Source organism: Amphiura filiformis, chromosome 10 (genome assembly GCF_039555335.1).
Source record: "Amphiura filiformis chromosome 10, Afil_fr2py, whole genome shotgun sequence".
Classification (NCBI taxonomy): Eukaryota; Metazoa; Echinodermata; class Ophiuroidea; order Amphilepidida; family Amphiuridae; genus Amphiura; species Amphiura filiformis.
The window spans coordinates 19,387,990-19,460,078 of record NC_092637.1 but is presented as its reverse complement, the minus strand read 5'-3'; the positions used below and the strand labels follow the sequence as shown (position 1 = coordinate 19,460,078).

The following is a 72,089-nucleotide window of genomic DNA, read 5'->3' as shown; positions in this document are numbered from 1 at the left end:
TTTCCAGCATATTTAACTGAGACAGTTCAGGTGGCTGCTCATGTAAACTAAGATTATTTACTGTTGCTAATCTAGGAACAGAATGTGATAACATATTTCTATGACAGGCTTCACAGATCCATTTATTTTGGTTATCATTATCTGAAGTAAGAGGCAATTCTGCAATTGCAATATTTGCTGGTATACTCTTGAGTAGGATGCGTTCATTATATCTGTCTCTATACAATGCTCTGACCTGTTGCTTGAAAAGGATTCGCTGGCATATTTGGCATATGTATATCAGTTGTTGGTTTTCTTTACACGATTTTTTGAAATTCGCAATAACAGTATCGATATCTGACGATTTCTTTAATCTATTAGACTGGACATGTTGTCGTTTTATGTCGGCCTTTTCAGGGTCTTCATACTGAAGTCGAGACTGGTTTCGTGCTTGTTGTCGTTTTCTGTCAGCCTTTTCAGGGTCTTCATACTGAAGTCGAGACTGAAGTCGTGCTTGTTGTCGTTTTCTGTCAGCCTTTTCAGGGTCTTCATACTGAAGTCGAGACTGAAGTCGTGCTTGTTGTCGTTTTCTGTCAGCCTTTTCAGGGTCTTCATACTGAAGTCGAGACTGAAGTCGTGCTTGTTGTCGTTTTATGTCAGCCTTTTCAGGGTCTTCATACTGAAGTCGAGACTGAAGTCGTGCTTGTTGTCGTTTTATGTCAGCCTTTTCAGGGTCTTCATACTGAAGTCGTGCTTGTTGTCGTTTTATGTCAGCCTTTTCAGGGTCTTCATACTGAAGTCGTGCTTGTTGTCGTTTTATGTCAGCCTTTTCAGGGTCCTCATACTGAAGTCGTGCTTGTTGTCGTTTTATGTCAGCCTTTTCAGGGTCTTCATACTGAAGTCGTGCCTGTTGTCGTTTTACGTCGGCCTTTTCAGGGTCTTTATACTGAAGTCGTGCTTTTTGTCGTTTTATGTCGGCCTTATCAGAGTCTTCATACTGCAGTCTAGACTGAAGTCGTGTTTTTTGTCGTTTTCTTTCTGCGTATTCTGGTGATGAGTACTGCTCCTTTGATCTTTTCCTTTTTTGTGCACGAATTTCATTTTGTTCTTCTATTGGTTTATTTTGGAACCATTTTTGTTGTTTCGTTAGTTTTTTTCTTGGTTTTGGCAAACTGCAACCATCTTGGCTACTTTTCAACGGTGTCATATTTTGTTCAGTCCATGCCAAACATCCTGGTTTATTAACAGTCTTGGTAGACCTAATGTCTGTATCACTCACAGATATATGTGTATCGACTTCAATGGATAGTGGTTGAATGACAAAGGTTTTGTATCTTAGATTCAAATCCTCAGACAAGAGAAGCAGGAAGTCGTGAAGGTTTTCAAAGTTTTCAAAATACAATGCAACTGCAGTTCCTTCTGATGTTGGAAAACCGAATTCATCTCGTGAATGAGAATCAAAAAATACATATTGTCCTGATGTAATGTCCTTATAAATCGCCATCATGTAAGGTTCAAATATCAAAATGTTAAAATTTGATACACGAAATGCATCCGGAATTCAACATCAAGTGGTCCTAATGCACTCTCTGTAGTAGCGTCTAATCTTCCATATCTTTGAATCAAATATCGAATCGGGAAAGATGAACTGCCAAAGGTACAAGTCGTCGGCAATTGTTCACTATTTAGATACTTGCTACGATCGAGTTGGCCATTAGCATTTAGTTCCCGAGATGTTATCTTGTACAATTCGTCGCCATATATCAAAATTTGGTCTAAATCATCGGATGCCAAATTGTGGGAAATAATCGGCATATAGCATAACATTACCAATGCATTACATGAACATTGTAAAGCTCTTGATTCTTCGCTGAATTGGACATCTCCTTGATGAAAATTTGCCAAAATTCTGTTTGCATAGGTTAATCTAATGCCACCTGTAGGCCTATTCATATCCGGCTTTTTGTCAATTAAGCTCACAGATTCGCTACATTCGATTTTACTATCAGGATTATCATGATTATTGTCCTGTGAGTTCTTGAGAAATGCCAATCTGGCACGTGCTTTTGCAGAACGTCTAGGCATTTTCAAAAATAATGTAATTGAATAAACAGTAATAAATGGATTAAGCTAATTGGTATAAGTTTAATAAACGCGAACAATGAAACGTTTAATACAATATAACGGCAAAAATATTAACGATATCTATTAAAATACGTAAAAGTAGAAAATTATAACTACAAGAATTAATTGTAACAATAAATGTAACTTTTAAACAAACAAGTTTATGTATATAATATATAGAACACTATAAAAACTAAACTAGGAATTATTTATAACACTTAACTACGGATTAATATGTTAACTGATGTACAAAAGAAAATTCTTTGAATGAAATATATCGGAGTACTTTATGATGAAACTACTTCGTGTCGTTGATGATTCTGTAAAATTCTTACTTTAACGGGACTGCACGAAGAGTCAAGACTCAAGAAGAGGTCTAACCGTCAATTGTCACTTTATATATACTTCAACAGAACACTAGTTTTAGACAACACTAATTTGAGATATTAAGTGAAGTACGAATGTAGATTTTAGCATTACCCAGGGTCGGTTGTAAGCTTATTAAACGCTATGTTTTATATCATACGGAACCAATCTACAGACCCCATAGCCAATAAAGAGAACTGCACCGTTCACATTATTGTTGTACTTCCATACTTATGTTTTAATTGATTCTAAAAGTCACATTTCAAATTCGGTTTTAACTTCCAATACAGGACTTAAATCCTATGCAATGTTCATTATGCATTTTCTTTTGAAGAATTTAAGGCCATTGTTTTATCAGTTGAAGATATAATTATAATAACCAGTTCTTTAAAAGCTTTTAAACCTGTCTTTGCATTTCTGCAGATTACTTGCAGATGTGAAATATTGTTGCATAGGTTCTGAATTAATGATAGTTCTTATTGTAATAGAATTTGTGGTAATAAGAACTTGATCGCTCAATTGATGAGTTCAAGTTGTAGTTATAAGTTCATCAAGTTGCATTTATAGGTTGAGTTGAAGCTGCAGTTATAGGTTGAGTTGAAGTTATGGTTGAGTTCAAGTTGCAGTTATAGGGCGAGTTCAAGTTGCAGTTATAGGGCGAGTTCAAGTAGCATTTATAGGTTGAGTTCAATTTGCACTGTTTGCAGTTATATAGGTTGATTTCAAGTTGCAGTTATAGGTCGATTTCAAGTTGCAGTTATAGGTTGATTTTAAGTTACAAAATGATATATAAATACTGATAACTGCCATGGGCTGCATTTGTCTATGCTTGACTACACTTGGGTATACTTAGGTGTGTTTGGTTGCGCCAGCCTATATTAGGTATGCTTTGGTGTAGGCTTACGTTATCCTATTTCATCGGTGATATAACAACACCCTTTAATAGTTAATTAAATCTGGTATTACATGTTTAATACTCCATATCCATTGTTTTTTGCTAAGCATGAAAGAATTACGAAATGTAATTAGCATTATAGATAATTATCCATAATAACTGGGGTATAATTGGCTGTGCTTCGATTTAATATCCTTGACTTAACTTGGCTATATCATAATTAAAATTTACTTGCATTGTTATGCAATTAATTTAAAAGCTAATTTACGTTAGATTTTTGGTATCTGTTTAATGTAAGAATCACGAGATGCAAATTATCAATGTTAATAATAAATATTTATAACAAGGCTTTACTTAATTTTGGCTGTGCATTGTCTGCTTTGTTTTTTTATATTTGTCTATCCTTCACTTTGTTTGGCTAATTAAAAGTTACATAATGGAATAAATCAGGTAGTTCAATTTTCCATGTTCATTATTAGGCAAAATGTCTCATGAATAAGAATCACGAGATACTAATAATATGTAAACATTCATAACTATGTTACATTTGTCTATGCTCGACTATACTTGGGTATGCTTAGGTGTATTTGGTTACGCCAAGATGGCTATATTGGGTATGCTTTGGTAAAGGCCTATACTTTCATTTCATCTTTGATCTGTCATGCTTCCTATCAGTCTTATTTCTTGTTTTCTATCAGTCTTATTTCATGTTTTCTATCAGTCATATGCATGGGTAGACTTATGATTGGCTGTACTTTGCTATATATTTGTCCAACCTTGGTGATGCTTTGGTATACCATACATACTTACATTGTGATGGGATAAATCCGGTAGTTCCATGTTACATTCTCCATGTTCATTGAGATGCAATGCAATTCAATCAGTGTTATATCAGTGTATCTTCAATTCAATTCGATCATTTCAATTCAATTCGTCTCAATTTGTTTCAATTTGTCTCAATTTGTTTCAATTCGTCTCAATTAGTCTCAATTCGTGTATATCTATGTTGGGTGCAAGGTCCAGTTCCAGCTCTAGTCCGACGGACCCCAGAACTCCCTTGTCGAAGAGATTACCTACAATTCAAGAACAATAGGTAAACTCTGTGGTTCGTCTGCAATCGTGACATATAACGAGGACAAAAAACAACACAATGGCCTGCAGATAACCATGTCACATATAACAAGAACAAACACAAACATAACATGAATGAAATTGTCGCTGATCTAGCATACCGGCATGACGATTTTTTGACAAAAAAAATGAGCTTAAGTTGCATTTCATAATCTACATTCTCAAATGAAACGCTTTACTCTGCAAAAAATTTGAGACAAAGGTAATTAGTTAATTAGATACAGCACTGATTAGTGTGATATGCCATGTTTTTTACATTGCATGAAAATTTGATTTTGTGCTCTGGCATAGGCCCTACCGCATATCATGATATGCCACCGCGTAAGCTCTCGTGTAACTGCAAGTGCAATTGCTTATTGTATACCGGAATATCAGTGGCATATCAGTGTAGAAAGGATAGAAAATGACTTTTAATTAGTATTACTCCTAATGCTTGCAATATTTATCAATGTTCCTATGTTCTGTAACAATGATAGTGACATTTGATTTTAGTGCTTTCTAGTGAGCCTTCATGAATTGGAAAAATTTTCAAATGCATTTTTCTCAAAACAGCGTTTTTTCATGATAAATGCAGGTATTCTACATAGACCAGCGACGAATTGTTACCGACATTCTATTTAACAATATAAGGATATGACCTTTGAGTGCTAATTTCCATGTAAAATTGCCCAAGACAAAAAAAAGACAATTCTCGTATTTTGTGAAAACAAGTAGGAATGGTGATAGGTTGTATGGTGATGTTGCAAACAGCTTAGGGTACCAGCTTATTTGATGCAGCTTGGTGTTCTGAATAATTTGACATCAATTTTATTGAAATCGGCCAAAAATTGAGACAGTGCCGGCCAAACACAGGAAGGGGGGGCAGATTTGACCTTCATTGTCTAGTTTTAAGAGCATTTGATCACATTAAGGATTATGTAATGCATTTTTAGATCTACTTACATAGTTTTAGGTCTAGGAAGGTCATTTATGCACTTTGTGTCAAATTAAAACTTTTGGTGTTCTTCAAATTTGCAATTTTGGGTAAAATTAGGCCGTGAGGGCGCTTTTCCTTTAGCGACCCTATCGCAACTATTTGTTGTTTAAGTTAATCATAGAGATAATCATCAATCATCGATATTCTGAAATTTTCAGCCTTTTATCACATTTGGTGTGACCGTGGCACTAATTTTTAATATAGGGGTAACCTGCCCATAGCAATATACAGGGGTCAACGAACTTTGTATCGCATGTAATTCCATGGAAGCATCTCTACACATTTTCAAACAAGTGAAAAAGGCTTGCAAGTTCAAATTTGGACAGATGCTGTTATTTATCAGTAACTTTCATTTGATAATAAAAATGACAAAATTTCAGTAGGGGGATACGTAACAGCTATTAGGCTGAACAGAGCCCTCACATCTTAATTTAGCTGTTAAATTTAACTTGCATCAAAACATACGATTTGTGTAAAAATTTTGTAAATATATCCAGGGGACCTAAAATCATGTAAATAAACAATAGAATCTAACAAACAACAAAGAAAATGCCCATAATTGTCAAAATACTAGTGAAAATGCGTAGTTTTTGGCCGGCACTGTCTCATTTTTTCAACCGATTTTTTAAGGTGTCAAAACGCTCAGAAGGATAAGCTGCTTCAATTCAGCTTTTGAAACGATTTGAGTTGATGGGCAGTACAGCCTATCACTAGTAGGAAGCAATGATTTTATCCTTCATTTTGAGGTCTCAATGTTTGCGTACATTTATTTGGCTAACGGATTAGCAGAGGTTCTATACCCTGTAATCATGACCTTATTTATGGTCATAAGCTCTAAACGTGGGATCCTGAGACTACTCGGGTATATGGTGTGACAACATTTTAACATGGGGTTCTGAGTAATCCGACTTTAGAATCGAGACTACAGAATAATCAGTGGGTCTCAACCACTGTCACAGTGGGTCGTTTTGGGGGTCATACGCTCAACACATAGGTTGTGAGACTGAGAGCTGGAAAAAGGTAGGATATGTGGCACAATATTGACATGGGATTGCATTCCAAAACAGGTTGGGAATAATGTAAACCAGTTTAGCTTGCAACAATTTTTTTCCAATGTTCCCCAATGCAGTTCTCATTGAGGCATGACATGGTGTCATTTACAATGCATGGGTGTGTGATTTCACTAATTAAAACAGTACCACTTTGTATATTTACAAGCTAAATGTAATATTAAATGACATACAGGATGGTGCAATGAGGGAAAATGGGAAAAACTGCTGAGTTGATAATTAGGATAATTTCTGCAAATTACTCAGGAATACACTTTTTAGCATACAAATTGTTGGGTGTTATTATTCGAAAAGATACTCTACAACCTACAGGACTACACAATTATATAGCAATATAATAAATGTGTAGCAACAATGAATAACAAAATACAGTTTCTTGTATAAAGTGTATTTTAAGGTGGAAAAATAAGGCATATTCTGTAAGATGTTGTACACAAATATTATCAAGTCCTTGATATAACTTGAATTTACTTTACCATGGCTTAAGAGTCCAGTTTCACAAAGACATACAGGCTTTACTCTGCAATGTACTTCAGCACACGCTAACACCAAATGCTTTGAGACCCATGCAACTCCTCTTTAAAAATTGGGGATTCAATTTTGTGTATACACCAACTGTCACAGGAATATAATTTTATGGGTGCAATATGTATTATATATTTATTTTATATATTTGGACTTAAGTTAGCTATGATATGTGTTACATGGCTTGCAGTACATCTAGGGCCACATTTACCATTGGGCCAGATGGGCCTGGGCCCCCAAAATTGCCCTACGCCCCTTCCCTTTAGCTCCCACCCCCACACCATATTTTGGGCCAAAATAGTGTAAAATTGCACACAGGCCCTTTACAATATATAGACAAATCCAATTTCATAGCTGGGTCCCTGTCAACTGCATCACACCTAAAATGTGAAATGAGCCGTGGTGTGACCCATTAATGACCTTGACCCCAAAATCTCAGAACACCCCATCATGAGACATTGGCTAAAGTCCATGCATGTGCTATGTTATTGCAACAGAAGAGGTATTTTAAGGAATTTTGTTTCGCACAAGTGACCCCTTAATGATCTTTGACTCTCCTCCCCATCATGATGTGAACTAAATTTGAACAAGAACATAAAATTCTGGCAGCAATGTCACGACTCCATGGCTATCAGTGTATCAGTTCAAAACACATGGCCATAGCAGTTTTCAGTAAAACAATATTGGGTTGAATAATAACTTTCTAGGATGTGAATTTTCATATCTTTTCAAACCTTATTATTACTGTGACTGGCATCTCACATCTCTGGGTGTACTTTTATGCATTTTAGAAAAGAAATATTAAATGTGTGCACAACATAAACACTGCAACTTTAAACAAGCATGGTAAAGTACAAAGTTCCACCAAAACAAGAGTTAATGTCAGTTGAATGGACGTAATACTGGTGCCACTGTAGAAAACTCCATATTACACAAAAATGTACTGAAATGACAACTTAGAAGTTGTTCATACAGGTTATTACTGTAAATGACTACGAGAACATGTAGTTACCAGTAGCGGTGCCATAGTGGTGGGGGATGCCTCCCCAGTCAGAACTCTTGCCCCTGTAAACCCAAAATTACGATAATTTCCACTTTTGCGGCAATTTTGCACAAAATTTGTTGATTTTGACCCCCCTGAAATTCACTTTGACCCCCAATGCCCCCCTCGAAAGAAATCATGGCACCCCACTGGCACTTTACGCATATAAAGTAAGCATTAAACACTTTAAATGATGTCAGTTGAATGCAGTACTTGTGCAATATCATGTTAGCAATAAGGGGGGCCCTGAAAAATTTTTACCCTCCTAAGGGAGGCCCTGAAAAAAATTACCACAAATTTTCCTGGAAAAATTGAGTGTATATGCTTTTCTATGGGGTTGACCCATAATTTTCATGTCAAAAAGGGAGGCTCTGAAATTTTCGAGATCTCAAATCTGACATGATTCCAGTACACAAGTAATAAAATGCATTACATGTATTCATACATTTTTTAAAAATCACAAAAAATGCACAAAGAGACACCCCTCACAGGCAGTACAATCACTATAATCACTACAATCACTATGGCACTATAAGCATAAGCATCAGAGAAAGTTCTTGAGAGGGATGTCTCTTTGTGTCTTAGGCATTACAATCATCAGCATCAGAGGAAGCATGAGAGACCCACTGACATGATTCCAGGGAACCAGTCAGTTGGCCTCATATAATATTGCAGTACATGAGTATAACATCATGAAAAAGTCCCAAATGATACAACTCAGCAAGTAAAACATTAAATATATAAACTAGCACAGTTCAATAGGCAATGTATTATCATAATTACAATGTAAACAAGTATTAGTATGTTTTCAAAGATGCTTTAAAACCATTCACTGTACTGACAGTGACATAAAACATTTCATTTGTAAAGGCAGTTCATTCCATAGCGTTGGTGCTGCAGCAGCGAAAGACCGGCTTCCATACACTGTAGATGTCTTCACTCTTCACTGGATTGAGTACCGGATCTGAGCGAACCGGTAGGCTTGTATTCTGCGATCAACTCAAAGACATGCATAGTCAGTGCAAGCCCATTTAGTGATTTGTAAGTTATCTTATACATAATAGGCTTTCGTACTGGTAACCACTGAAGCAGTTGCAGAACCGGTCTTATATGCTCATGCTTTCTCACACAGGATACCATCCTAGCTGCAGTGTTCTGCACTTGCTGTATACAGTTTAACGATTTCATAATCCGGTAGTCCGTAAAGAATGCTTAAGTCACAACTTTTGAGACATGTTCATACAGTTCAAATTAATTACAAAATACATGTATTGTACTGAGCTGAAAGTATGTCATAGAGTAGAGTACTGGCTAATGTTTGTAATATATAATGCAGCGACTTAAGGTAAACCTTTATTGGATCTGTACCAGCGAAAAGTTCAGGAAGACTACTGCATAAACAATTTGTAATGGTGGTGATGTTGAGTACCCCGAAAGAAATCATGGCATCCCCACTAGTACTTTATACATAGAAAGTAAGCATTAAACACTTTAAATGATGTTAGTTGAATGTAATACTTGTGCAATTGTAGATAGAGGAACTCCTTAGCTCCATAACATGTACTGGTATGCACAATGTGCCTTTACCTAATAATAATAATAAGAAATCAGCATTTATTAGGCGCGCGCATTACACGTATGAATAAAAATCCCTGAATGCGCCTCACATTATTAACAACAATACAATCAGAATTATACCTACAACAGCAAAAATATTTGATTGAAACACAAAAATTTAAATAAAAAAATGTACGTTTAAAACCAGCACTGACATAAATATACAATATCATGTTAGCAATAAGCGACCGTTCACAAACACTTGTTAGGGGGGGCTGATGCAAAAAGGGGTGCCCTGAAAATTTTTGAACCTGCTAAGGGAGGCCCTGAAAAAAATGACCACAAATTTTCCTGGAAAAATTAAGAATATATGCTTTTCTATGGGGTTGACCCATAATTTTCATGTAAAAAAGGGGAGGGCTCTGAAATTTTGAGATCTCAAAGGGGGGCGAAAAATTTTCAGCGATGATATTTTTTTGCATCAGGCCCTCCTAACAAGTGTTTGTGAACGACACTAACAAGGAATTTTTTTATAAATCATAGTAAAAATATAAATATGATCACGTATGAGAAGCCCACCGACTAAGCACGATGTGATAGTTGGTGCACCTCACATACAAACTAACATATACATTCCTTAAAAATCAAAACATCGCACAAGGAGACACCCCTCTCAAGCACTACAATCAGCAGCATCAGAGGAAGCATGAGAGATCAAGTGGCGTAACTAGTGGGGGGCACAGAGGGGCAACATGCCCCAGGCGCTACCCTTAGGGGCGCCAAAATTGAACAATTCAGCATCAATTCTGCGCTCCTCCAAGCGATGAAAGTCAAAATTTTAGCACGATATCAATTAAAAGAACATTTTATGACCAATATTCAACATCTAGTAACCAAAATTAATTAGTGAAAGCCAATATTTATCCAAAATTATGAGCACTCCAGCACAATTGTTTAAAAATGGGGAAGGGAAGCATTATGTATCCTTATCCCTGGGCACCACAACCCCTAGGTACACCACTGTCTAAGATAGACCTATTCTCTGGTGGGTATAGGACGCCAATTTTGTTTCTTGCCCCGGGCGCTACCAACCCTAGTTACGCCACTGGAGAGATCCACTGACATGATTCCAGTACACTAGTAATAAAATGCATAACATATATATATTCATACATTCTTTAAAAATCACAAAAATTGCACAAAGAGACACCCCTCACAGGCAGTACAATCACCTTCAGCAGCATCAGGGGAAGCATGAGAGACCCACTGACATGATTCCAGGGAGCCAGTCAGTGGGCCTCACACATAATTGTCCAGTACATGAGAATAAAAAGCTTTAATAACATCATCAAAAACTCTCAATGATACAACTCAGCACAACACATTCCTATAAAAAAAAGCAGAGTAGTTCATACATATTCTTTTATTTCTTTAAAAATCAGAAAATTGCACAAAGAGACACCCTTCTCAGGCACTATAAGCATAAGCATCAGACAAAGTTCCTGAGAGGGTGTCTCTTTTGTGACTGTGTCTCAGGCACTACAATCATCAGCATCAGAGGAAGCATGAGAGACCCACTGACATGATTCCAGGGAGCCAGTCAATTGGCCTCACATAATATTGCAGTACATGAGTATAACATCATGAAAAAGTCCCAAATGATACAACTCAGCAAGTAAAACATTAAATATATAAACTAGCACAGTTCAATAGGCAATGCATTATCATAATTACAATGTAAACAAGTATTAGTATGTTTTCAAAGATGCTTTAAAACCATTCACTGTACTGACAGTGACATAAAACATTTGATTTTAAGGCAATTCATTCCATAGCGTTCAGTACTGCAGCAGCGAAAGACAGGCTTCCATACACTGTAGATGTCTTCACTGCATGGAGTGAGTACGGATCTGAGCGAGCCTGTAGGCTTGTATTCTGCGATCAACTCAAAGACATAGTCAGTGCAAGCCCATTTAGTGATTTTATCCATAATAGGCTTTCGTACTAACCACTGAAGCAGTTGCAGAACCGGTCTTATATGCTCATGCTTTCTCACACAGGATACCATCCTAGCTGCAGTGTTCTGCACTTGCTGTATACAGTTTAACAATTTCATAATCCGGTAGTCCGTAAAGAATGCTTAAGTCACAACTTTTGAGACATGTTCATACAGTTCAAATTAATTACAAAATACATGTAGTATTGTATTGAGCTGAAAGTATATTTGTAATATATAATGCAGCGACTTAAGGCAAACCTTTATGATCTGTACCAGCGAAAAGTTCAGGAAGACTACTGCATAAACAGTTTGTAATGGTGGTGATGTTGAGTACTCCACTACAACGAACACAGTCCACATGCATACCACCTGGGAAATAAACACATTGCACATTACAGTTAAAGGGCATATCTATTGCAAAAACAAGTTTAACTCCATTCGAAGAGAATAATTATTATATTATAAGTTGACACTCGTTGCAACTTTTTTAATACATATTTCTCCTGAAAAAAGAGAAATTGTGTTGGTAAAGTTCGGGCTCGTACGGGTCCTTCCCCTGTTCGAAGCAAAATAAAATTTCAAGGCAGTGGGCTGAATGAGGTAAGTAAATGAAGAGCAAACCATAGGGGAGTGGGGTAATCCTGAACACCTTTTCATTGAAGCCTATAACTACACATTAAAACAACGAAAGATAGAATAAACCATACCAATATCAAGAGTGGGATTACCCACCGTTCCCCTAAGTTCACAATAACACATGATCCTAGAGCTCTTTTCATGTTCATTCATGTACAAATCTTGTGACCTTCAATGGTCGACAAAAGGTTAGCTACGGCCCATTGAAATTGTTTATTTGCATAATAAATACAATATCGATTAAGCTCAAATTCTAAGCTCAAAATATTTTTTTTATTTTTTAGTCCAAATATTTCTCATGATGTTGATATATACATATGATTATGAATTGTAATATGACAATTAACTGATATATAAAAAAAGAAGCGGCAGATTTTATTCATGTTTAAAACCATTAAATTTGTAATACTTGATTCAGAGTTTTTTCTGAGAACAATAACAGTATACATTCTGTGCATTGAGAGTGTTTACAGTTCATTCTTTCAAAGCGGGCACATCTCATTTCATGACGTCAAACTCTTTTCTACGTCAAATCTGTCTCGTTCGATTAAAGAACTCACCGCTTATAGTTGTTTTTTGCGGAATATCAATTTTGAACGTCTTATTTTCTCAAAAAGGAGTCATTTTCATTGTCCTCATAATATTAGCTTGCCAATGATATGATGTTGTCCGAGCAGTATACAATGTATATGCCCTTTAATTTTCCTTTTATACACTGTAGAGAAGGAAGAAGTTTATGTGTTGGATTATTTTTGTATGATGGGTTTGACAAGATCTGCAGATGAAAGGGTTATTCTGACAAAAGATTTGCACCATTTACATGTTTTCATAAAGATAAATTTGGTTTTCTATCAAATCTGTACATTTTATCTTCACATCATGTGTGTAAATTTGGTATATTGCTAAATAATATCTTCTGCACATCGGAATGTCTGACATTTTGAAATGTCAGATCGGTACAAATGTATAATGTACACTACCGGTATTGTTTTTTTTTAAACATACATGTACCTTAATTTTGGTAGTTGAAGTTGAAAGCCTCATCAAAGAATTTGAGCGGCAGTTATCACAGATTCTTGTTTATGTGAACACAGAGGTTTCTTGTGCGAATGCCAATTTGACAGGAATCACTTCCGTTGACAAAACAGATGAAGATTGGAAATTGAAGACTTCCACATGGAAAATTGATGTCCTATTATATCAGCATATTCCCAGGGTGGTATAGATACAAGGGGATAAGTGACATGTCTGCAAGGAAAAATAAACAAGAAACAAACTCTACGTGAGCAATTAAAAATTTCAAAAATTAAATATAAACAGATAAATAAAGTCATACAACTCCTGTGTAATAAATTCTGAAGTGTGTGCACGTCATACAATTCACACATGTACAACTGCAATTCAAGTTTGAAATATAAACCATCTACATAAGCAGTGTTCGAATTTAGGAAAAATAAATGGTTGTCCCACGGACAACCAGATTACAATTTCTGGTTGTCCGTCTAAGTTTTTGGTTGTCCGTAGGCCTACAAATGTGACTTTTGGCTAGATTTATGGTTGTCCTACAACCGAATCAGTATTTTTGGTTGTCCGGCGACTTTGTAAGTTGTCCCGGGCATCCGGACAACCAAAATTTCGAGCGCTGTACATAAGGCCATCTTAATTAAATCCTGTGTCTCAAAGCTGCCGCGCGCGTTAGTAAAATCATGCGCGTAGTCCTCTTTGGAAATTAAGAAATTCATTTTTTTATGTCTTTTTATTTTTTTTTAAGTAAAAAGGCAAAAATAAAACTGAAAATTCATATTCGATCATAAGTTTCAGATTTTTTTTGGGCAAATTTTGGACACAAAAACAATAAAAGAGAAGAATAATAGTTTGTAGCAGTGACTTTATTTGTCTACTATTCCAACATTTGCAACATTGGGTAATTTTGGCCCAAAATTCTTTTCCGAAATTCTAGTCTGACACATAAACTAGAGCGATAACCGCACCATAGCTGAACCATGTGGCTTGCAGTATATTGTGGTAGGCCTATACCACTGTCACCTGGAGTCTGTAATGGCCATAATCTCGAAATGCTACGAAGGTATGACCGCCCGAGTGGTGTTAATGAAAGAGGAAACGTAAAGAATATACAATGAACTAGAGCAACTGTGCCCTTTGCAAGGGCACGAGGTACCATAAGTTAGGCGGATGACTGTGACGATCTGATCAAGCAGCAATACTGTGCAGCTTTGCAAGGGCACGAGGTACCATATTAGTTAGGCGGATGACTGTGACGATCTGATCAAGCAGCAATACTGTGCAGGATAGTATTAATTTTAATAAGACTGTTTCATTAATTGCCGTTTTAATATACCTTGATCGTGAGAAGCTAGCATTTTGAAAACTTGACTTATGACCCCCTTAATGACCTTAAATGAATTTTAAAATATTTAAAACATGTTAAGAATGTCATAAGGATCATTGCATTTAAATTTAAGCTCAATTGAAGCATTTTGAAAACTTGACCTTTGACCCCTTTATTTCCCCTTAATGACCTTAAATGAATTAAAAATATTTTCAACATGTTTAGAATGTCATAAGGATCATTGCGTTTAAATTTCAGCTCAATTGGAGCATTTTGGAAAACTTGACCTTTGACCCCTTTATGACCCCTTAATGACCTTAAATGAATTTTAAAATATTTTTTAAATGTTTAGAATGTCATAAGGATCATTGCATTTAAATTTCAGCTCAATTGGAGCATTTTGAGAACCTTGACCTTTGACCCCTTTATGACCCCTTAATGACCTTAAATAAATTTTTTAATGTTTTTAACATGTTTAGAATGTCACAAGGATCATTGCATTTAAATTTAAGCTCAATCGGAGCATTTTCAGTTAAAATGACCTTTTTTGACCCCTGGATAACCTCTGACGATTGGAAATATTTTTATTATATTCTTTATGTTTTCCTCTTTCATATGACACCACTCATGGGGTCATACCTTCGTGGCATTTAGAGATATGTCCATTTCAGACCAAATGGTTAGTCAGTTAGTAAGCTAGTAAGTAAGCTAGTAAGTAAGCTAGTAACATTCACTCTTATAGGCTGATACCATTTCATGGTTCAGCAAAAATAAGTTACATAAAAAAAATACAATAAAAAAAAACGCATTCCGCATTAGGTTTTCAATTTCCGACAAGCTTTAAGAATTGAGACACAGGATTTAATTAAGATGGCCTAAGGTGCAATAATTATGACCCCCCCCCCCACCCCCCGGGTAAAAATTTCAACAAAAATCATCAACCCGAGCAGGGCATCAACCAGGCAGTGGCAGATGCGATATCGCCATTTTTGATGTCGCCATTGGATTAACTCGTAAATCATGAAATCAAACAATTCTAAATTTGTTATGTGGTGTCCAAGCAAAATTATCTAAAAACCGTTGGGGTACAACAATGTACCCCACTGTAAATGTTGTTTTTCAATTTATAACTGCTAACCGGCTATTTTGAATGGGGCTGTTAGCCTTGTATTTTCGCCAGCCTCGAACGTCACATGTCGCATATTGTCCTATGCCGCCTGGTAATTTACGCCATCTTAATTTACCGTAAAATAAGTAAATATTAAAAAAAGGACCTTTTTTATTACAACTTCTAATAATATTGTCTTTCTTTGTTTGTTTTATAGTAGATGCCAATTTTGTTTGCAATATTTGCACAATTAACTTACTTGAAATAATGATTTTGTAGACCCCTGCTACCTATAACTGTCAATACTGTACTATGTACAATAGACTGTGCATTCAGCTGATCAACATGTTCTTGTGACTTGCAAGTTCATTTATTCCATGAATTTAACACTCATAAGCAAGAAATAAAACAATAACACCTCAAAACTTTCATATTACATCTTATAAAAACCAGGCTAATAAAATTATGAAAGCACTGAAAGTAGCACTCCCCCCAAGCCCTCTAAGGCTTGATGGTGCTTCCAAATTTTGAGGGGTTGATCATGGCTTGACTACTGTATCTCATATCACGAGCTTTCTATGTTTTAAACATTTAAGGAACTGTACAATTCAAGGTAAAATGTCCCATATTTTTTGTCACAAATATGAGAACTTGTAACTGAAGAATGGCCCTTTTGATTTCACATCATTCAGAAAATAAATGCTCTCTAGTTTCTATTTTATCAAAGTATTCCTGTGTAAATCATCATTCATGTAAGTTGTACATGTAGTTAGCATACCTGAAGTATAACTTTGGACAAATTTACTTTTAACCAAATCCAAATATGAATGGCCAGGTTCATTACCATCAGTCATGAGATAGGGTCTACAGTGAAAATTTCAATTTAAAAATGAACACAGCCTGACAGTGTGGCATTTTTTTGCATACACTACATGATGTACAACAGCGTGTGCAACTGTGTGTGCGCAACTCGTGATTGGTTAGTACATGTACTGTATCCAAGGTCGTGGGTTCGCGTTGCAGTTTATAATACATGTATGCGAAATATGATCGCGGTTGGATCGAATACAACTTGTCAAATATTCCAGTGAAATTATTAGTGGATTGGCTTACATGTATGGTGATTCAAAAGATTTACTGATCTTTTTATTTTTTTTGTTTTTCATTGATGATTTAGGCCTCCGTGCATCGTGAAATTAAAGAGTCCATAGAGTTTTTATCGGACCCTTTGGTCACAAAATGGGCAAAGTCAAAAAATAAGGAGTCCCTGGACGCGCAAACTCCTTAAATGCGACCCATGATACATGTCTCCAGTCAGGCTTCGGTTTTTGCCGGCAAAAACCTGTTTTTGCCGGCAAAGTGGCAAAAATCTGGCAAAAACTGTTTTTGCCAGTTTTTGCCTGGTTTAAACCGGCAAAAATGGCAAAAACTCACATATAGCCACTCAAATATAAAAAAGTGCCACAGAAAGCTCATAAACAGTAACACACAACTTTTAATGAATCATTCAACATAGTTTTTGTCTCATCAATTCCTTAAAATGAAAAAGTTTTGAATTTGATACATGCCACACTTCGATGCTTTAGAGCAATGAAAACGCATGCCTTTAATTTCTTTTAAATATATTGCTTATGATTACAAAATCTGGCCTTGTTACACTCTGGAACTTATTTAACTTAATAATTTGTTTTGAGATGAAAAAACTGAACTATAAATCACTTTTTTTAGTTTTTGCCATTTTGCCGGCAAAAACTGTTTTGCCAAGTGGTTAAAACCGCGGCTTTTTCCACCTGCGGCAAAAACTTAAGAACCCTGTCTCCAGTGTAGTAAAAAGGTGTTTGGCTCAATCTTTATTATAAAATTAGCAGCTTGATGTATATTTTTTCCACTGATACCAAAAATATGTCGCACATTGAACATTTGTTTTTTACCTACAGAGGAAAGGAGTATACCCGGTAACCAAGATTATGCAACATATCATTACATTTACATTTGACCAGTTTTAAGGTCAAAGCAGGGCATTATCTATAGAGTGACAGAGATGATTCTCTCATAGTAAATCATCTGGACTCCGAACATCATCCGTCACAAAATTGTGACGGATATCACGTGATGGTGTATTACGAAATGAACAAACTTACAACCCTAGTGGTAAAACTATAACATACATGGTCAATAAAGGAGGTGAATAGAAATAAACGTACACCTGTTGTAATTGGAAAAAGTATAATGCGAACATTTTAGGTACCGTATCAGAAGCGTTCGGAGATGATGATTTATAAAGGTACCCACCCGTATGAGTGAAGAAATTGTTCTAGTTTTGATGAATTTATTGCGCCAACATGAGGGGAAAATGTCAAATGAATTTACTGCAAATTGACTTGTCCTCTCGGGGTCAAATATATATGACCTTACAAAACTAGTATTTTTGTCCAGGCACATCTAAATTTTCGTGACGGTAGATGACGCAGACATCGGGACAGGAAATTTTAGACATAAAGGGTAAAATTATTTTTACTCCTGCCTATGAAAGATGTGTTACAATAACTTTTTCTACACAATAAATAACTTGTCATGATTCCCGGTGTTTTTTACTATGCTAAAGTTACCCACCTGCAAAAAAATAAAATTCGAAATCATGTTTCATATTTTAGTTTTAGTTAAATTACGGTACTCCTGAAAGTGGCGGGACTGTAATTAGGCACTTTACCGAAGAATGACCCAATTAGCATTTTTTCTTAGTTGTATGGGTCTAGAGGAAATAATGAAAATTTAAGGATGACCTCATCATGTTTCTACAAAATTGCAAATTTCTTTTCATTTTAATAAAAAAAAATTCAAATCTTTTCTCAATCTGTTGCAAAATGTCTGTAATGATGATCAAAGCATTTATCGTCAAAACAGTGAAAAAAAAGGCGGTCACAAGCAAACATAATGCAGACAAAACCTATTCCTAGGTAAACAAATGCTCAGGGGAATGGGCTGCTTCAAATCAGCTGGTACTAAGCTTTTCAAAACATCACATCCTTTTTTGGCAGTACAGCCTATCACTAGGGGACCATTCACAAACACTTGTTAGGGGGGGCCTGATGCAAAAAAAATTTCATTGCAAAATTTTTTTGGGGCCCCCCTTTTTGACATGGAAATTATGGGTCAACCCCACAGAAAAGCATAGGCCTATACTCAATTTTCCCAGCAAAATTGGTTGTCATTTTTTCAGGCCCCCCTTAGGAGGGTCAAAATTTTAAGGGTCCCCCCTTTTTGCATCAGCCCCCCCCCCCAACAAGTGTTTGTGAACGGTCCCTAGGCCCCCTACCTCTGGCCTAGAATGTGAAGCTACAGTATCTGGGAGCAAATTCCAATCTGGACTATCAATGCAAGTTACTCACCACTTGTCTGATAATTTGCAAACTCAGGAATGCATCTCCCATTTTGATATCCACATTGCTATTTCTGGATAGCGTTGTCGTGATTATCATCACTGATAATTTAGAGTTCAACAGTTCCCTTAAAAATAATGACAGTCTAGTACAGTGATAATTTGGAGATATTTAAATATGAAATTGAAGTTCCTCATCAACCGTCTTTGACTGTGTCATTTTCCTCTTTGTTGTGCGGTTTTTCGTGCCTCCCGTCACAGATCCTGGAATCGTAAATAATATAAAAAATAGAACAATTATATATACATGTATATTAATATTCTCAATTTATAAATAATTAATTAATTAACAAGATAAAATAATTATAAGTTCCAACAATAACGATTTCATTTAAATTTGCAAGCCATATTTATTAATGTAAAATTCAAGCTAGCGCCGCAATATTACAATCATTGATTGATTTCGAGTCCATTTCAAAATTGACCACAATTTCAAACCGTGTTTTGCTAGTTCAATAATTGGAACTCACGGCTCGACCGTGAGTTCAAGGAGGAGCTATGTGTATGTGCCGCCATGATTTAGCGTGCATTCATCACCATTCACATATGTACATAGTCGTGGAGTGGACTTTTCGCTGCTCATAAAAATCGCTCAAAAATCGTCTTTTTAAATATTTCTTTGGACAAAAGCTGATGCATAGAATAAGTTTAGCAATCACAGATATGACATACATCAGTAACACAGGTTTCTAAAGTGAGTATTTTACCAGATATACATTTTTGTATACTAATGCAAACTTGCCAAAATAAAACCCTGGAGACCCTTAAACAATGTACCTACAACTTGAGAACAAGTCCTCAAACGTTCAAAATTTGTAGTTCATGAGTTACTGCAACTACAGTTCCAATAATTCAATTGAAACTCCCGGCTCCGACCGGGAGTTCCAACAGTAGGTATCACATGGAAACACCAGATAACACATTTGTTAGTCAGTCAAAATGGCCTAAACCGGCAATACAAATTTACATTGAAATTAAAAAGAAGCTTTTAAGAAGGAAACCTTCATAAATATGTTGTCTATACTTCACTTGACCCAAATATATGATTTTTTTGGTGATGAGAGACTACGCACATGGAATTTCAGAGAGATTTTGATAGCAGTTCCATTAAAAAAAGGTGCTATCGTCATGAAACTAAGATCTAGAAACACCCCGTAATGCTGTTTTGGGGAATTTTGCTAGCAGAATCTTTTTGATGAAAGTCAATCTTTGACAAGATGTAACTTTGCTACGGAAAGTGCTATGACAAAAGGTTTTCAGTGTTGGCTTTCTTTACTCAAGGGCTTTAATTTGATATATAAAATGATGCAGTTTGATGGCAAATTTGAATTCACCTGGGATACCTACCAACAGGTGCTGTGTATGCGTTTGTATGTGTTTAATGTGCATTCACATGTACACTTAGCCGCCGGTCGAAGAAATCGTTGCTCAAAAATGATTGCAAATTACACATTTGTAATCATTTTTCACCACAAAATATGATATATGAAAACACAGGTGAGCAATGTATGAATATATGGAGAGGTGAAATTTGAAACAGGTTGTAATTTATATTATTATAAATATTTTGCGACATTTTAATATAAATGAAAATAATTAACACTGAAGACACCCTATGGCACCTTGTACAACTTGAGAACAACTCCTCAAACGTTCGAAATTTGTAGTTACTACAACTACTACAACTATGTTTTTGCATGCTGAACCAAACCACGATGCATGATAAATTTGGTATCACACGAAAGCTTACATCATCATCACTCATGCATCCTTCGCTACGTGACAAATTCACTCGTTTTTTCACATCGAATTCCGCACGGATAATAACACGATTTGAAGCTTCCAAGTTTCAACACCCCAAATTTTCATCGGAATAACTTTTCATCATCAAACAAGAACAAAAACATGTCGAATTTGGTATCATTCTACAGCAAATTTTGTAAACAAAACTACTCACCATCTTTTAATTCCATGACTTCTTCACACTCATTGCACAGGGGCCACAATCGCCCTCAAAAGTTCAGACATAGTCTTAAGGGTCCAGTCGCAAAGCGACTGATTATAGCGAACTCGTTGACTCGACTACTGTACTGTGGGGTGGGGTGTGTGTGTGAGACCTGCGAGGCAGTGCAGAGCTGACTGATTCACTCATGATACTCACTCCGCGGCGATGCACACTCCAGTCCAGGGTACTTAAAGCAATATTACATGTATAACATTGTCAAACAAAATAGATTAGCATTTCTTTGCCATAAAATGTCGTGAAATCAGCAGGTCAAATCACAAAATCATCCTGCTACAATGACAATTGCAAAATTATTTATGAATCATACAACTGAACGAGTACAAAATCATGCAATCATAGGCCTATTATTAGTTGGCAAAAATCACTGGCATCCCAAATCCGGCATTTTAGCCGAGTGTTTAATCCTTGTTTAAGGTGCTAACTTGATTATCGCGGATGTTGTAGGCCTACAGGCCACAATGGGAGGGGGGTGGGCTCCCCCCGAGTCGTGCACTGAGGCAGAAAAAGCATTTTAAGGTGTTTTGTTTTACACCAGAGGTGAGTCCCTGAATGACCTTTGACCCCAAATAAAAAAAATACCACAACCACAAATCATGTGTGAACATATGTTACCGTTACTGTCCTATGTTTTTCTTAGCTAATAAAAATTTTGTGGGAGAAGATGCATTTTAAAGGTAGGCCCTATTTCGGTTTATACCGGGAGTGACCCTTAATGACATTTGACCAGAAATTAAAAAAAAATCCACATATAGGCCTACCTTTGGTAGTCACAATTCATGTGTGAACATACCGTCACTGTCCTATGTTTTTCTTAGCTAATAAAATTTTTGAAGGTATTTCGTTTAATATCGGAAATGACCTCGACATTTTACCCCAAATAAAAAAATACCCCAAATACATAAACACAATTCATGTGTGAACATACCATCACTCTCCTGTTTTTCTTGGCTGATAAACATATAAACATTTTTGAAGGTATCTCGTGTTATACCGGAACTGACCCCTTAATGATCTTTGAACCCAAATAAAAAATACCACATATGCATTAGGTAAACATAATTCATGTGTGAATATACCATCACTCTCCTATGTTTTTCTTGGCTAGTGAAAATTTTTGAAGGTATTTCGTTTCATACCGGAAGTGACCCCTTAATGACCTTTGATCCCAAACCTGTTAGGAGCACATGGACACTGGGTATTAACAATGAATGTGTACAAGTGGCGTCACTGTCCTACGTAATTTGTGGAAGAAGCATTTTAAAGGTATTACCTTTTATACCGGAAGTGACCCCTTAATGACCTTTGACCCCAAATAAAAATTACCATATATGCATTAGGTAAACGCAATTCATGTGTGAACATACCATCACTCTCCAATGTTTTTCTTGGCTGATAAAAATTTTTGAAGGTATTTCGTTTTATACCGGAAGTGACCCCTTAATGACCTTGACCCCAAATCTGTGAGGACCCCATAGACACTGGGTAATAACAATTCATGTGTGCAAGTGGTGTCACTGTCCGACGTAATTTGTGGGAGAAGAAGCATTTTAAAGGTATTTCGTTTTATACCGGAAGTGGCCCCTTAATGACCTTTGACACTAAATAAAAAATACGACATATACACAGGGTAACTACAATTTATGTGTGAACATATCTTTACTGTCCTATGTTTTTCTTAGCAAATAAAAAATTTTGAAGTTTTTTTCGTTTTATACCGGAAGTGACCCCTTAATGACCTTTGACCCCAAATCTGTGAGGACCCCATAGACACTGGATAATAACAATGCATGTGTGCAAGTGGTGTCACTGTCCTACGTAATCTGTGAGAGAAGAAGCATTTTGAGTTGAAATCACGTTTTTGACCTCTATGACCCCTGCGTGACCTTTGACCCCACGAGTTTCATATGACATGTAGGGGCATGGTCAATGATGGTTGTGACCAAGTTAGGTCAAAATCGGTGTAAGCATGTAAGTGCTAGAGCAAATGTAGTGGTCGGCAGAAAGAAGAAGAAGAAGAAGAAAGAAAGAAAGAAAGAAAGAACCTGTAAGAAAAAAGACACAGCCGTGACCAACGTCACGGCTGTGTAAAGATCCGATAGCATCACAAGACCTAGCCGGTGTCCCGGCTAGGTAACTAGAGTCAACAGACGCTGAATACAAGCCGCAATTTGACCCCTATAACTTGACCCCTGGGTTACGGATGGGGTCAACTGCTCTTGCATTGTGCTTAGGATGTCATAAGAAATATTCCTGGTGAATTTCAGCTTAATCGGAACTTAAACATGGATTTTGATTTTTTTAAATTTTTGATTGACCTTTTGACCCCCTTAATGACCTTTGACCTCAATGAAAAAAAAAATTATGTACACCGACAAAATGCATTGTTCCAATTTTAATTAAAAAATTCTAACATGTTCAGTTCTTGAGATAAAAATTCTTGAAGTTATTCAGCTAAAAACAGGAAGTGACCCCTTAATGACCTTTGACCCCCAAAATAAAAATACCATGCATACATCAGGGAACACTAATTCATGTATGTTGGTTATATTATTCTGGTCTGTTTACATTTTGAAATAAAAATGTTTTGAACATTTTTGATAATTTTGGTTTTTGACCGGAAGTAACCCCTTAATGACCTTTGACCCCGAAACTGTAGGCATCCTAAAGACCCTGGCTAATAGCAATGCATGTGTGTTAATGGCGACTCTCTGCTATGTAATTTGTACAGACAGTGATTTTTTGAATATTTTTTACAAATTTTTCAGATTTTGACCGGAAATGACCCCTTAATGACCTTTGACCTCAATTCTTTTTAGGAAGTTTTAAGCACTGCCACATGTTGATTCATATGCATGAGTCACATGATCATTGCATGTAATTTGTGGAAGGAGTAGCATTTTTTTTGAAATCAACATTTTTGACCATAAGGTCAAGGTCAAAGGTCACAGTCAGGTCAAAGTCAAATGTAAGGTTTGGCCTAGTCCAGTGGTCATTTGGCTCAAGTATGGTTGAAATCTGTCGAAGCATAAGAGAGCTAGGGCGAAACGTGGCAAGTCACGCAAAATGTCACGAGTTGCCAGAAGAAAGAAAGAAAGAAAGAATTGAGAAGAGACAGAACAAGCCGACATCCGTCGTCGGCTTGTAAGAATTGAGAAGAGACAGAACAAGCCGACATCCGTCGTCGGCTTGTAAGAAGAAGACTAGAGTCAACAGACGCTGAATACAAGCCGCAATTTGACCCCTATAACTTGACCCCTGGGTTACGGATGGGGTCAACTGCTCTTACATTGTGCTTAGGATGTCATAAGAAATATTCCTGGTGAATTTCAGCTTAATCGGAACTTAAACATGGATTTTGATTTTTTTAAATTTTTGATTGACCTTTTGACCCCCTTAATGACCTTTGACCTCAATGAAAAAAAAAAACTTATGTACACCGACAAAATGCATTGTTCCAATTTTAATTAAAAAATTCTAACATGTTCAGTTCTTGAGATAAAAATTCTTAAAGTTATTCAGCTAAAAACAGGAAGTGACCCCTTAATGACCTTTGACCCCCAAAATAAAAATACCATGCATACATCAGGGAACGCTAATTCATGTATGTTGGTTATATTATTCTGGTCTGTTTACATTTTGAAATAAAATGTTTTGAACATTTTTGATAATTTTGGTTTTTGACCGGAAGTAACCCCTTAATGACCTTTGACCCCGAAACTGTAGGCATCCTAAAGACCCTGGCTAATAGCAATGCATGTGTGTTAATGGCGACTCTCTGCTATGTAATTTGTACAGACAGTGATTTTTTGAATATTTTTTACAAATTTTTCAGATTTTGACCGGAAATGACCCCTTAATGACCTTTGACCTCAATTCTTTTTAGGAAGTATTAAGCACTGCCACATGTTGATTCATATGCATGAGTCACATGATCATTGCATGTAATTTGTGGAAGGAGTAGCATTTTTTGTGAAATCAACATTTTTGACCATAAGGTCAAGGTCAAAGGTCACAGTCAGGTCAATGTCAAATGTAAGGTTTGGCCTACTCCAGTGGTCATTTGGCTCAAGTATGGTTGAAATCTGTCGAAGCATAAGAGAGCTAGGGCGAAACGTGGCAAGTCACGCAAAATGTCACGAGTTGCCAGAAGAAGAAGAAACTAGAGTCAACAGACGCTGAATACAAGCCGCAATTTGACCCCTATAACTTGACCCCTGGGTTACGGATGGGGTCAACTGCTCTTGCATTGTGCTTAGGATGTCATAAGAAATATTCCTGGTGAATTTCAGCTTAATCGGAACTTAAACATGGATTTTGATTTTTTTTAAATTTTTGATTGACCTTTTGACCCCCTTAATGACCTTTGACCTCAATGAAAAAAAAACCCTATGTACACAGACTAAATGCATTGTTCTAATTTTAATTTAAAAATTCTACTATGTTCAGTTGTCGAGATAAAAATTCTTGAAGTTATTTAGTTAAAAACAGGAAGTGACCCTTAATGACCTTTGACCCCAAAATAAAAATACTATGCATACATCAGGTAACACTGATTCATGTATGATGGTTATATTACTCTGGTCTGTTTACATTTTGAGATAAAAATTTTGTGAACTTTTTGGTTTTTGACCGGAAGTAACCCCTTAATGACCTTTGACCCCAAAACTGTAGGCATCCTAAAGACCCTGGCTAGTAGCAATGCATGTGTGCTAATGGCGACTCTCTGCTATATAATTTGTAAAGACAGTGATTTTTTGAATATTTTTAGCTTTCAGACCGGAAATGACCCCTTAATGACCTTTGACCTCAATTCTTTTTAGGAAGTTTTAAGCACTGCCACATGTTGATTCATATGCATGAGTCACATGATCATTGCATGAAATTTGTGGAAGGAGTAGCATTTTTTTGTTAATTCTCATTTTTCACATTATAGCTAGGTCAAAGGTCACAGCAAGGTCAAAGTCAAATGGAAGGTTTGGCCTAGTCCAGTGGTCATTTGGCTCAAGTATGGTCGAAATCTGTCGAAGCATAAGAGAGCTAGGGCGAAACGTGGCAATTCACGCAAAATGTCACGAGGTTGCCAGAAGAAGAAAGAAGAAGAAGAATTGAGAAGAGACAGAACAAGCCGACATTCGTCGTCGGCTTGTAAAGAAACTAGAGTCAACAGACGCTGAATACAAGCCGCAATTTGACCCCTATAACTTGACCCCTGGGTTACGGATGGGGTCAACTGCTCTTGCACTGTGCTTAGGATGTCATAAGAAATATTCCTGGTGAATTTCAGCTTAATCGGAACTTATACATCGATTTTGATTTTTTGAAAATTTTGATTGACCTTTTGACCCCTTTAATGACCTTTGACCTCAATGTAAAAAAAACCTTATGTACACCGACAAAATGCATTGTTCCAATTTTAATTAAAAATTCTAACATGTTCAGTTCTTGAGATAAAAATTCTTGAAGTTATTCAGCTAAAAACAGGAAGTGACCCTTAATGACCTTTTGACCCCAAAATAAAAAATACCATGCATACATCAGGGAACACTAATTCATGTATGTTGGTTATATTATTCTGGTCTGTTTACATTTTGAGATAAAAATTTTTTTAACATTTTTTGTTTTTGACCGGAAGTAACCCCTTAATGACCTTTGACCCCAAACCTGTAGGCATCCTAAAGACCCTGGCTAGTAGCAATGCATGTGTGCTAATGGCGACTCTACAGACGCTGAATACAAGCCGCAATTTGACCCCTATAACTTGACACCTGGGTTACGGATGGGGTCAACTGCTCTTGCACTGTGCTTAGGATGTCATAAGAAATATTCCTGGTGAATTTCAGCTTAATCGGAACTTATACATGGATTTTGATTTTTTGAAAATTTTTGATTGACCTTTTGACCCCTTAATGACCTTTGACCTCAATGTAAAAAAACCTTATGTACACCGACAAAATGCATTGTTTCAATTTTAATTAAAAATTCTAACATGTTCAGTTCTTGAGATAAAAATTCTTGAAGTTATTCAGCTAAAAACAGGAAGTGACCCCTTAATGACCTTTGACCCCCAAAATAAAAATACCATGCATACATCAGGTAACACTGATTCATGTATGTTGGTTATATTATTCTGGTCTGTTTACATTTTGAGATAAAAATTTTTTGAACATTTTTGGTTTTTGACCGGAAGTAACCCCTTAATGACCTTTGACCCCAAACCTGTAGGCATCCTAAAGACCCTGGCTAGTAGCAATGCATGTGTGCTAATGGCGACTCTCTGCTATATATTTTGTAAAGACAGTGATTTTTTGAATATTTTTAGCTTTCAGACCGGAAATGACCCCTTAATGACCTTTGACCTCAATTCTTTTTAGGAAGTTTTAAGCACTGCCACATGTTGATTCATATGCATGAGTCACATGATCATTGCATGAAATTTGTGGAAGGAGTAGCATTTTTGTGAAATCACATTTTTGACCATTATAGCTAGGTCAAAGGTCACAGCGAGGTCAAAGTCAAATGGAAGGTTTGGCCTAGCCCAGTGGTCATTTGGGTCAACTTTGGTTGAAATCTGTCAATCCTTTGCGAAGCTAGATGCAGTTGATTGGTTGCCAGAAGAAAGAAAGAAGAACTAGATCTGGTTACAGATCTGGACCTAGCCGGAGCCGGAAACGCCAGTCGTAAAGTTGATGGACATCTCATACCAATAATGGTGCATCACTGTAGCATGTAGGGGCTTTATCCGTCTTCCATAGGCTGAGATATAGCTACTTTTTTGTAATTTTAAACATTTTTTGCAAATTTGACGTTTTGACCTCCTTAAAGACCTTTGACCCCAATACAAAAAAAACCTCACATACACCACGAAAATGCATTGTTACAGTTTAAATTTAAAAAATCTACTATGCTTAATTATGGAGATAAAAATTCTTGAAGTTATTTATCTTAAAACCGGAAATGACGTCTAAATGACCTTTGACCAAAAAAATAAAAATACCATGCACACATCGGATAACACTAATGCATATATGAAGTTTATGCAACTCTGGTCTGGTTACGTTTTGAGATTTAAAAAAAAAAAAGAACATATTTGATGATTTTTGGTTTTTGACCGGAAGCGACCCCTTAATGACCTTTGACCCCAAAACTGTAGACACCCCAAAGACCCTGGTTGGTAACAATGCATGTGTGCTAATGACAGCACTCTGCTATGTAATTTGTAAAAACAGTGATTTTTTGAATATTTTTAGCTTTCAGACCGGAAATGACCCCTTAATGACCTTTGACCCAAATTCTGTGAATAGTTTATTGGCACTGGATATAGCCGATGCATATGTGTAAGTGACGTCATTGTAGGATGTAACATGTAGGAGAAGAAGCATTTTGAAGATATTTGGTTTTATACCGGAAATGACCCCTTAATGACCTTTGACCCCAAATTTGTGAATATCCTATAGACACTGGATATAGCCGATGCATATGTGCAAGTGACGTCATTGTAGGATGTAACATGTAGGAGAAGAAGCATTTTGAAATGTGTTGCCAGAAGAAAGAAGAAGAAGAAGAAGAAAGATCCGATAGCATCACAAGACCTAGCCGGTGTCCCGGCTAGGTAAGAAGAAACTAGAGTCAACAGACGCTGAATACAAGCCGCAATTTGACCCTATAACTTGACCCCTGGGTTACGGATGGGGTCAACTGCTCTTGCACTGTGCTTAGGATGTCATAAGAAATATTCCTGGTGAATTTCAGCTTAATCGGAACTTATACATGGATTTTGATTTTTGAAAATTTTTGATTGACCTTTTGACCCCTTAATGACCTTTGACCTCAATGTAAAAAAACCTTATGTACACCGACAAAATGCATTGTTCCAATTTTAATTAAAAAATTCTAACATGTTCAGTTCTTGAGATAAAAATTCTTGAAGTTATTCAGCTAAAAACAGGAAGTGACCCCTTAATGACCTTTGACCCCCAAAATAAAAATACCATGCATACATCAGGGAACACTAATTCATGTATGTTGGTTATATTATTCTGGTCTGTTTACATTTTGAAATAAAAATTTTTTGAACATTTTTGGTTTTTGACCGGAAGTAACCCCTTAATGACCTTTGACCCCAAACCTGTAGGCATCCTAAAGACCCTGGCTAGTAGCAATGCATGTGTGCTAATGGCGACTCTCTGCTATATATTTTGTAAAGACAGTGATTTTTTGAATATTTTTAGCTTTCAGACCGGAAATGACCCCTTAATGACCTTTGACCTCAATTCTTTTTAGGAAGTTTTAAGCACTGCCACATGTTGATTCATATGCATGAGTCACATGATCATTGCATGAAATTTGTGGAAGGAGTAGCATTTTTTGTGAAATCACACTTTTGACCATTATAGCTAGGTCAAAGGTCACAGCAAGGTCAAAGTCAAATGGAAGGTTTGGCCTAGTCCAGTGGTCATTTGGCTCAAGTATGGTTGAAATCTGTCGAAGCATAAGAGAGCTAGGGCGAAACGTGGCAATTCACGCAAAATGTCACGAGGTTGCCAGAAGAAGAAAGAAAGAAGAAGAATTGAGAAGAGACAGAACAAGCCGACATCCGTCGTCGGCTTGTAAGAACTAGAGTCAACAGACGCTGATACAAGCCGCAATTTGACCCCTATAACTTGACCCCTGGGTTACGGATGGGGTCAACTGCTCTTGCATTGTGCTTAGGAGGTCATAAGAAATATTCCTGGTGAATTTCAGCTTAATCGGAACTTATACATGGATTTTGATTTTTTGAAAATTTTGATTGACCTTTTGACCCCTTAATGACCTTTGACCTCAATGAAAAAAAAACCTTGTGTACACCGACAAAATGCATTGTTCCAATTTTAATTAAAAAATTCTAACATGTTTAGTTCTTGAGATAAAAATTCTTAAAGTTATTCAGCTAAAAACAGGAAGTGACCCCTTAATGACCTTTGACCCCCAAAATAAAAATACCATGCATACATCAGGGAACACTGATTCATGTATTATGGTTATATTACTCTGGTCTGTTTACATTTTGAGATAAAAATTTTTTGAATATTTCGGTTTTTGACCGGAAGTAACCCCTTAATGACCTTTGACCCCAAAACTGTAGGCATCCTAAAGACCCTGGCTAGTAGCGATGCATGTGTGCTAAAGGCGACTCTCTGCTATATAATTTGTAAAGACAGTGATTTTTGAATATTTTTAGCTTTCAGACCGGAAATGACCCCTTAATGACCTTTGACCTCAACTCTTTTTTAGCACGGTATAAGCACTGCTACATGTTGATTCATATGCATGAGTCACATGATCATTGCATGTAATTTGTGGAAGGAGTAGCATTTTTTTTGAAATCACATTTTTGACCATTATAGCTAGGTCAAAGGTCACAGCGAGGTCAAAGTCAAATGGAAGGTTTGGCCTAGCCCAATGGTCATTTGGGTCAACTTTGGTTGAAATCTGTCAATCCGTTGCGGAGCTACATGCAGTTGATTGCGGTTGCCAGAAGAAGAAAGAAGAAACTAGATCTGGTTACAGATCTGGACCTAGCCGGGGCCGGAAATGCCAGTCTTAACTTAACGTTTGACCTTTGACCGGCTATTATAGACATCTCACACCATTAATGGTGCATCACTGTAGCAGGGGCTTTATCCGTCTTCCATAGGCTGAGATACACCTACTTTTCTGTAATTTTAAACATTTTTTTTGCAAATTTGACGTTTTGACCTCCTTAATGACCTTTGACCCCAATATAAAAAAACTCTCATATACACCGAGAAAATGCATTGTTACAGTTTAAATTAAAAAATCTACTATGCTTAGTTATGGAGATAAAAATTCTTGAAGTTATTTAGCTTAAAACCGGAAATGACGTCTAAATGACCTTTGACCAAAAAAATAAAAATACTGTGCATACATCGGGTAACACTAATGCATATATGAAGTTTATATCACTCTGGTCTGGTTACGTTTTGAGATATAAAAAATGAACATATTTGATGATTTTGGTTTTTGACCGGAAGCGACCCCTTAATGACCTTTGACCCCAAAACTGTAGACACCCCAAAGACCCTAGTTGGTAGCAATGCATGTGTGCTAATGACAACACTCTGCTATGTAATTTGTAAAAACAGTGATTTTTTGAATATTTTTAGCTTTCAGACCGGAAATGACCCCTTAATGACCTTTGACCCCTTATCTGTGAACACCCTATAGGCACCGACCAAAGTCAAGTCACATGACCTAAGCATGTCACCATCACATGTTATTTGTGGAAGAAGATACATTTTATAGTAAAATCGCATTTTGCCATTGTGAGCAGGTCAAAGGTCAAATGGAGTTCAATGTCATGTCACATGTGGGGACATAGTCAGTGTTGTTTGTGACCAAGTACGGTCAAAATCGGTCAAAGCATAACAGAGCTAGGGCGAAACGTGGCAAGTCACGCACGTGTTGCCAGAAGAAGAAAGATCCGATAGCATCACAAGACCTAGCCGGTGTCCCGGCTAGGTAACTAGAGTCAACAGACGCTGATACAAGCCGCAATTTGACCCCTATAACTTGACCCCTGGGTTACGGATGGGGTCAACTGCTCTTACATTGTGCTTAGGAGGTCATAAGAAATATTCCTGGTGAATTTCAGCTTAATCGGAACTTATACATGGATTTTGATTTTTGAAAATTTTGATTGACCTTTTGACCCCTTAATGACCTTTGACCTCAATGAAAAAAAAAACCTTGTTTACACCGACAAAATGCATTGTTCCAATTTTAATTAAAAATTCTAACATGTTTAGTTCTTGAGATAAAAATTCTTAAAGTTATTCAGCTAAAAACAGGAAGTGACCCCTTAATGACCTTTGACCCCCAAAATAAAAATACCATGCATACATCAGGGAACACTGATTCATGTATGATGGTTATATTACTCTGGTCTGTTTACATTTTGAGATAAATTTTTTTTGAATATTTCGGTTTTTGACCGGAAGTAACCCCTTAATGACCTTTGACCCCAAAACTGTAGGCATCCTAAAGACCCTGGCTAGTAGCGATGCATGTGTGCTAAAGGCGACTCTCTGCTATATAATTTTTTAAAGACAGTGATTTTTTGAATATTTTTAGCTTTCAGACCGGAAATGACCCCTTAATGACCTTTGACCTCAACTCTTTTTAGCAAGGTATAAGCACTGCTACATGTTGATTCATATGCATGAGTCACATGATCATTGCATGTAATTTGTGGAAGGAGTAGCATTTTTGTGAAATCACATTTTTGACCATTATAGCTAGGTCAAAGGTCACAGCGAGGTCAAAGTCAAATGGAAGGTTTGGCCTAGCCCAATGGTCATTTGGGTCAACTTTGGTTGAAATCTGTCAATCCCTTGCGGAGCTACATGCAGTTGATTGCGGTTGCCAGAAGAAAGAAGAAAGAAAGAAAGAAAGAAAGAATTGAGAAGAGACAGCACAAGCCGACGTTTGACGTCGGCTTGTAAGAAGAAGAAAGAAGAATTGAGAAGAGACAGCACAAGCCGACGTTTGACGTCGGCTTGTAAGAAAGAATTGAGAAGAGACAGAACAAGCCGACATCCGTCGTCGGCTTGTAAGAATTGAGAAGAGACAGAACAAGCCGACATCCGTCGTCGGCTTGTAAGAAGATTTAGGAGCTTCACAGTATATCAGGCGGATAAATCCGCCTGACATAAAAAAATAAGTTAGGCTGCACGCCTAACTTAAAGAAACAAACAGCAAGAAAAAAATAAGTTAGGCTGCACGCCTAACTTAACAAACAGCAAGAAAAAAAATAAGTTAGGCTGCACGCCTAACTTAAAGAAAGAAACAAACAGCAAGAAAAAAATAAGTTAGGCTGCACGCCTAACTTAACTAGTGGCAAATGGTGGTCATAGACCACAAACCTAGCTGGGGCGTGTTGCTGTTGTGGAGGTATCTGACCCCTGCAAAATGTTCCCCTGGTCATGAGGTTTGTTGTCACCGAGTTTGAGTCCCGTACTTCTTACAGATGTTCAGAAAATGCTATTTTAAGATTTGACCCCAGATGACCTTTAACCTGACCCCTACAAAATGTACCAAAAATGTTCCCCTGTTCATCTAGTTTGTTGTCACCGAGTTTGAGCCCCGTACGCCTTATAGATGTCCAGAAAATTCATTTCTAAGATTTGACCTCTGTATGACCTTTGCCCTGACCTCTGCAAAATGTTCCCCTGTTCATGAGATTTGTTGTCACTGAGTTTGAGCCCCAAACCCCTTACAGATATCCAGAAAATGAAATTATAAGATTTGACCCCATATAACCTTTGACCTGACCCCTGCAAAGTGTTCCCCTGATCATTAAGTTTGTTGTCACCAAGTTTGAGCCCCATACCCCTTACAGATGTCCAGGAAATTCATTTCTAAAATTTGACCTCTGCATGACCTTTGACCTGACCCGTGCAAATTGTTCCCCTGGTCATGAGATTTGTTGTCACCGAGTTTGAGCCCCATACCCCTTACAGATGTCCAGATAATGCAGTTGTAAGATTTTGCCCCTTTAATGACCTTTGACCCCAAATCTGTATGCAAGTTCTAGGCGTGGGGTATAGCCGATGCATATATGCAAATGACATCATTGTACTATATAATATGTGGCAGAAGAAGCATTTTGAAGGTATTTGGTTAAATACAGGAAATGCCCCCTTAATGACCATTTACCCCAATTCTGTTTAGACCCTATGGGCGCTGGATATAGCCGATACATATGTGCAAGTGACGTAATTGTAGGGTGTAACATGTAGGAGGAGAAGCATTTTCAAATTTATTGCCAGAAAGAAGAAGAACTAGTGGCAAATGGTGGTCATAGACCACAAACCTAGCTGGGGCATGTTGGTGTTGTGGAGGTATCTGACCCCTACAAAATGTTCCAAAAATGCTCCCCTGGTCATGGGGTTTGTTTTCACCGAGTTTGAGTCCCGTACTCCTAACAGATGTCCAAAAAATTCAATTCTAAGATTTGACCCCAGATGACCTTTGACCTGACCTATGCATGATGTTCCATAATGTTCCCCTGGTCTTGAGGTTTGTTGTCACCATGTTTGAGCCCCTGTACCTCTTACAGATATCCAGAAAATGAAATTCTACGATTTGACCCCAGATGACCTTTGACATGACCCTTGCACATTGTTCCAAAATGTTCCCCAGGTCAGTAAGTTTGTTGCTGTGGAGTTTGAGCCCCGTACCCCTGACAGATGTCCAGAAAATGCATTTAGAAAATTTGACCTCTACATGACCTTTGACCTGACCCCTGCAAAATGTTCCCCTGGTCATGAGATTTGTTGTCACTGAGTTTGAGCCCCATACCCCTTGCAGATATCCAGAAAATGAAGTTATAAAGATTTGACCCCAGATAACCTTTGACCTGACCCCTGCAAAGTGTTCCAACATGTTCCCCTGATCATTAAGTTTGTTGTCACCAAGTTTGAGCCCCGTATCCCTTACAGATGTCCAGGAAATGCGTTTCTAAAATTTGACCTCTGCATGACCTTTGACCTGACCCCCGCAAAATGTTCCCCTGGTCATGAGATTTATTGTATCGAGTTTGAGCCCCATACTCCTTACAGATGTCCAGATAATGCAATTGTAAGATTTTACCCCTTAATGACCTTTGACCCCAATTCTGTGTGCAAGGTATGGGCACTGGGTAAAGCCGATGCACATGTGTAAGTGACGTCATTGTGCTATGTAATATGTGGCAGAAGAAGCATTTTGAAGATATTTGGTTATATACCGAAAATGCCCCTTTAATGACCTTTGATCCCAATTCTGTTTGCACCATATGGGCACTGGATATAGGCGATACATATGTGCTAGTTACGTAATTGTAGGGTGTAACATGTAGGAGGAGAAGCATTTTGAAGTTTGTTGCCAGAAGAAGAAGAAGAAGAAAGAAGAATCGGAGAGCATTACAGTACCTAGCTGGGGGGTGTAAACCCCCCAGCTAGGTAAGGAAAGAAGAACTAGTGGCAAATGGTGGTCATAGACCACAAACCTAGCTGGGGCGTGTTGGTGTTGTGAAGGTATCTGACCCCTGAAAAATGTTCCAAAAATGTTCCCCTGGTCATCAAGTTTGTTGTCACCGAGTTTGAGCCCCGTACCCCTTACAGATGTCCAGAAAATTATTTCTAGGATTTGACCTCTGCATGACCTTTGCCCTGACCCCTGCAAAATGTTCCCCTGGTCATGAGATTTGTTGTCACTGCGTTTGAGCCCCATACCCCTTACAGATATCCATAAAATGAAAGCATAAGATTTGACCCCAGATAACCTTTGACCTAACCCTGCAAAGTGTTCCAAAATGTTACCCTGATCATTAAGTTTATTGTCACCAAGTGTGAGCCCAATACCCCTTACAGATGTCCATGAAATGCATTTCTAAAATTTGACCTCTGCATGACCTTTGACCTGACCCTGAAAATTTTTCCCTGGTCATGAGATTCGTTGTCACCGAGTTTCAGCCCCACACCCATTACAGATGGCCAGATAATGTAATTGTAAGATTTTACCCCCTTAATGACCTTTGACCCCAATTCTGTATGCAAGTTATAGGCGTGTGGTCTAGCCGATGCATATATGCAAATGACATCATTGTACTATATAAAATGTGGCAGAAGAAGCATTTTGAAGGTATTTTGTTATATACCGGAAATGCCCCCTTAATGACCTTTGACCTCAATTCTGTTTAGACCCTATGGGTACTGGATATAGCCGATACATATGTGCAAGTTACGTAATTGTAGGGTGTAACATGTAGGAGGAGAAGCATTTTGAAGTTAATTGCCAGAAAGAAGAAAGAAGAAGAACTAGACTAAGCTGTGGTCTAACCCACGAACACAGCCGTGTTGTTACCCCTAATGACCTTTGACCCCAAAATATATGAAAACGGCCATAGACATTGGCTAATGTCAATGCATGGGTGCATGTGGCACCACTTTGGTATGTTACTTGTGGCAGAAGGGGCATTTTGAAGGTTTTTCGTCTCAGACCGGAAGTGACCCCTTAATGACATTTGACCCCAAATAAAAAAAATACCACATATGAATTGGGTACCCACAATTTATGTGTGAACATACCGTTACTGTCCTATGTTTTTCTTAGCAAATAAAAAAGTTTGACGGTTTTTCGTTTTATACCGGAAGTGACCCTTAATGACATTTGACCCCAAATAAAAAAATACCACATATGAATTGGGTACCCACAATTCATGTGTGAACATACCGTTACTGTCCTATGTTTTTCTTAGCAAATAAAAAATTTTGACGGTTTTTCGTTTTATACCGGAAGTGACCCCTTAATGACATTTGACCCCAAATAAAAAATACCACATATGAATTGGGTACCCACAATTCATGTGTGAACATACCGTTACTGTCCTATGTTTTTCTTAACAAATAAAAAAATTTGAAGGTTTTTCGTTTTATACCGGAAGTGACCCCTTAATGACCTTTGACCCCAAATCTGTGAGGACCCCATAAACACTGGATAATAACAATGCATGTGTGCAAGTGGTGTCACTGTCCTACGTAATTTGTGGGAGAAGAAGCATTTTAAAGGTATTTCGTTTTATACCGGAAGTGACCCTTTAATGACCTTTGACCCTAAATTAAAAAATACCATATATACACAGGGTAACTGCAATTTACGTGTGAACATACCGATACTGTCCTATGTTTTTCTTAGCAAATAAAAATTTTTGAAGGTTTTTCGTTTTATACCGGAAGTGACCCTTAATGACCTTTGACCCCAAATCTGTGAGGACCCCATAGACACTGGATAATAACAATGCATGTGTGCAAGTGGTGTCACGGTCCTACGTAATCTGTGAGAGAAGAAGCATTTTGAGTTGAAATCACGTTTTTGACCCCTATGACCCCTGCGTGACCTTTGACCCCACGAGTTTCATATGACATGTAGGGGCATGGTCAATAATGGTTGTGACCAAGTTAGGTCAAAATCGGTGTAAGCATGTAAGTGCTAGAGCAAATGTAGTGGTCGGCAGAAAGAAGAAGAAAGAAGAAAGAAAGAAGAAAGAACCTGTAAGAAAAAAGACACAGCCGTGACTAACGTCACGGCTGTGTAAAGAACGGATAGAAAAACAGGACCTAGCTCGGGGGGTTGTAAACCCCCCAGCTAGGTAAAGATCCGATAGCAAAACAGTACCTAGCTCGGGGGGTTGAAAACCCCCCAGCTAGGTAAAGATCGGATAGCAAAACAGTACCTAGCTCGGGGGGGAAAGCCCCCCAGCTAGGTAAAGAAAGAAGAAAGATGATAGCAAAACAGTACCTAGCTCGGGGGGTTGAAAACCCCCCAGCTAGGTAAAAAAGGAACTGGTTAAAATGCTTCTATTTTCAATGTTGATTGTTGAGCTATATTTTGTATTTTTAACTTGCGACATTATTTCACTGAAACGTAATTAGGTAACAGGTTACCACAACCATACTACAGCAATGTTGAAAAAATTGTATTTTTTGTCACCTCAGGGGTTATTTCGGCAGGAGTCCGAGAGTCGACTCTCGCAGAGACTCCTGTAAAAGGCCTATTGCGAGAGTCCATGTGGACTCGCGCTGGAAATGATCGGCTCAGTGAACTTACGTAGCCTGCAAAATATAAAGGGAAAGTCGCCAAAGATGCAATTCATGACATATATGGAACATACTTTGTATGGAAGTAAGAGTATGATGACACATATTAAAAACTTAAAGGGGCATTTCGTGATCCACAGCCTCATCCCCCCACTTTTCTCAAAAAAAGTTGAGATTTTTACACCCCTGGATACCTCTGGCTACATAATGTTTATGTACAAAATATTTCTTGCAGATTAATTCGTTTTGCAAAGATATCGTGAAATTTGAATTTCGTTCTGGTGCGCCAGAACGAAATTACAACGCATTGTCTATGGAGCAGTGTAATACACATAATCATGCATAACTCGCAAACGCAAAATCGGATTAACTGAAATTTTGGAAATAAGCTTTTTTCGTGGATATCTACTGAAAAATGTCATAAAAAGAGGAGGCTAGGATCACGAAATCCTACTTTAACTTTGTTAGTTTATTTGTGAGTTTGTTTGTTTGAATGCATTTTACGTAGGCCTACATATAATACCTTTTGGACTCCCGCAAGATTGTACAACGAGAATCCATTTACGGGAATCCATGGACTCTCGCAAAACTCTCTTGCGAGAATCCACTTGGACTTCGACTCCTGTGGCAATTTACGAAATTCCACCCCTGCACCTATACCGCCATATTGGGTAGTTTTCCGTAAGCTTAACTTTTATGATTTTGGTAACTATTTTATATTTATTTGTGAAATCCATCTCAACTAGGCATTCTTATAAATTGTACTCACCATTTACATCCCAAAGGTATATCAGTATATCCACCTTGCACTTCTCGATATATATCCAGTTAAAAAGGGGGTACTGCACCCCAGGCAAATAGTGTGCTTATTTTTGCAGTTTTCTCAAAAATTATATCGCATTGGTTACAAGTAAGATGTGTATATTATAGGGGCAAGGACTACAACTACTTATCTAAAAATTCAGCAACTCAAGGCAAGTAGTTATTGATTTATTGATCAAATATTGGTTTCCCCTCATTTTTGACTGTAACTCCACAACTGTTGTCTGTGCTGAAATAAAATTTCCAGTGCAGTAGTTGTAGTCCTTGCCCCTATAATATACATATCTTATACTTGTCACCAATGCGTTATACTTTTTGAAAACAAATGCAAAAATAGGCACAAAATTGAGCAGGGGTGTAGTACCCCCTTAAAGACAGAATATCAAAATTATGCCTCATTATGATATCACAGACTCTCACATGTGTATTCAAAATTGATGCTTTAATTTGATCTGAACCAATTGACCTATAACCTGACATACGGTGACCTAATAGCCTTTTCTTCTCCTAACAACACATTGATTAATGACTACGCATCCATTGTGTAAGGGTTTATTTAATTTATTCAGTGTTATATATTTTGCATGCACCACTAGATTTTCTATAGAGAGTATAACAAAGGATTTAATGTATTCTATTCATGTGCCCTACTTGAACATGTTGAATAGAATAAATTATGGTTTGTTATGAAACACGCATCTGAGTTACTAGGATACAGTAAACAAAAAATATATAGGGCTAAAATGACTTACTAAAATGGTTTAAAAACACTTTGTATGTAGATATATTTTATAAGTTCAGGACATGAGGTGATGAACATATTTATGTACTTCATAAATTTGCAAGAAGAAAAAAAAGAAGAGGGGTACTGATGAAAATCAGGGTATTATTCCCCCTTAAAGAGCACTTTCAAATTCATATGAATGGGAATACACAATGTGCGAGAAAGTCACCAGATCTGAAACTGACTTTTAATTTAAATATTAAAAAATAGTGGATTCAAGTTTGCGTTCTTCTATTCTTTTTTTCATTTCAAACAAACTTTCTAACATTACTTAGGCTAAGTCCTTCATACCTTACCCGACTCCAACTCCAATTTTTCTATTCGCAATGTAGAAAAAACTCAATATGTCCAACTTACATGTATAGATATTTTGTAATTCACTCCACTTCAATTTGCACGCATTTTCTTTTGACATTTGAAAAACCCGCCCACAAATTTGTATGTTTCTTTTATCGAGAATGAACATTTTAAAAGTAAAGGTAGGCCTAAATATGAAAATAACAACAAATATTATGTTTCTTCTACTTAAACAAGACCAAGGGCAATAACACTTTGGGGGCATGCTCCATTCTGCCAATAAGGTTAAGAAAATGGCAGTTGTTTCAAATCTACCTTACAAAGGCAGGGCCCGATTAACTTTTTGGGGGCCCTGGGCCAGGCCAAAATTTGGAGGCCCCAAACTCACTTTGATGTGATTTTGAAGTGTCGCGTCATTCCGGGCGTCATTCAATTAGTAATCAATTCAGGCCCGTACGCAGGGGGTGTGCGCACGTGCGGGGTGCGGTCGCACCCCCCCCCCCAATTATCAAAAGTATACAAAAAGTCCAAAAAATTGCAATTTGCGAGCGTAACGAGCAAAAAATATCAGGTTTTTTACCCTTTTTTGGTCAAAAAAGGTCCAAATTTCCACTTTTCACAAAATCGCCCCCCCCCCCTTGGAAAAAAGTCCACTTTTTAAAATCAGTATCCCCCCTTTTGGGCCTCATAACTGCTGAATTGTTGAAAGAATATAAAAATATACATTTTTAGAATGGCAAAGACTTGATGAATTCCTCTGTGAGGTCAAATTTGGGCTAAAATGCTAATTAGTACCTCCTCCACCCTCCAAAAACGTGTTTTTTTTTGGTCAACGTAACAATAAAATTCTTTGGCCAAAATTTCTTTTTTTACATTTTTTATAGTATAAAAATATCTAGTCAAGTAAACCGTACTTGACCAACTTTGAGAAATTTGCACCGAAAATAACTGCATGTGCAAACGTCGCCTTTCGCAGCTTTTATTATTTTGTATTTCCCAGTTCTGGTCTTTCTCCCGGTTCAGGGAAGTGAGCTCACTTAAGGGATCCAAAATGAGCGTTTATTGCGTTTCGACAGTATTTTTGTGGGACATGAGAGCACCTCAGACCTATCGAATTGCATTCTGAATACGAAGCATGTCTTTCTGATATCAAATAATTTTCATTTTTTTAAATCACAATATAATACAAATTTTATGACAAATTATAAAAATTTGATATTTTTTTTTCAAATTTTGATATATAACAGTCCTCGAAGTAAATTATATAAATCTAATGATATATTCTTAAAGTGTATGTAGCAGGAGGAAAAGCCGACGATCAATTGAAAATTTTGACCTTTCATATTGAAGATATGGATTTTTTCCCAAAAAGACCTAATTTTTTTTTGGTGTTTTGGGGAAAAAGATCCATATCTCCAATACGAAAGGTCCAAATTTTCAATTGATCGTCGGCTTTTCATCCCACCTACATACACTTTAATTATAAATCATCAGATTTATAAAGTTGACTTCAAGTACTGTTAAATATCAAAAATATCAATTTTAATGATTTGCCATAAAATGTGTATTAAATTGCGAATTTCAAAAATCAAAATTATTTGATATCAGAATGACATTCTTCGTATTCAGAATGCAATTCGATATAGTCTGATGTGCTCTAATGTCCCAAAATAAATACTGTCCAAACGTTCATACCCCAGCCCTTAACTCCCTGGACAGTTTTACAGCATTTTTTGTGGAACATGAGAGCACATATAAATTGCATTCTGAATACGAAGAATGTCCTTCTGGTATCAAATAATTTTGATTTTTTTTAAATTCGTGATATTCGTGAAAATTTTGACCCTTAGAGAGTAGGCGTATACATTTTTTATTTTTGTGTGTGTGTTTTGGGGGAAAACCCATATGCCTATGTTCATTACGAAAGGTCAAACTTTTCAAGTGATCGTCGGCTTTTCATCCCAGCTACATACACTTTATATTAGTTACTAGTACCCCATTTTACGGTATAACAGTACCGTAAAATGGGGTACTAGTAACTTTGGGCACTTTACAAAACCAATTATATTTCTAATTATCTCTTTTTTATGACATTAGGGTTCCCTTCTACACCTTGAAGTTGAAAAAGATTTTATAATAATTTTGTAAGGGTGCCCTAGGGGTTAAAAATAGCCTGACCGAAGTTACCCCGCATAATTTGGGGTAACTTTGGTCAGAGTATTACATTCCATGAAGAAAAAAAAAATCAAAAAAATTGATCTTCGCTGTATATGAGCAAGTTGTTGTTTTTTATGACATTTGACCCCTTGCAAAATTAATCAATCACACATCCTTGCTCACAAATATCGATTTTTATTTTTTCTGAAAAAATGATGTAAAAAAATGCTCATTTTTGGTCAAAAATCCCGATTTTTCGTAAATTTCGAAGAAACTGGACATGAGCGAATATTATTTCTTCCAAATATATTTCTTAACAAATTGACACCAAATATGACTAAAAACAATATTGCTGTACGAAAATATGACCATTTAAAAATATATAGGCCTATTTGACCGACCAAAGTTACCCCGCTGACCGAAGTTACCCCATTTTACGGTACATCATAAGATCAATAACATCCGTCTACAAGCCACCAGCAGAAGACTTCAAGCTCCCTCTCTTCACTTCTAACACTGACACCAAGCCATGTATCTTCATCGGCGATTTCAACAGCCACAGCACTCAATGGGGTTACAAAGAAACCAACAACGATGGAGCCGCAGTTGAGGAATGGATAGACAAACACCAGCTGAGCCTTATTCATGATTCCAAACTTCCTCCTTCGTTCCATAGTGCCCGTTGGAAGAGAGGATACAACCCAGATCTAGCTATTGTCACCAACAACATCTTTGACATGTGCAAGAAGATTTTACTGGATCCAGTTCCCCAAACACAACACCGGCCAATTGGGATCCATGTTAACACCATAATCTCACCAAACAAAGTGCCTTTTCAGCGACGCTTCAATTACAAGAAAGCAGACTGGAACGGATTCTCAAAAGAGCTAGGTCAGAAGGTGAAGAGAATTACTCCAACTCCAGACAACTAAGACACCTTCGCCCAACTAGTTTCTAAGACTGCTCGTAGACATATACCAAGAGGCTGCAGGGAGGAATACATACCAGGCCTCTCCAAGGAATGTGCAGAAGAATACCAAGAGTATATAACCATGTTTGAAGCTGACCCTTTCGCCGAGGAAACAAGAGCAAAGGGTGAGGCAGTTATGGAATCCATCTCCCATGAGCGTAGTAAGACCTGGCATACCCTCATAGAGTCAACAGACATGACCCGCAACAGCAAGAAGGCATGGTCCACCATCCGCAAACTCCAAGGTGACCCTACAACACCCCCACAGCAGCCCAAAGTCACACCCAACCAGGTTGCCCACCAACTACTCCTGAATGGAAGAAGTGGCAAGAAACATAAGAAGACCAAATTAGACCGCAAGAAATACAGCGGAGATCCCGGCTTCACCAAGCCCTTTACTATGCAGGAGTTGGAAGCAGGAATCGCCAAACTCCAACCAGGGAAAGCAATTGGCCTTGACAACATCGCAACTGACCAGCTGAATAACTTTGGTCCAGAGGCAAAGAAATGGCTCTTACAGCTCTACAACTCCTGTCGTACCAGCCACAGACTTCCCAAGATCTGGAAGAAGTCTCATATCATTGGTCTGCTGAAGCCAGGGAAAGATCCATCCATCCCAAAGAGTTATCGACCAATATCGCTTCTCAGCCATACCTACAAGCTATTCGAACGTCTCCTGCTCAACAGACTAGCACCTGTGGTAGATGAACAACTCATTCCAGAACAAGCAGGTTTCCGCCCTGGCAAGTCAACAACAAGCCAAGTTCTCAACCTTACCCAGCACATTGAGGATGGATTTGAGGAATTACTGGTAACCGGAGTTGTTTTCGTCGACCTGTCAGCAGCCTACGATACCGTCAACCATAGATGTCTCCTCAGCAAAATCCTGGAGCTAACCAAAGATATCCACCTGACGGAGCTCATCGAATGCATGCTTGACAACAGGATGTTGACAAGAAGAGCCGGTGGCGAAGACTCAGGAACGGGCTACCCCAAGGCAGTGTTCTCGCACCTCTCCTGTTCAATACACCAATGATCAACCGAGAAGTGTAGACACCCAACGCTTCATATATGCAGATGATCTTGGCATCAGTGCACAACACACCGACTTCACTGTTGTGGAACAGAGACTCTCCAAAGCCCTGGATGAGCTCATGCCATACTATGAGGAAAACTACCTCCGTGCCAACCCATCCAAGACATAGGTGTGTGCTTTCCACCTCCGCAACCGTGAAGCTAAACGTCAACTGAAGGTGACCTGATCTGGAACCACACTAGAGCACTGTGAAACACCCGTTTATCTGGGAGTCACTCTCGACCGCACACTCTCATACAAGACCCACATTGAGAAGACAAGGAGCAAAGTTTGTTCACGAAACAACATTTTGAACAAGCTCACTGGATCCAGATGGGGAGCTCGACCAGACACTCTCAGATCAACAGCCTTGGCCTTATGCTACTCTAGTGCTGAATATGCCTGCCCAGTGTGGGGAAGATCAACTCATGCCAAGAAGGTGGACCCAGCACTCAACTCATGCTGCCGACTTATCACTGGATGCCTCCGATCCACACCAACGGAGAGTCTCTACACCTTAGCTGCTATAGCCCCTCCAGATGTACGTCGACAAGTGACCAGCATGCAAGAGCGTGAGCGTCAGACCACTGATATGAAGCACCCCATGTTCAACCAGACTGCTGCACCCAAACGCCTTACATCTAGGGGAAGCTTCCTAAGCAAAGTTCATCCTCTTGGGACAGTCTCCAATCGGAAGCGGAAAGACTCACCCTGTGGAAAGAGAGACCAGCTATGGGACTGCAACCCAGTGAGCAGTTACCACCCGGAGCTGATTCCACATGGCCTGAGTGGCGGTGTAGTCAACAGACTAAGATCAGGGGTCGGAAGGTGCAAGGTCGCTTTGCAGAAATGGGGCTACATGTACCTACCAGAAGGTCAAAACACTACCTGTGACTAGTGTGGAAAGGTTCCACAGACTATGGAACACCTGTTGGTGTGTCCACAGATGGGGCAACACTGCACACATGAGGACCTAGCTGAATTCAACGATTCTGCTCGTCACTGCGTCAGCTATTGGCTCGGGCGCATTTGACCCTGCGCTTGGACACGCTAAAGAAGACGGTACATCATTGAATTTATAATGTTTACTTCCAGCTACTTCCGAGGACTGTTAAATATCAAAAGGGGCCTATTTGTAACCATTTGAAAAAAAAAAAAAAAGTGCATTAGGCCCACATCGCGAATCACGGTAAAAAAAAAAAAAAATCAAAATTTTTTGATATGAGAAGGACATTCTTCGTATTCAGAATGCAATTCGATGCTCTCATGTCCCAAACAGCTCCAAACGCTCACCAGAGCCTGAAATTATGCCATTTGGCATTATAAAATATCATTTGACAGCATGCTATAGTGCTATAGACCTACAAAATATACGACCTAGGCCCTACTCTAAAAAGCTATTAAAAATTACTATAGGCCCGACCCGAGTAGACTTTTTTTGCCACTTTGAAAAAAAAGAAAAAATTAAAATCAAATGAAAAAAAAAAAAGAAGAAAAAAGTTCCAAGGCCTTTATCTTAATGATCCCAATTTTTTTTTTTTTTTTCGCAAATCAAACATTTTTTATATAGTTTTTAATAGTCCTAATCAGTCTGAAAAAAAGCTTGAAAACAAGTTTGTCAAATTCGGGTATCGCATTCGACTCCCTCCCATTCAAAACTAGTATCTACCGCCCTCTGTTAACGATCCACAGCCTTGCATAATTTTGACCTAACATCATCACTAGAAATCGCACTTGCATGAACCTTCCCCTCTATTTTACCTTCAAACAGCCTGATTATACAACCCCGTCCTTGGATTGATGTTTCCTTACGAAAATCTAGTGGAAAATGGCTACTCTACAGAGATTTGGTGCGGCTGCCCTGAGAAATTTTGGTCTTTCTCATACGGTAATGTATCCCGATTTATTCTTTTACTTTGCAGATTAAGTTGTGATCGTATAAAGTATGTATTTTGTGAAGGATTTCAAGAAACACATTCAGTAACTAACAGTTTGCATATAACTTTTTACACACGACATTGTAATAATTATCACGTAGACCATTCTTCAACGTAAAACAGTTGTAATACAGGCTGCAGTACAAGTGTACACCGTTAATACCGTACCGGTACATCATGATCATGTATACATGTGAACGACCGACCGTAGGCGTAATAAATACGGGGAAAAGATGTGTGTTAAAAAGTACAAACAACATGAAGAGGTAGGCCTACTGTAATTAAAAAAGAAAACAAAATGAGGACAAACAGGTAGGCCTACAAGTATGTGGGTTATATAGTTAGTCACAGTAAGAAAATGAAAACGGGAATAAAATAGGCTAAAGAAGGAAAGAATAATAAAATCTAATAAAATTAGATGATTTAAATAAAAAAAAGCTATTAAACTGAGGACAGAACTAAATAAATAACATGAAACGGGAAATCACAAGCTAAGCAGCAAATAAAAAATGAAGTCAACAGGGAAATGTAAGAAAGGACAGATTTAGAAAATAATGGGAACGGGATTGAGTAAATAAAAAACATGGTAACGGAAATTTGCAAGCTTAGCAGCAAAATGTTTTTAAAAAATGGAACAAAATTGGCCCATGTAGAAGAAACTAAAAAGAAAGAAAGAAGCTAAAATGGAAACTTAGGCTTAACGAGGGTCAGACTCAGATAAATGAAATTTACCTTTTCAATGATTCTACCTGTTCAGTAATTCCTCCCGTTTTAGTGAACGCTCCCATTTACTCACCTAGCGGGGACCCGCGCGTAGCGCGGGTGTCCCGCTAGTTCTTTTAAATTATTAATAATAAACTATGTGCATAATTTACTCGGGAAGTCTATACTATCATGAATCGATACTTGATTGTTGTACGGGCCAACACCACTGGCTGGCTAATGTCTATGACATGAATGACTCAATGAGTAGGAATGCCAGGTGAATTCAAATTTGCTATCAAACTGCATCATTTTATATATCAAATTAAAGCCCTTGAGTAAAGAAAGCCAAAACTGAAAACCTTTTTTTCATAGCACTTTCCGTAGCAAAGTTACATCTTGTCAAAGATTGACTTTCATCAAAAAGATTCAGCTAGCAAAATTCCCCAAAAAAGCATTTCGGTGGTGTTTCTAGATCTTAATCTCATGTTGATAGCAGCTTTTTTAATGGAACTGCTATCAAAATCCTCTAAAATTCCATGTGCGAAAGTGACTTATCACCATAAAAAATCATATATTTGGGTTAAGTGAAGTATAGACAACATATTTATGTAGGTTTCCTTCTTAGGCCAGTTCTTTTATATTTCTATGTAAATTATGTATTGTGTTCTAGGCGAATTTGGCTGACTAGCAAATGTTTTAATTAAGGTTTGCCTGGGATACCTACAATGAGCATTGACATTGGTAGTCATCATGGTCATGGTAGTAGGTCTCCATTTAAAACTGCAATCCCATAATTTAGGTAGGAAAGGTGAATTCAAATTTGCCATCAAACCACATCGTTTTATATATCAAATTACAGCCCTTGAGTAAAGAAAGCCAAAACTGAAAGCCGTTTTGTCATAGCACTTTCTGTAGCAAAGTTACATCTTGTCAAAGAATTGACTTAAGTTTCAGTAAAAAGATTTAGCTATAAACAAAACAGTGCTAATTTTCGGTGGTGTTTCTAGATCTGACTTACTTAGGGTCATTTTATCTTTTCAGTTTCCGTAAGTCTATTGTTCAGATACGAAAACGCAAGGGATTAAGTAAGTTTACTGTAATCTGGATATCTGACTTCATTGTTAACTTTGAAGTACCAAATCAGATATCAGCTTATTTCAATAGAGGCGAGGGTGTTATTAAACACCGATGTTTTTAATGGTCTAGCGCCCGCTCGTCTTTGACATTGTTAAATTGATCTACATTAATTTGACAAAATGCATGCCAATCGGAATGACAAAGTCCACTTTTTACTGTAAAAACTTTGTCGTTGAAAATAAGCCCTTAAATCACAAAAGGTCCGCTTATGAGCCTGTCGCACCCCAATACACTTGTGCAGGGCCACAGTGTCGCCCTTCCCTCGTATCAATGGCTATCTCCCTATTTTGCTTCCTCCCCCATGATCAGGCTCCCCACTCCCTCCCCGGTCCTTACTCTCTCCTCTCAAGTTCTTATGCGGAAGTGCATATACAACAAACACAAGTCAATTGAAGCCGTACAATTAATTTACCGCGAATTTAGGACCGTAAAATTTAGACTCTTCTTTTGTCTAGATTTTATATACCTCTCCAATGCAATAAATATGCTTTACATTTCCAAATCTGTTTTGCTTACTATGTAAATGTTACATTATTGTTTTAAAGAAAAAAAGTATCCAAACGGTTACATTGCAGCACATTACATCAAAGCTCCATTGGGCGCCCCATTCCTTTTTTAATGGAATTTTTATTGTATACTGTACTGTATAGTGATTGAAGTGGTAAATATCAGACGAAATTGATGGGAATTTTGGATGATTTTTTTTCTTATGTAGAAATCATCCCTTGCAGCAAGAACACTAGCAGCAAGACCATTTCATTTTTCCGTTGAGGGAAGACAAACTGGCGATGGAACAAAGACTGGAACGGTAAGAACTTTTTTCTGACAGTTTGTTTGGGCTCAAAATACATGTTATCTTGCACATAGGGCGACAAAAAAGTCTATTCTACGGGCCCTACCGACCCAGAATTTGCGTTTTGGAGATTTTTTTTAAAAATTAATTTTGCTAAAATCATGTAAAATCAGCCCTTTTTGTGCCAAAATTTATCAATTTATTTTGGATGAACATTTTTAGAAAAAATGTTTGCAAAAATTCTTCAGATTTTTAAATTTTGGTGAAATTTTAGGGTAATTTTAGCCTCCAGAAAAAAACAAAAAAATACCTGACTGGCGACATACTGACCCTACTTGAAAGGTCCGTCCTCCACCCCTAGAACAGGGTGTTTTTTCATCGCCTAATCTAACAATTTTTACCAAAACACCCATGAACTAAATGAGTAATTTTTTTCCAATTATTTTTTATCAACCACAAATGATTGCAGTAATTCACCCTAGGTCCAGGGACTCTCTAAATCTGAGAAATTTTTTTAATTGCAAAAAAAAAAAAAAAAGAAAAAAAAGAAAAGCAAATTGCGCTGCAAACATAAAATTGTGTATTCCTAGCAGCCTTACATTTAAGACTACATACTTATTATATTGCACTTGATATTTAAATATTTGCAGATATCCCGTGATTACCCAGTGGTGGATCACACCTTTGATGCGGTGGTTGTCGGTGCTGGAGGGGCAGGATTGAGGGCAGCTTTTGGTTTGGCGCAAGATGGCTTCAAGACGGCATGCATCTCAAAACTGTTCCCTACAAGGTCTCACACTGTAGCTGCACAGGTGAGTTTGACTGTATATGATTAGGGTGTATCCATAGCCGGGGGGGCAGGCCTTCATTTTTGAAATTGCAGGAGCTCTGTTAATCACTCTCCTGAGTTTACTTAGGTGCTCTACAAGGAGCTCAATCTTTTAATATCTGTATTAAAACATAGGGATTCAAGTTAGTGAGGAGCTCAGTAAATCATACTCCTGAAATGTTGTTAAGGGTGAGCTGTAGGAGCTCTGGTACAATCAAGCTCCTCAAAAATGAAGGTCGGGGGTTGATGAAGTGCACACACTACAGAGTCTGCTGAAAATTATTGGCACATTTCAGCCCTGGGTGCACTCCGAGACCTAAGGGGTTGCCGGTTTTGCCCCTGTTGTGTTTGTGGTTTTACCTGCAACCATGGACATTTGTACGAATTAAAGCTCATAAAACATGGACATCTAAATACCATGGACATCTACAGATACGAGACCTATTCCAGAGTATGGTACACACCAGGGTTCGAAATTTTGGTTGTCCGGTTGCCGGGACAACTAAAAAGTCGCCGGACAACCAAAAATATTGATTCGGTTGTCCGCCGGACAACCATAAATCTAGCCAAAAATCACATTTGTAGGCCTACGGACAACCAAAAACTTAGACGGACAACCAGAAATTGTAATCTGGTTGTCCGTTGGACAACCATTTATTTTTCCTAAATTCGAACACTGGTACACACCTTTGGAAAGAATTTAGTCCATCGTCCCCCCATTCGATGTCAGGTCCACTGTGTGTGTCATAGTCATCAGAATCATGCACAAAAGGCCATGGTTTCAGTGGGAAATGTCAATCCTTGATTGCCTGTGCAACATCCACGGTGCCACAGTTGCAGGTGAAAGATGTTTTTATGTGCACATGTGTGCAACATGGGTTCAACACAACAGTATTTGTCACAAGTCTACAATGTAACTGCACAGTTGAGATTGAGAGTGTCTATTCAGAGTAAGACTCTGCTCTCTAGGACAAAAGTCACTGGGGGGTACTTAAATGAATGTTTGAAAACAAAAATGGGTCTCCAGAACTGAAATTGGGTTCTGTTACGACTTTTTTCCAGCGAAAATTTCTCAGAAATGTAAGTGCTTGGAGTTAAATCTCTGACACATAAATAAGGGTCTTCAGATTGGAAAAAGAGCTTGAAAAAGAGGGTATTGAGGGGCGACACTTCCGAAAGTGCAAGGTATGCGGAGTCCCCCACCCCCAGTGTTAGCATACTGTAGAGCTTGACCCAAATAACAGTATCTGAGACCACAAGTAGTGGTGCCATATGAAAAAAAAATCAGAACACCAACCATTAATTCTGTTTGTTTGTTTGTTTGTTTTTCAGGGAGGAATCAATGCAGCTTTGGGTAATATGGAACCTGATAACTGGAGATGGCATATGTAAGTGGCAAAAAAGATTAACAGTATTAGTCAGAATACATTATTCATTGAATAACGTATCCTGACTAACACCTTTATTTTTATTCAACATACTTTTGCCCCTCCCATAATTAGCACTCCATAATAACCTTTCTGACTCACATCTGTTTACGTGTCTGTCCCCATTCACTTAAATATTTTTTACACTTGAAATTGGGTCTGTCAATTAGAGTAAAACATTTTGTCCTGTTAGTGAATTTTGAGCGAAACTGAGTTTGAATGGAAAATAAAAATATATGTAAATACACTCAATTTAATTATTTTACAAATTGTGGAAGCAATTAAAAACAAAACAAAAAGTAAACAAATTGAAACACAAAAATGCTTTTCCTGCAAAATCACTTCCAACATTTTTTGTTGTTGTTGATCTATATGCAGGTATGACACAGTAAAGGGATCTGATTGGCTGGGAGACCAGGATGCTATTCATTACATGACAGAGGAGGCTCCCAAAGCTGTGATCGAGGTAAGCTGCATCAAAATGATTCCTTACTTGCTTTGTTAATTACCAGCATATTACCATGGGAACAGCCAAAATACAAATACAATATCTGCTGTAGTATGTGTTATCTCAAGCCAGACACTCAAATTATGTTTACTTTTGGAGTTCTAACCCCGGAAGTTGGTCATGGAGGGGATGCATTTTGAAGGCCATATATCTTCTAAAGTAAGAGAGTTACACATTTTCTGATGCCAAATTTGAATTCTACACAAAAAGGTACCCCAGGGTAAAAGTGGGTAATGGTGAATCCAACGGACGAGGACACAAAACACATCAAGGATCAATAAATGATACAAGAGGATACCTTGAATATAAACAACAGAAAGGAAAACGAGCAAGGTACACCAACTTGATGTGGGGAAACAAGTAAAATACAGACTAGACAATATGCAGGGGGGGGCAAAACCAGCAAATGTAGGCATAGGAAGTAAGCAAAGTTCGATAGCCAAAAATTACCAGTTCCAAGGCTCACAAAAGTGCTAAACCTGCAAAAACAACAAGGATCAATGGTAATACAAAACTGCACTAGAACAAGTGATGAAAATCACTGTGCATATAAACAGACACGCTAAACCAAACATCCAGAGTAGGCACAAAACAAGCAAAGTTCGATGGCAAAAAATTGCCAATTCCAGAGCCCACAAAAGTGTCAGGAAAACAGTACACTGGAAGTGATGAAAATCACTGTGTACATAGCAGTCAAACACTAAACAGACAAAAAACCCCAGGGTACATACTTTTCAAATTTGTAGCTGTTCCCTTTATACATTTAAATGGACCTTCAAACATCGTCTTTCTTGTCACGCATTTCAAATTGCTGCCACGGGAAAACGAAATGGAAGAAGCTCAAATTTTCAGGATTTTACTTTCTCAACAATATCTGTGGTGTACATCCCTGGAGTTGACATGGATTGGTTCTAGACACAGTTGATCGACCCTCATGAATATGCAAGAATTCTCATTGCATGCAAAGCACAGGCACTTTGCCTCTTTAGTAAGCTATCTGTTCCTCTTTAATCTATGGTCTACTCACAATTACAGTTGGAAAACTATGGCATGCCATTCAGTCGAACAGAAGAGGGAAAGATCTACCAAAGGGCGTTTGGTGGTCAAAGTTATGACTACGGCAAAGGCGGTCAAGCTCACAGATGCTGCGCTGTAGCTGACAGGACTGGACATTCACTTCTACATACTCTGTATGGCCAGGTGAGACAGAGATAATTGAATATCGTATGTGTTATTGGCCCCTGAACATGTTTAAAGCAAAACCTCTTATGTATTCTCTTGGCAGTTTTGTTTTAAACATGTTCATGGGCCAGAAGCACATAGGTGTTTTTTCCTGCACAATGACGATATGTTGGCTGAGTGCAAGACCATTGTAAGTGAAGTAGAATGTAATAGCTGCCATTTGCAATATTTCAATAAATGTACTTACTTTTGATCAGTAACACATGAAGAACACCAGCTACAACTAAAGGTGATACCTTGGGTTAGCTTAGTGGCCATCAAGAAAGGCCTCGTATTGAATTGTCCTTTTTATGCACAATCTTTTATGTTGCCAACTTTGACAGTTCAATGGCTGAAGAATGAATCATAGATTTGGGGCTGTCAGACTTACAGAGCACACACTTTGAGTTTGAGTGTTCATACCACTAAATCCGCCTGTGAAACGGTTTCCGGCAAAAGTTTATCACGCCTATAGTCCCAACTTTGCATAAAAATTGTGCAAAATCGATACAATATTAACAATTTTAGTGTTGCAAATCGTGTTTTGCTAGAACTTGTGAATGTGATCTCTACTAATTTGAACAGAAAACGTGAAAATTTGAGTGATGTTTACGTGAATGAGCGCATGAACACACGAGGTCAAAACGCGGTTAGCAGTCGGACGTAAACACAGGAAAATAGGGCTTTTTATATAGCGCTATTTTTCTCAAAAAGTAGACCTAAAATGTTGTGTCATTTTCAGATGTTATGCAGAATTTTGTTCTGATTAATATGATATCAAATATATATTTCAAAGTAAGACGTAACTCGACTTTATGGCCTAAAATGTGACCCCTGTTTTGCATGTAAAGTCTATGGAAAGCTATTTTGTGTTATGTACCCTTGAGAGTAAACACTCTGTCGATTTGGCTACCACAATACATCCACTTGTCCCAAAAATCTCAATTCTAAAAAAAACCCAATGTATTCATCTTGTCTGTTCACAGTCTCTGCGTTATGACACCAACTATTTCATTGAGTACTTTGCATTGGATCTCATTATGGAGAATGGTGAATGTCGTGGAGTGACTGCGTTATGTCTAGAAGATGGATCTATTCATAGGTTTAGGGCAAAGAATACTATAATTGCCACAGGGTGAGTAGTGTTTATTTTTCTGTCCTCTAAAAAATGTCAAATTTTGTCACCATAACTTCTAATTTAAATAGCTGTGTTCACACAGGAGGCAGGTGCTCGAAGGATCAGAACTCTTGAAGGATCGGTCAGTGGTTTCTGAAGTACCCCCGCACACCGTCATCATCCCTATATCTTCGTGTTAAAAATTGCCGTGATAGTACGATGAATCCTCACGTTTTTCAACAACTACGCGATAGGCCGAGATGGGTTTTTATTGATAGGTTCGAGATAGGCCGTGCGACTCAGGCTAAGCATACAATTTGAGATTTTGAGAGCCTGCCACACTGTTTCTATTCTATGTTTTACGATTTTCGCATGATCAATATATGGCTGGCCGTAACCGCCTAACGTGGAGCTGCTACGCGTAGCTTACTTTTCGCTTCGCGGCGCTAAATTGACGACTCATGTTAGATCTTTTCATTACTTTTGCCAAACTCTTGCCAAAATTAATGTTTACTATGGGGATTTTAAATGAATCGATTGTAAATAAACCACGACCAGTTGTACAGGATCAATACCATTGTTTGATTAGTGTATAGTCAATGTTACCTTGCATGCATGTGTCATGTGTGTGGCATGTTTGTTTGTCTACTGTGTCAGGCCAGGATCACTGACACCCACGGTAGGGGAGAGCGGGGAGTGTTCGCCCTAGGGGCAGGTTCGCCCACCCCTTGTTTCTCAGCACTACGGCTATCGGGGGATTTGGTGATGGCAAAATTAGGTGACATAGGTCATTATAAACTTCTCGTATCAGCTACGCGACATATAGGGACGTGTTCATCGAACTGCAGCCAAAACAAAAAAATTACACCAAAACGTAAATTTTTGTTGCATTAATAATGTTGTATTTTCATTGATACATAAATACAGATGGTTTTAATGGAAATCTGTTTTGGGAACATATGGGATTTCTCAAAGATTAAATGCAGTTATAAACTTCTTGTTCGATTTGTATTTTGCATACCCTGAAGAAAATACAAAAATGTGCACAAAGGCACGTTAAGCCCTTTTGAGGATGGGGCATGTTAGCCTATATCTTCCCAGGCGGACTTACCCCAAACAGGAGGGCGGACCTGCCCCATAAGCGTATTATGCAAAATATTGATAATTATACCATTAAACAAGGTAAAACTACTGAAAAGCATGTTTTTTAAAGTGATGTGGTATCAGTATTACTCATACCACCGTTTATGTCTAATCCATAATCTCCCCAAAGTTGTAAACATGATACATTTAAGCTCACTTTGGCAACCTACATTTTACCATGACCCGACCCCTGCAACAAATTTAGTGATTCCTCAGAAGAGAATGAACGTCCTGTATACTCTTGCTAAATGTTTTCATTGAATATGTTATTGTTATGCAAAGTTTAAATCTTTTTTTTTGTGATTAGGGTGAACTTACCCCACCATATGGGCCAACCTGCCCCAATATGGGGCAAGTTCGCCACTTTGCAAAACTTTTTTGTTTGCTCTATCCTGTTGCTATTGTAAGGCCTATATTTCTGGGATTGTGGCTGTATATAGCTAAGACATGGGGCTTTCACATGGGCTAATAAGGTCATCCCTAACATTAAAATTGACATTGCTAGGCTGGTCAGAAAAAAATAGGGCAAACACTCCCCGCTCTCCCCTACTGATACTCTCATACTATCACGGTGATCATATTGTTGAATGTTGTTGACTTTAAAATAATCATGATGCAGTCATGTCTACAGTAGAACTCACCACGACCTTTGAAGGACTTAAACCCTATTAAAAGCTAATAAACCAAGATAACACTCAATGAAAACAGCTCAACTATGTTACATCAGATCTTCTCTGGTTAAATACACACTGCACTTGTGTCTGTTTTACCTGTGCAATGAGCAATGAGCTGGTATTATAGTTTCAGTTGAGTGAAGCGATTATAAAGCTTAACGCAAGGTAACAATACTGTGGGCTTTTGTTTACGAAATGAGACAATAGTGTGCTTATTGTTAACCAGCGTTCTTGAAAATGAGAAGCTTAATGACTTAACACGGTTTAGAAATAATTTCTTCATATTTTTTGGTGTTATCTGTCGTTTACATACCCTTCCTAAAACACTAAAGTACCAATATTTCCAAACACCTAAATTAGCTAAAAATTTAGGACATGTTACAAAACTATATTTTCTAGAATTTCAGAGAATACTTTAAATATTGGCGGTTATTTTTTACACAGTGGCGTCAACTAGGCAATGGCCTATACTTCTAACATACACTATTTGTAGAGGTCACGCATCAATGGTGAGCGCACTGAGTATTGTGTATAGGAAAACGGACAGTAACTACAGTATGTATGGCCTACTACTAGTATATAAAGTAAATCCGAACTGGGTTGCAGTTTGCTGAAGGTCGAATTCTTGAGGGACACGCGCAAGTTATACAAATTAGCCCGGCGATACACTGCAGATCGCAGAACTGTGTGCATAGTTTACCACCACTCTGCCTAGCTATATCATGATATAGTTATGTACAATACTGTATGAGTTTCTTATGAGTGCATGTCCATCTTAATAATAAGTCAGTTCGTACTTTTCATAAACTACTTTTTGAATCATAACTTTCGTGACCGAGGATATCTTGCAACTACGTGACGCTCGTCTGGCAAATTCTTAATGAATAAATTCGCTTCACGTAATGAGTAAGTCGTACTTAATTAGTCAGTTTTACCTCCGAGTAATGAAAAACTCTAACATGATCATGATTGGTCAATTTGGCTCCACGGAGCAAAAAGTCAGCTACGCGTAGCAGCTCCACGTTAATGGCGGTTTGCGACCTACCATATCAGCATCCCCTATGATATTTCTATTGCAAGAAAATTTTATTTGTTGTCAGGTTTTATCTTAAATACACTAACTGGAAATTAAATACACTAATTAGTGAGGATCGGTATTTTGCTGTGGATGTTTAACTGCAATTTGCGGGTAAAAAATTTGAAATCCTGAGTAAAAATTGTTATCATATTCAACTCTTTGAGAAAAAATTTATATAAAAGAATGCATGTAAAATCCAGCTGTAATACAATGTACATTATTGACACACTATCACTCTCTTTATCCACGTCAATAATAGAATATCGATTTCAATCGAATTGAATACGGTGCTCAGTTTTGAGTTTGTAGTTGACTACTAACCTAAGCGATCGATTGCTAGCCAATCAGATAGAACTCCTTTTCTTGCGTTAGGTGAAATACCAGTCGCCGTCGCTCACCAACGGAGTATTAAATTTATATTTATCGTATAGGAAGTCGACACTGTGCCCCGCCCCATTTTTCAATGAAAAATGGACAAAAATACAAAAATCATGCCATATCGTGTGAGTAAGCTAAAACATGCATCAATCATGTCAGTGACGATCGCTAAATTGCATGGACAAAACCTATTATGACTCCAACTTCCATCCAGTTCATTGCCTAATTCTAGTTTCTTGCTTAATATGCACTTACAGATGTAATTTCGTAGTATTTACTTATTTTACTATGATAATATCGTATTCCATGGGCACTGCCATCTTAAGCTTGGATTTCAACCTGGAAACGAACAGAAGTATTAGTATAATCGTAAATCCCTCCTTTCTACAGGAGCACCATCGGGAATTTAAACTTGATTTTGAAGTTTTTCTCACTGACAATTCACTTCTAATAAACGCCCCCTTTTGGAAAAATGCAACGCCACAGGGGCGTTTATTGCAGACAATACAGTATTCGTTGATTGTATTTCATCAAAATAATAACATAAATAACATGTAACATTGTTTAAAATATGATTTTCCTTCTTTGTGTCTGTCTTGCAATCACCATGCTGCGCAGCCAGACATTTGCATTGTTTATGGCCAGATCGTGACCAATCACACAGGCCATTAGATAGTATGTATGTATGAATGTATTTTTATTGTTTATCTTTTTCAGTGGTTACGGGCGTGCATATTTCAGCTGTACCTCAGCACATACATGTACTGGTGATGGTACCGCCATGGTCACAAGAGCTGGTCTACCAAATCAAGATATGGAGTTTGTACAGTTTCACCCAACAGGTAATTAATTAGTGAATTAATTAGTAATGTTAATTAGGACAGGTAGCACAATGGGTTATTCCATTTGAAATCCATACACCCTATACCTTAATCTTCCACACAGGGGGTGTAGTTTTCAAATGGAGTCACCCATTCAGGTAACCCCATTTAAAATTCACACACCTTGTATAGAAGATTTTTAAGACATTTCTTGAATATAAGTATCAACAAGTAGGAGTATTTTTGTGATCTTTTTATGATATTTTTCAGTAGATATCCATGAAAAAAGCTTATTCCCAAAATTTCGGTTCAATCTGATTTTGCGTATGTGAGTTATGCATGATTATGTGTATTACACGGCTTCATAGGCTATGGTGTTGTAATTTCGTTCTGGTTAACCAAAACGTATTACAAATTTGACGATATTTTTGCTAAAAGAATTAATCTGCAAAACATTTTTTGCACACAAACATTATGTAGCTAGAGGTTTCCAGTAGTATAAAAATCTCAACTTTTTTTGAGAAAAGTGGGCGATGAGGCTGTTCATTACGAAATGCCTCTTTAACCCATAGAGGAGATAAGTACTTAACATTATAGTTTTTGGTCTTTTATGTTACTTTTCCATCAGGTATCTACGGAGCAGGTTGTCTGATCACAGAAGGTTCTCGTGGTGAAGGCGGCTATTTGATCAACAGCGAGGGCGAGCGATTTATGGAGCGTTATGCACCAACTGCCAAAGATCTTGCATCAAGAGATGTGGTGTCTCGCTCCATGACGATAGAAATCCGGGAAGGAAGGTAAAAATTGGGCTATTCCAGTTGAAATCCACACTATCCCTGTAGAAGATCTTGGAAATATGTTCCATAGGGGGAGTATGTTGGTCAGGGTTAATCATTTTGAAACCCATACTCCCCCCCCCCCCTGTGTCTTACCATTAATTATCTTGTTCTTTGCAGGGGTGTTGGACCAGAGAAGGATCATGTATACCTTCAGCTCTCTCACTTGCCCCCAGAGCAGCTTGCCATGCGTCTACCAGGCATCTCAGAGACGGCTCAGATCTTTGCTGGTGTAGATGTGACTCGTGATCCAATCCCTGTCTTGCCAACTGTACATTACAATATGGGTGGTGTGCCCACAAATTATAGAGGCCAGGTATGGAAGTATCATCAGCTTATCAGTTGGTATACAAATCAGGGTCAGAATTTCGGCGATAATCGGAGAATCGATTCTCACAAAGATTCTTATGAACAGATTTGTGTGAATCAAAGTTGATTCTTGCAAACTTTTGTAGTTTACACAGAAGTTGATTTGCAAGAATCAAATTATTCTTGCAAATATATTCTGCAAGAATCATGATTGATTCTCACACTGTGAAATGAAATTCTGACCCTGCAAATATTGAATGATTATGATGAGTACAATAATAAGAATATTTTCATGATTCAATGAGGCTTTGCCAAGTTAAATGCAACAGTTCTGATATTTCAAATGAAAATATTCTTTCCATTGAATGAATAATGCAATATTTGTTTTAGATAACACATATAAATTCCTTTTCTTCCACTTAATTTTATGAATCACCAGGAAAACAAAATATGTTAAAAACTATAAACTGTATTTATTTTGAATGCAACCCATACAAACCTATAATGGGGAGTAAATTCCATTATTTTTCTGCTGTTTGTTCGCTTTTTTTTTTTCTTTTCCAAAAACCACCATACAAAAACCTCAAGTAAATAACTTGTAAATCTCAATAAAATTCTTCTTGAACACATTAAAACTAAGCGTGCGTATTCTGCAGAGTATTCTTGTCAAACAGCTCGACCCACAGTTTAAAAATTAAATTATATGTGTACATTTTGAAAAATATCTTTATTTTTCTACAAGATTCCCCTGTAGCTGATAAGTTCCCTAATGTAATACTGCAAAAGTCAGCCTTAGAGTATTTTCTGTTGGTGGTAGTCTCACAGCAGCTTTAAATCCTCTTGGCACTTTTATTTCCCCTCTTGTTTTTCTTCTTTTCAAAACAAAATATTCTTCCTCAAAAGGCAAAAATTATTTCCTCCCCTTTGGGGCAAATAATGGAAGAAATGACACCTGTGTTAAATCCTTTTGTAAATAGGTAGTACATGTAAGGAAGCTTAGAGTGGCAAATTTAAATACAAGTGAAACAATTCAATGTTAACCTCACAAAAATATCCACTGTTACAGTAATAATATTTAAGGGATCTAAAATGAGCGTTTATTGCGTTTCGACAGTATTTTTTGAGGGACATGAGAGCACCTCAGACCTATCGAATTGCATTCTGAATCTGAAGAATGTCATTCTGATATCAAATAATTTTCAAATTTTTGATATATAACAGTCCTCGAAGTAAATTATATAAATCTAATGATATATTCTTAAAGTGTATGTAGCAGGGAGGAAAAGCCGACGGTCAATTGAAAATTTTGACCTTTCATATTGAAGATATAGATTTTTTTCCCAAAAGACCTAATTTTTTTTGGTGTTTTGGGAAAAAAATCCATATCTTCAATACGAAAGGTCAAAATTTTCAATTGATCGTCGCATTTCATCCCACCTACATACGTTAATATAAATCATCAGATTTATAAAGTTTACTTGAGTACTGTTAAATATCAAAAATATCAATTTTAATGATTTGCCATAAAATGTGTATTAAATTGCGAATTTCAAAAACCAAAATTATTTGATATCAGAATGACATTCTTCGTATTCAGAATGCAATTCGATATGTCTGATGTGCTCTAATGTCCCAAAATAAATACTGTCCAAACGTTCATACCCCAGCCCTTAAGAAATCAATTTTTGTACACACAGACAATTACATATGAGAATGGTGTAGACAAGATAGTACCAGGGTTGTACAATTGTGGTGAGTCAGCTTCAGCATCAGTACATGGAGCCAACAGACTAGGTGCCAACTCATTGCTAGATCTTGTCGTGTTTGGTCGGGCATGTGCACATACTATTAGCGCAGAACACAAACCAGGGGAGAGCCAACCAGAACTCAGCTCAGTAAGTATCATGGGTGCCTAATCCATCCATAGAACTCATAAATTGTTTTATTGAGTGTTAAATTCATCAAGAAATTGCCTGTTATGTTAAGTCATGAGTCACATCACATATTGGTGGATGAGATAGTTTTGCTAAAAACCACAGTGGCGTACGTGCGCTGTATCGGGAAATGTCATTTCACATAGTGACATATAACTTTTTGCAATATGTGTATTAAAAATATAACTTCACAATATGTAGTATCTTTTAAGAAATGAAAGTTAACGTATATGCATATTCTCTATCATGAAATGATACATTGTACATAATGTGCATTTCTCAAAGTGATGAATGTGCTGCGATCTCTGCCATCTATCCGACACAATATGTGATGCTATGAGACAATAATATTTTGTGCGCAGTTTACTTATCATATGTGCCGGGAGAATTCGTGACGTGCAAAAAACGCCAAAATTTGTGAATTTTGGTTATAATCACAAATTTTAAGTTCGGCCACAAATTTTAAGATTTTTCCAAAATATTCATTTTTAAAGTATTAATTTTCCAAAAAAATTGAAAGAAATTATGGCGATCTGCAATACAATCCATGCAGAAAAAAGACCGCAACATGCCGGGGGAAAATATTCCCAAGAAAAAAAGGAGAAAAAACATTTACAAAATTTAAAAACTGCAATTTTGAACTTTTGGCGGAATATTATGGACAAATCGCACAAATCGTGAATTTTCCAAAACTGCCACACAAAATTTGCTCTCAAAAATCACAAATTTTTCCGGTGCTTAACTAATCACCTCTGTCCATTTCTTTGCAGAATGCCGGCGAGGCAAGTGTAGCTAATCTAGACAAACTTAGGTTTGCTAATGGCAGTACTAAGACAGCAGAACTTAGACTCAACTTGCAAAAGGTAGGAGACAGTTGATGGCAATATAAGCATAAGGTTTGCTCTTGCAGTTTGCTCTGTGGGAAAAACAAAATAACTGTTTTATGAGATACTAAATTACAATAAAATATTGGGCTATTCCAGTCAAAATCCATGCACCCCTATCAAAGACATGGCCTTAATCTCTCACACAGGTGGTGCAGATTTCAAAAGAAGTCGCCCATTCAGCCAGAGGCTGAAAAAAAAAATTTCGTGCAAGCAATCCAGAATTTCCCTCCAGTTTTACCAAATTTCCCTCCAGTATGACATATTTCCCTTATGTATTTCTTTATTTTTTTGGTCAAAAACCAAAAATTTCCCGGCAATGAGCTTCCCGTATTGCCCACCTTTTCCTGCCATGCATGATTCAGGTAACCCCATTTGAAATACACACTCCCTGTGTGGAAGATTAAGGTCATACCTTCTCTAGGGGACAAAATGGTTGCAACTCAAATGTAGATCAAATTAATAAAAATGTTCTGCAAAACTGCAAAATTGTTGTTCACTATGGATCGATATACAAGCTGTATCAAAATGATTGGTACCCAGCAGTTTTCATTGATAATGAATGAGTCTCATACATCAAAATTCAACATAAGATTCAAAATGATTTGTAGATTAATTGTATAACAAGTCATAAATTATATAATATAGTCATCCAATGTTGCATTTGGAAGAGATTTGGCTTTCCAATAAACATCAAAATATATGGGCACCAATCATTCAACACCAGGGCATAGAAAAAACTTTCCTCTTCATCTACTTTCTTTCTTCCTTCTTTCCTTTACCTTCACCAAAAAGCAGACTGTTAGAGCTGTATGCACAAAAGAGTTAGACTGTGTCTAAAGTTAGACCTGGTCTAAGTGGAATTAAGTTCCAGGAGAAAGGACCTTTTCCTTTACATTTGCTTTAAAAGTTATTTTCTATTATTTTTGAACATTGCATTAAAATTTGCTAGCTACTTTAGGAAGGAAATAAGAGTAAAGGACCTTTCCTAATGAAACTAAATTCCAGTTAGACCAGTTCTAACTTTAGACCCGGTCTAACTCTTTTGTTCATAAGGACCTTGGGGTTAAACAAATCACACTCCATACTCGGAGAAGATATCTTAAATTTCCCACAATGCATTCCATTTCAATTTACTTTACGAATTTGCTATCCAGTGCAGCATGGTTTGATAGTGACATGAATTACCCAGATGAACAGAGCACATCCAAATCTTGCAAAATATTATATTATATGGTGATTTCTTGACTATCGATCCAAGTTTAGCCAGTCGATTCTCAACATGAAAATAACGGGAACCTGTACAAAATAATAAGAGTGTTATTTGCTGTAATGTTGCAAAGGATTCTGGGAAGGGTAAGATATCCTTTTGATCCATACTATTGTTAACCCCTGAGCACTACCTGCCGATCTAACATTGCCTCTGATTGGTCAATTACATGATATCTTCACTTTAATCACCAATCAGAATGGAGCTTTGCAAATAATTCACCCCAATTATTTTGCGTGGTGAAATTATTCTAACAATGTTGCTGATTATTCCAATAATGATAATGAAAACTTTTTGGCCAATCGGCAAGTAGCTCTCATGGGGTTAAGAATCTGTTGCATACATCATTCAATAATCATTGAATTGGTAACTCCTCATTACTATATACAGGTTATGCAGAACAATGCCGCTGTGTTCAGAACTGGGGAGACTCTGGAAGAAGGCTGCAAACTTGTGGACCAGGTATATGCTGGCTTGAAAGATCTTAAGGTAAGACAACAATGGTATGTTCCATTTAAAATCCACACTCCCTCTGTGGAAGATGTTTGAAATATCTTCCACAGAGGGAGTATGAATTTCAAATGGAATAAGGAATTGGCACATTAGCCAGCTCTATTTGAAACTCTTCCACCCCATGTGAAGATGTTAGAAATATCTTCCACAGAGGGAGTATGAATTTCAAATGGAATTATGAAATAGCACATTAACCAGTCCTATTTGAAACTATTTCTCCCTCTTTGGAAGATTCATGTTGAATCATTCTCAGAGGGCGTATGAAATTCAAACGGAGTTGCCTAATGTGTTCATTCCATTTGAAATTTGTACTCTTCTGGGAGATTTAAAAAAAAAAAATTTATGGGCAACATTTATTAGAGAGAGGGGGCATTTTTTACAAACAATTTACAGTAAATCCAGAATCCTTGGTACAGGCTGGTGAATTAACTCTTCCACCCAATCATTAATTCCCGTAGAATAAGTTGCGTAAATGCTGAAATTTCCATGCCACATTGTAAGTCAGCTCAAAACCAGAGGATGATTTGAGCACTACCCGACACGCCACTGTGTTGACTTGCGGTTAGCACAGCTGTGTGAGTGAACATGATACCACTGCTCGCACACTGCATAGACGTGCAAGGTTAAATTTGAATTTGGACCAATATATTTACAATTAAAAAACATTCAAAATGCTAGTCGATTTCACATTTTATGTTATCTACAGAAGGTGTGAATTATCCTTTATGCATACATCACTTTTGTTCTGAAATTCGACCAAGTAATAATGACACACACACAATTCTTAAACAACATCTTTTGCACAGAATTCAATGGGATTTGAAAAGTAAAGTGGCAGTTGAAACTCTAGTGATAACACTTTTGCAGTGCATGATGGGGCTTCCTAAAATCATCCTCTGGCTCAAAACCTGTCACAATTGAAGACCTGAGCGCAAGAAGACAGTAAGTCCACTTGGCCCCTCAACATGTATACACTAAAGTTACGTATAGTTTCTTAGGGTTTTATAATGTTTAATACATGTTCCAGGGTGAAAACATCATGAAAGGTTGTGAAAGATTTGTTTGGGCCCCTGAACATGTATAAAACATAACCAAACTATACAAAACTACACGCAACTTCAGTGTTTACATGTCAAGGGGTAAGTGGAATTATGGTCTTCTTTCGCTCAGGTCGTTAATTGCAAAATTACACGGACAAACCTATTGTAAACTTCAGCTGTCAATAAATACTGAAATATTGGTCTAAACCGTCGAACAGTGTCTCTATGAGATCAGAATTACTGCAAAAGATCATTTCTTTCTGATAATAAAGTAATGAACATACTTCTCATTCCATTTCAATTGAAACTGCATGTGTACATCTGGAACTAAGTATATGTTATGCTAAGAATTGCCCAGTAAATGTCAATCAAAAGGAAAATAGGATAAGTATGTCCAAATATCAAAACTGTATGCAAGCATTGTCATCTTCATAACATATGCATGGCTTTAGGCTAAAACCTGAGTTACTGTAGAAAGCAGCTTCATGGTTTGTACAGGCATACAGGTAGTGTTTGCAGAACAGAGCTGCTCGCATTGTATTCCAAGTCCCTCGCCGCTACTCGTCATCCGAGCTTCTTGACTCCCTCCATTTGCTACCCATCGAAAAACGCATCATGTTCAAAATCCTCTTATACATCTACAAGTCACTGAATGATCTGTCACCAATCTACCTGTCTGATTTTTTGACGATCTATATCCCAACCAGAGAGGGTTTACGCTCGTCGTTAGACGCAACTCGTCTAGTTGTCCCCAGGAGCAACAGATTAATTGGTGATAGGTCTTTCAGTGTACAGGGACCCAAACTGTGGAACAACATCCCTTTAAGGGGGTACTACACCCCTGTGGTAAATTTGTGACTATTTTTGCATTTTTCTCAAAAAATAATAACACTCTGGTAATAAAAGTTGTGTATATTATTGGGGCAAGGAATCCAATTACTACACTGAAATTTCAGTGACTCAAGACAAGCGGTTCAGTATTTATGATAGGAAACGAGGTACATCCTAGCGGTATCTTATTTCTTATCATAAATAACAAACCGCTTGTCTTGGGTCACTGAAATGCTAGTGTGGTAATTGGATTCCTTGCCCCTATAATATACATAACTTTTGTTACCACTGTGTTATTAGTTTTTGAAAAAAATGCAAAAATAGACACAAAATTATCGAGGGGTGTAGTACCCCCTTAAACATGAGTTTCTCCCACTGTAAATAGTTTCAAGAGTAACCTAAAAACTCACTTGTACTGATTGTTGCTGTTTTTAAGCTTTTTTTTCTGGTTTATATGTTTTTGTATATATTTTGTATCTTTGTAAAGTGCTTTGATCAGGTTGGAAAAGCGCTATATTAAGTGCTGTTATTATTATTATTATCATATATACATGTGTCACAGCCCTGCAGCTAACTTAAGCTTAAGATTCGGCAAAGTTGCCTGGATAGATGAAATTTTAAATTGTTGTAATTTACCAATAAAAATTTTCTTCGTCTTTGTTTTTCTCCAGTTATATGACCATGGCATTGTATGGAATACAGATCTAGTAGAAGCCCTGGAATTGCAGAACCTACTATTGAATGCTGCACAGACTATATATAGCGCTGAAGCAAGGAAGGAAAGTAGGGGAGCACATGCGAGGGAAGACTACTCGGTAAGAGAACAAACATGAGAAATTTATAGTAATTAAGGGTATACGAGGTATTGTTGGTCGAAGCAGCCAAAAAAAATTGATTTTCATTACCTGAATTAATATATTATTGAAAAATAATAAGTTCATTCTACAAATCATATACTTAAGAAACTTGCTTAATTTATTGTTGTTAATGAGTTATATGTACGTTTGACAAAAGTGTTGTTGTTTCAGCCCTCTTTACAACATAACTCAAGAACCACAGGGCCTAACAAAAGTATATCTGTGATATTTGAATTCTTCTACACGCTCGCTATGAATTGAGCAATGCAATGTTTGCTAAAGCTCACTACCATTCACAAGATGCTGTTAACTAAATTTTTTTGCTGCTTCGACCAACAATACATCGTATACCCTTAATGATGACAAAGAAGCAGTAATACATTTTTAGCCTGAAAATTGCAGACCTCTTATGAAAAACACAGATGCGCTACCATCAAAACATATTCAACCAATGAATATCTAATGATTTGAACTTTAGTTGAACAATGCAGTGGGCACTGTATTCAATACACTGCATCAAATGAGAGCAATGCTGTGTGAAGAATCATATCGTTATGAATTCGGCAGAGTGACGAATCGAGAATTTTGAGTTTTTGTATGCTTATGATTATGTTTCAGGTTATCTTTCATTTCCACCAAAAATTAATGGTAAATCTTACTCACCGACGTAGTTATTGAAATATTGATTTGGACGAATCGCGCCTAAGTGGGATAAATGAATTCGGCAGAGCGACGCATCGTATACTTAGCTGTACAAATCATGTTGATCTATATAGTATTGTATAGCGGGAAACCCCGAATTTTCTATATTACATGTCCTATACTAATATATTTGATACCAACGTATAGCTGTAGGTACCTTCTATCCACAGTGATACCAAAATAAGTACAAACATTCCCCACATGATATTGTTGTGGTTTAATAATGTGAGTGCGCGCCCGTGAAATTGGAAAATCCCGGAAAATCATACGCAAAATATAGGCCAATATTGTTATTTTGCTTTAAAATCCTCGAGTTTTTGCTAAATATTACAGGTATGACTATTTATAACTTATATAGCAAGTTAAGTCTACATAGCCTTAGAACAACCAGTAATTTCTACACAAAAGCCCCAAATCAAAAATGCGTGCTATGGTTTACACGTAGTTGAATGAGTATTCGACCTCTCTCTTCGCAATGGTAGAGACATTTTGGATACAGTATAAAGCCGAATAGCTGTTAAAACGCGTTTTGAGGGATATATCGATTATTTCAGAACATGCAAGTATTGCCAATAATTTGTTTACATTCACTTCTATAATGTACATTTCAAATGAGTGCTCACGAATGTTCTAAATTTTTAGAAGGACCAATGGAATGGTACCAAGATTTTCAAACGCCGTTTACTCAGAACAGCAATTTTGCGTATTCGGCACTCTGCCGTGTTCATAACGATATCATGTCACACAATCATCAACCAAGGTAATATCATGCTGCTGAACTCAGACACTTTTCTTGTGTCCTTGGGAACTTAGCCCAAAGGTTATCACGATAGCAGGTCGACACTTGTGATTCAAGAACCACTTTGTTACTTAAAGCCATATTATAACATTTTCATACAAAATAGATTAGCATTTCTTTGCCATAAAATGTTAGTTTTACTGTCAGATATATCCCTTTTATTTTTGAGCCGAACAACTACGCAGCGCAAAGAAAATTGAAATTTACTGCCAGCGCATATGTCGCCAATACGTACCACTCCTTCGGTCATGTTATGGTACGACCCTTTGTTATGTAGATCATCGTCCCGCATGCCGTGTACGTACAGTGTGTTATGAACATTGTGTATGCGTTCGACTAATAATTCCATCGTAATATTAAAACGCCGGTTCCATCGTTTTATTCAAAATATCGGATTTTGACAAAACTACAGCACCTAGAGTCTTGATTTTTGCAGGGTATATTGGTTTAATAAAGTACAATATAATCATGTAAAGAAATGAATTTTAAAAAATCAGTGAGGGCGTCCTCCTCAGCAAATGTTATAATGTAGCATGCAATACTCAATATCATTACTGGTGTAGCATGATGCATACATACATAACTGAATACTAGGAAATATTGCTTCATGTACCTTTAAACTGCATGTTATCTTTGTTTTCTTGAACAGGTGCGAATTGATGAATATGATTATAGCAAACCATTAGAAGGTCAGAAACCCAGACCGTATGAAGAGCATTGGAGAAAACACACACTAAGTTATCAAGATGTAGAATCTGGCAAGGTAGGTGCCTAGTCTTTGTGTATGGTTTAATAGGTCTTGGGTTCTATCCCCAACATGATTATTGTAAACCATTAGAAAGCCAGAAACCCAGATCATCTTAGAGGCAATCATTGGTTTTATCATTTGATCACTCAGGATTTGTCTCCCAAGCAGGGAAAGAATTTTATTTCACCTTGTGAGGGGGAAAAGCGCAGGGATTTGTAGTGAACCATGTATTTGCCAATCGCACGGTCATCTCAAAATGAGGTTCTACCCACAAAGTGCAAGTTGTGTGTGCGTACACCTGTCAAACATGTGCTTTATTGTCGCACACACTTTGCAAAAGTCTTCTCGCGTTACTAGAAAAGCGTGAGAAACAAAAATGCACATTTTCCACATGCGTTTGCAGGGAGAACCTCGTTTTGGTTGCAAGATGGTGAATCCGTGCAAAGGGTGAATAGACTCCCACAAATTGGTTTAGGAGAATCTCTTTGAAAATGACTTCTCTGATTCTTGCAAAATAATATCCAGGCCTGCTGAAGGGCTGCTTCTTTCACTGATACATGCTGTAAAGAAGGGGACGAATCCATCTTCACAGGCCGGAGTGCCCATCTCTCTTTGGAAGCGATTGGGACAGACTCCTCCATGTAATGCTGCTGCTGGGGGATCACTACACCTCCTCCAGCGAGTGTTACCTTCCCAGCATTGAATAGAGCCGGTACTCAGTTGTTCACATGGGTGGGGTGAGGCAATTGGAGTGAAGATCCCTTTTAAGTACAAAAGTGCACAACACATTGACACCGCAGGGATTCAAACCCACGACCTCAAGCTACATTGCGATTATGAGTTGAAGTCTTTGACCGTGCCCCCATGTTGCAGATATGTAATTAACCATTTACTCTATTATTTTTTGCATTATACAGGTGACACTAGATTACAGACCGGTCATTGACAAAACCCTAAATCAAGAAGACTGCTCCACCGTCCCACCAGCAGTAAGATCATATTAAACTGTTAATCAAACTATTTCAACTGGTCTATCGGCCAGTCTGGTTAAAAGTGGCCTTTCGGCCAGGACGACGATGGCAGGTGAAGATCTGGAAAATTATCACGTCAAACGCTTGTATATATATTTTATGAAGAGACCTTCACAGAATTATTTGATTTTAACTCGCACAAGGAAATACACACAGATTGGCTAACATCATGAGCAGCATGACGGGGCTTGTATCAACTTCCTACAAAATATTCTGTCTGTGTAGTCTGGACGGGCTAGCTAAACAGACAATGTTTTCCTTAGCAATAAGAGGTCCTGGTAAGAGGTGAGAATCCTGTTGTGTAATAACCATAGAATTAGAGAAGGAGAACCGGGACTCCCTATACTGCCACATACAATCGCACCGTCAGCTATGGGGAGAAATTTGGGTGTATTCGTCCTTGCCGACGGTGCGCGTAGACGAACGAAAACAATTCTGCGTCTCATCTGTAGCGTCTTGGTACTCGCGTGCAGGTCGCATCAAGTGCGTCTCTCAAATGCGCCCATTATCTATGTCGCGCCTGCATGACAACGAATGCCTCGAGCGCATTCCGAGGGAAACTGAATACCCCCAATGTTTGCTCCATGCCTGTATCAAGATGGCGGTCGAGTCCTGGTTCTCTGGTTTTAATTCTGTGGTAATAACTCAACCACAAATTCCCCCTTGTGGCACTGATCAATTAACAATTCCCCTTTGATGCATAAAGCAACATCTAGCTGTGCAGAACATTTATATTATATTGTTGCTTTAGTGGTTAATAAAAAAATAAATAAAGATGTATCACATAAATATACCAGAGAGTACTCAAGCTGTGAATCTGACCACAAGGCTACAAAAAAAAAACAACCTGTGTTACGGGCGGACGGACCTTTCAAGTAGGGTCGTTTGGTCAACAAAATTCATTCATTCAAATTTGTTCCTGAAATTTCTGAAATTTGGGTCGGCATTCATTTGTACAGGAAATTTTTTTCCCAATTTGTTCACAATCTGGGTCGATCGGGCCCATAGCACAGCGTTTTCTTTTTTCGTCGCCTAAGGAGCAATTATCAATCAGCGAATTTTGCTCATTTCTGTTTATTTTGTTGTTGTTTTGTTTTTCCATGCTCATTTCTGTTTAGATTGAGTGGACAGACAATACTGTTGAACTACAACAAATCAGGAGCTTAAGTTTGTTTTAAAGAGAATTATATAACTTAATATAAATCTGGTAAAAACTAATCAATACATATGTTGTAAGGAGGATACTTTGGAATGTATGAGCATGCTAAATGGATCTATACAAGCTGCCCTTGAACTCTCATGTACACTGATAAAATAAAACTATGGGAAAGACAATGGAGATAAAATGGTTTTAATAATTAAAAGCATATTTAAGGTATTATGTTTGACACAAAAAAAGGAACAAACTTTGATCACAAGTATTGAACTCCATTAGTTTAACTTAGTAATATGTATACACCGATTGTTAATATGATACTGAGGAATTTGCTGTATGACATCTGTATTTTATGATTTTCAATGAGTTTATACATACTGGCATACTAGATTTTGTATTAAGTGTGATATTTTTTGATAAGTGCAGTATATAGCCCCCAAAAATCATAGAAAGTAGCTTTATCCTACATTACTGAAATATTGGCATTGATTCTCTTGATAACCATCATTTGTGTAGCCCCTGACAAGTGAACTGAACTAAAACTGAACTGAACTGAGCAAGTGAAAATGAGTGGAGTCAGTAGACCATCTCAGCAGATGATCACAAATTAGTTCATAAAGATGTCGCAAAAATACCACAACCAATCGCACAATGACGACAGCATGTTCGATGAGTGTGTGGCGTTGTATGATTGTTCACTGCATTGCTCTTACTTGCTTGGTCGAATATGTGTTCAAATCGCCAGAAAGCGATTGGTTCAATAGGTTTGATGCATAAGTTGTCATTTCATTCAGGAACAAACACTTGCACTATCCAGATCTGAATTCCCGTGGCACCAAAAGAACAGAAAAGAAAACCTGCTAATTAGGATTGTCAGATTCTGATGCTTTAATTTTGTTGAGTAGATTTCAAATGGAGTCACGAGTCACCCATTCAGGTAACCCTATATGAAATTCACACTTGTGCATAAGATTAAGGTCATGTCTCCTATATGGGTGTATGGATTTTGAAGCTCAACTTTGTACCAGTGCTTATAAAGTTATATAACAGTAATAGTTAAGCAGCTTGTAATAAAATAAAACACAAAATTCCTTTTTAAAAATGTGTGGACTAGTAAGCTTACAGCCCGTGTTATTTTGAGCAAGGTCATATGGCATATATGCTTGGCATTATCGCCGTATTATGCGAGGACTACACCTAAAAGGAATTTTGCATTTTAATTTCGAATAAGAACTGTAAACTAATCTTAAGATTAGCCTGATAAGGGCTTATGAAGCTCAACAAAATACACTTACAGAAAAAACAGGGAAAAAAACATGATAGAATATTTTAGCTGTACACTCTCTGAAAGTAGAAAATGTCTGTATTTCACTAGCTTCCACAGAAGACTGGCTCTCTTGCTTGGATCGACAGACATGCCCTGTTAATGAGCAACATAGGCTG

The 72,089-nt window shown here is 37.5% G+C and overlaps 1 protein-coding gene and 1 long non-coding RNA gene across 2 annotated transcripts; one reads left to right on the top strand and one right to left on the bottom strand.

Moving 5' to 3' along the window:
• Positions 1-11,646: 11,646 nt before the first annotated feature.
• LOC140162616 (uncharacterized) lies at positions 11,647-21,189 on the bottom strand. Its single transcript, XR_011860310.1, has 4 exons — positions 21,155-21,189; positions 19,148-19,401; positions 13,312-13,548; positions 11,647-12,033 (listed from the first exon to the last, which is right to left on the bottom strand). It is a non-coding gene; the product is annotated as an uncharacterized lncRNA (long non-coding RNA).
• A 24,533-nt stretch (positions 21,190-45,722) lies between these two features.
• LOC140162615 (succinate dehydrogenase [ubiquinone] flavoprotein subunit, mitochondrial-like) lies at positions 45,723-71,737 on the top strand. The gene is made up of 16 exons (XM_072185883.1): positions 45,723-45,856; positions 48,463-48,555; positions 49,191-49,352; positions 50,702-50,757; positions 51,175-51,262; positions 52,340-52,504; positions 53,512-53,660; positions 57,633-57,757; positions 58,365-58,533; positions 58,693-58,888; positions 60,579-60,776; positions 61,586-61,678; positions 63,360-63,458; positions 66,025-66,168; positions 68,361-68,474; positions 69,377-71,737. The coding sequence occupies exons 1-16, from the start codon at positions 45,797-45,799 to the stop codon at positions 69,461-69,463; spliced, it is 1,998 nt and encodes a 665-aa protein (XP_072041984.1). The 5' UTR covers positions 45,723-45,796; the 3' UTR covers positions 69,464-71,737.
• Positions 71,738-72,089: the final 352 nt, after the last annotated feature.

Excerpts from the sequence above, each read along its gene's own strand:
- LOC140162615 (XM_072185883.1), top strand. The coding sequence starts at position 45,797 with ATGGCTACTCTACAGAGATTTGGTGCGGCTGCCCTGAGAAATTTTGGT. Across the intron at positions 52,505-53,511 it reads TACATACTCTGTATGGCCAG|TCTCTGCGTTATGACACCAA; the intron begins GTGAGACAGAGA and ends GTCTGTTCACAG. Across the intron at positions 66,169-68,360 it reads ATGCGAGGGAAGACTACTCG|GTGCGAATTGATGAATATGA; the intron begins GTAAGAGAACAA and ends TTTCTTGAACAG.